This window comes from Nyctereutes procyonoides, unplaced genomic scaffold, assembly GCF_905146905.1.
Source record: "Nyctereutes procyonoides isolate TBG_1078 unplaced genomic scaffold, NYPRO_anot_genome, whole genome shotgun sequence".
Classification (NCBI taxonomy): Eukaryota; Metazoa; Chordata; class Mammalia; order Carnivora; family Canidae; genus Nyctereutes; species Nyctereutes procyonoides.
The window spans coordinates 32,876,181-32,948,269 of NW_026575043.1; the positions used below are offsets into that span (position 1 = coordinate 32,876,181).

Sequence of the window (72,089 nt, forward strand, 5' to 3'; positions counted from 1 at the left end):
AAGTTGCACTTAAACCAACCATCACTGTATCTGGACATGATTTCTAAAGTTAGAGACAGATAACCTTCCCATTGTATCCTCCCAAACATTTTATGCACAGAATCATACTTTTAATACAAGAACAAGAAAAAAAATGCACTTTTCCTCACAAAAATAAGCTTCCAGGGGATGCTTAGGAAACAAGTTTTACTGTCAGCAGTTCTATTAAGTTATGGAATGATCACTGAATATCCGGCTTTTCCAGGAGCAGCTGGGATCCTCTCTGCGCTCTGCTGGAGCCAACAGCGAGCGGAGGTGATCAGGGCCTGGGGCCGGAGGCCTACTTGATCACTTAACTAGTCATTCTGAGTATCACACAGTTTCCCTACCTTTACAACACAGGTGACCTGTCTCCAAATCTGAACGTATTTAGCACAGTGTTTGGGTCACTGAAGTAGGTGTCTATGAAGGGTTGTGACCATGGATTAGTAAATGCTGGTCATGACACTCACTTGTAATTTTTAATGTTACTGATCAAGACCAAAATGGCTAATGCTGGCTTCACCCATCACTTTAATGGGTCATTACTTACAGATACGTATGAAGGAACAGGACAGTGAGGTGCCCGGGTGGCCGCGAGGGAAGGGCGCACTGCGGAGCACTGTAATCTCGGGCTCCTGTGGGGCCCGCAGCTCTTCTTCCCATCAGCACTCCCAGCTTTCTGTTATAAATGCTGATTCTTTTCCACATCTTTTGTAAGAACGTGATTTTTGCAATTAGTTTCCCTAGTGTGACAATTTTGAATAGAAAAAGTCACGTGCAAACATGCAAAAACGAGACAAAACACCATGACTGGTGGGCGCCAGCGTGAGTTGAAGAAACCAACGGGAACATTCATGAGTGGAAGGCCCACTGTGTGGTTTACCTCACACAGGTGCTTACCTGGCTCTGACCAACAGGGGGAACGTACTAATGCAATCACTTATGCCTCACAGTTGACTGGCAAAAACTGGGCTAGCAAAAATGTCCTCCCCAATGATCTGTGAGGAGTACACATCCAGTTTATATTCCAATTCTCCACAAAGAGAAAAACAAAACACAGGATGGTTTTATAAATGTTTAACATGAATTTTCTGGGGACCTAAGGTACAGTTTTCTAGAATAGAAGTTTTCAACATTATTCCTTTTTGGTTTTTTGCTCTTTTTGTTCAGCTTTTTTGAGAAATAATTCACAAATATAATTCTAATATGTTTGAAGTGTATAATGTGATTTGATATAATGTGAAAGGACGCCCACCAAGTTAATGAACACATCCATTATCCTACACATTTACCTTTTTATTGGGGCGCAGAGAACCAACTGAGCCACCTAGTATTTGAGTTGTACTCTATTAACAAATTTCAATTATGCAAAACAGTAATATCAATCACCGCCACCACGGCATACATCAGGTCACCAGAACTTACTCGTGACTACTGAGAGTCTGCACCTGTTTGAGATCCAATTTCCGTCATCCCTCAGCCATGGCAACCACCATGCTAATGTTTCTATGAATTTGCTTTTTTTTTTTTTAAGACTCCTCAAAAAAATGATACCAATACAGTATTTGTCTTTCTCTGTCTGGATCATTTCACTTTGCATAATGCCATTCAGTTTTCACCCATGTTGATGCAAATAGCAGGATTTCCTTCTTTTTTATAGCTGAAAAATATTCCTCTGTATGTATCATATTTCCTTTATCCAGTCACCCATAGACAATTAGGTTGTTTCTAGACCTCAGCTACTGTGAATAATGATGAATGAACACAGGATTACAGATAAGTTCTTCCAATAATGATTTTATTTACTTCTAGAGGTGGGATTGCTTTAGCATACTACGGTCCTATTGTTAACTTCTTGGGGAACCTCCATACTGTTTTCCACCATGGCTGCACAAGTTTGCCCACCAAGAGGGTGTAAGGATTCACTCTTCTGCACATCCTTACCAGAATTTACCTTTTGTTTTTATGATAACAGGCCTCCCTCCCAACAGGTATGAGATCTCCCCTCACTGTGGTTTTGGATTTCCCTGGTGATTAGTGATGCAAAACATCTTTTCACATACCTGTTGGTCATTTCTAGGTTTTTATGTTCTTTTATTTTTTTTAAGATTTTATTTATTTGGGAAGACAAACAGAGAGCAACAGAGAGAGCAAGAGAGAGCACCAGCAGGGGGTTAGGGGGAGGGAGAAGCAGGGTCCTCACTGAGCAGGGAGCCCAACACAGGACTCGATCCCAGGACCCCAGGATGATGACTGAGCCGAAAGCAGATGCTTAACCCACTGAGCCACCCAGGTGCCCAATTCTAGGTTTCTTTCAAAGAATGTCCTTTGCCCATTTCGGGAGCCAGAGGGTAATTTGTTTCTTTGCTATTGTGTCATAGGAGTTCATTATAGATCTGAATATTGACTCATTGTCAGATTTGTGGTTTGCAAATATCCTCTCCCTTCTCGTAGGCTGCCTTTTCATTTTGTTGATAGTTTCCTTTGCTGTGCGGAAGCTTTTTAGTTTGATGTAGGCCTATTTGTTTATTTCTAGTTTTTTTTTCCTTTGTTTTTGGTGTCAAATCAAAAAAGTCATTGATGAGACCAATGGCAAAATGATTTTCCTTGTTTTCTTCTAGGACTTTGATGTTTTCAACTCTGTGCTCATGTCTTTAATCCATCTTGAGTTGATTTTCAAGTATGTTATAATACAGGGGTCTAGATTTGTCCCTTTATATGTGGGTGTCCAGTTTTCCTAACACTAATTTACTTAGGAGACCATCCTTATCTCATTGTATACTCTTGACTTTGTGGAAAGTTCATTGACCATATATGTAGTGGGTCAATCCTTAGGCTCCGTGTTCTATCCCATGTGCCTGTTTTTACGCCAGGACCATGCTATGTTAAGTTTGAGGTCAAGAAGTGAATGGCTTCCAGCTTTGTTCTTGATTGCTTTGTTCATAATCTTTTGTGGTTTCATAAGAATGTTAGGATTCTTTCCTCATTTCTGTGAGAAATGCTATTGGAATTTTGAGAAGGACTGTATGTAATTTGTAGATTCGTTGGGTACAATATTTATTCTTCCATTTACTCCAACCTATAAACACCAAGTATCTTTCCATTTACCTTTTTAGATTTCTTTCATTGATGTTTTATAGTTTACAATGGATATATCTTTTTACTCCTCAGCTGAACTTATTCCTAAGTATTTTATTGTTTTTGATGCTATTGTAAATGGGACTTAAAAAAATTCTCTGGTAATTCATTGTTAGCTTATAAAAATGCAACTAATTTTTGTATATTGATCTTGTATCCTACAAGTTTACTGGATGCATTAGTTCTAACAGCTTTTTGGCAGTCTTTGTGGCTTTTCTATATAATACCATGTCATCTGTGAACAGAGGCAATTTTACTTCTTCCTTCTTTTTGGATGTATTTTATTGCTCTTCTTGCTTAGTTGCTCTGGCTAGTGTTTCTAGTCTATGTTGAACAGAAACAGTGAGAGCGGGCATCCTTGTTTTGTTCCTGATCTCCACTTTTCACTGCTTTTGTAAGATTTTAGTCGTGGGCTTGCTGTATATGGCCCATACAGGACTCCCCTGCTATCCAAAAGTTCCCTTTATGCCATTTTGCTTTTACAAAAGACCTACATTAGCATCTATTTTTGCTAAGCAAAAATCCAAAAATGGTTTTTGCTTTTATGAAATAATTGCTTTACAATCAAGGTCTCCTAGGAATGATCTGCTTTTGGGTACTAGAGGAAATCATCATGTTGAAGTGCATTCCTTCTACACCCAATTTATGATTATACTTCAATCCCCTTATTACTGATCTGTTCAAGTTCTCTCTATTCATGATTCAGTCTTGACAGGTTATATGTTTCTAGGTACTTGCCCATTCCTTTCAGATAATTTGATTTGTTAGCATAATTGTTCCTAGCATTTAGTACTTAGTATTTCTAGGTATCAGCTATAATGTCTTCTTTAATTTCTGATTTGAGTGTTTTTTTTTTTTTTTTGGTCTAAATATTGTTCAATTTTCTCGTTTCATTGATCCTTTCTATTATCTTCCTAGTCTGTATTTCATTAAATCTCATGATCTGAGTTATTTCCTTCTTTAATTTGTCCTTTTTCTTGTTCCTTGAAGTGTAAATTTACATTTATTTGGAATATTTTCTCTTAATATAAGTATTCATCACCATAAACTTCTGAGAAATGCGTTTGCTGCATTCCATATGTTTTGGTATTTTGTGTTTGCATTTTATCTCAAGATATTTTCTGATTTCCTTTTTGATTTCATCTTTGACCCATTGGTTGTTCACTAGCATGTTGATTAATCACCACATATGTGTGGATTTTCTAGTTTTTTTCTTTTCTTTTTTTGTTTTTTTAAAGATCTTATTTGAGAGACAGAGAGACAGCATGAACATGAGCATGGTGGAGGGGCCGAGCAAGGAAGAAACAGACTCTCTGCTCAGCAGGGAGCCTAATGCAGCACTCGATCCCAAGACTCTGAGATCATGAATGACTGAGCCACCTAGATGCCCATGCTCTTTTCTTGCAATTTTCAATTTCAAATCATGGTCAGAAAAGATAATGAACATAATTTCATTTTTTTTTAATTAAGATTTGTTTTTTGGCCTAACATATGATCTACCCTAAAGAATATTCTACATGTGCTTGAGAATATGTGTTCTGTTGCTGTTGGATGGAAAGTTCCCTGTATCTTTTAGGTCCATCTAATCTAATTAAGTTTGATTTTGTCCTTACTGGTCTTCATTTGGAGTGTGGAGTACTGAAATCCCCTACGATTAGTGCCTTGCTGTTTATTTCTCTCCTGGGACCTATTAGTATTTACCTATATGTGTTTCAGTGCTCCTATGCTGCTCAGCTGGTTTCGGGATTTCTCCCAGAGGGAAATGCTCTGTGTGGAGCTACATACTTGGTGCATCCGTGGAGGACAGAAAACTCAGGAGCCTCTTATGTCGCCCTCTTGGTCTGGATTCATCAAGACTCATTGTTAACTATTCTTATAATAAATAAGACAAAGGGAAACATCTGGGACTAATTTTCAGTTAAGTGTCCAAAATAGATGAATAGAACTGTTTTTGTCAAAGCTAAGAATAACAAACTCACGTGAATAATTACATGTCCTGGCATTAAAGATGGAATTCAATCCAAAAGGCACTGCAGTTACAGCTCCTGTGGGATAAAATCTTCACATATTCAGACCGACTCTTAAAGGAAATGCCACTGAAGGTGTAAACTGGCCCCAGCTCTGCTTCTATTCGACTGTGTGGTGATAGTGAATTACCTTTGACATTTACACCTTAGTTTTCTTCTCTATCAGATAAAATACTAAGTTCCCCACCCCCCAACACTTAAACTCCAAGATTCTCTGATCCTGAACACTGGAAAGCTCAGTATCCAGGAAAGATTAAGAGATTGCCAGAGGTGTGTGATGTGTTGGTGAGAGCCTCTGCATCACCGCTGGTTAGTACAGATGGGGGAGCGAACCTCTGTCTGGAAGTTCAGCAGGCTCCTTCCCAACACAGAAACGTGGCTGCACTTCTCTGGAGCCTGATCGTGAACATCAAGGTGAAGGAGAGACACATGATTAGCAGACCATTACATTCCGAGGGCAGCAGAAGGACAAAGGAAGTGCGAACAAACGCTGGAAGGCTGGTGTAACAGGCAGTCTGAGGTTGTCCCAAGCTAGAACAACTCCATCCTCCCCTGTCCAGTCACAGCATTCTCAGTTTTAAGAAACAGTCTATGTGGTTCAAGACAGCTCTTTTATCTCATCCTATTTATTACTTTGGATATATGCCATGTGGTGTCATTAGAAGTACTCAAGGAGTATGGAGACCCTGGCTAGATAAATTCTATCAGAAAAAGCAGGGCCACAGCAGGCCTTCACTTCACCACATGACACTACTACAACTGTGTACTCGTCAGGAACCCATGGCAAACACATCCTGTCAGCCTGAACCTCAAAATCCGTCCATGATCTAACAATTGATCCACACCTCCAATGGTACTCGCCAATCCAAGCACCATCACCTTTGCCTTCCTACATTTTATCTGTTTTATTTTCCATGTAGTAGCCATGTGCTCTCTTAAGGTATGAGACAGACCATGCCCATTCCCTTGCTCAAAAATTCTTACCAGCTTCCTAACTCACTCAAAATAAGCACAACTCTTTACCATGGGCTACAAAGCCCCCTACTGTCTGGCCCTGAGCTTCTCCTCAGACATTCTGTACTTCCATCCTTACTCTCTGCTCTAACCATCCCAGTCATCAAACAATCCACAAAGACACGACACACTCTCCTGTCCCAGGGGCTCAGCTTTACTACTTTATTGCCAGGACACCATTTCCCTCAGTCATTGGTTTGAATTTCTGCCACATTTTGTTCCTGTCTCTGCTCAATGTCACCCTACCAGGGTGGGCCATCTATCTAAGAAAATTTTCATTATATCCCTTTAACTTTTGCTTCATCTTTTTACAGAGTACAATATGATGTTGTAATCCATGTTCCCCATTTACTCAGTCTCCTCCACTAAATTATGGTACTAAAGTCAGGAACTTTGGTTTCACTGCTGTATCCCACATGGTGAGAATAGAGCATCACACTAATTAAGCACTGAATGTGCTATGAGAATGAATACCTTTACTGCTGTTATTTAAATGTATTTAGGGAGGTCATAAAAAGAAAAGGAACTTAGTGAAATGAATCGCTGGTCCAAACGATAAACACGTATATTTTTCCAGCAGAGCTGGAGTCAACAGAAATGCAGTCATGTCTGAAAAGGACACAAGAAATCCAGGTAGGAAGACCCCAAAATTTGAGTGCTAGGCTGTGGTGTCTTCACATTCTCACCACCACATACGAATCCTTCTTAAACACAGTGCTTGTGATGGTGGTGGAGGCAGTGGAAAGGTGGTAGTGGTGGTGGCGACGGAAGTGGTGGTTGTGGTGATGATGGCAGTGATGGTGGTGGTAGTGACTGATGATGATGGTAGAGATGCTTTGTTCCTAAAATTAAAAACCATGTATGGCAGATTGTTTAAGAACATTCTGCATACTTTAATACTCTGAGAACTTGTAAATATACCCATTTAATAGTTTCTGAGGTCATTTGACCCTGGGTAAATCCGTGATTTCAGTGGATAACGGCACAAAACTCTGAGCCTTCTTTGTATTATTAGTTACTAGTTGAGACTAAATGTCTGAAATTCAGGTTTCCCATTTATGAAACTGGATGAAAAACAATTTAGCTTATAAATGGTATTTGGAATTATCAAACAAGAGTCTGATAATTAGTTGTGCAATTTAATATCACATAATGGAAATGGTCTAACCTGGCTCATACCTGAGACTCTTTGATAGATGGGTGCAGACAAATTTTGGCGAAAATTTCTATTCAGTCACATGTTCTCAGTGTTCTAAGATTATTGCTTTCTTTGGTGAGGCTAGAAATTTTAGCTCCTCAGAAATATAGTGATGGTTAATACACTTGAATGCATGAAGGGTAAAATAAAGCATAACTTCCTTCTCTTTGTTGTATTTAAAATAAATAACTTTTCATCCAGGAAAGTTTGCATTAATTTGTTTAAAGAGTAGTATAACAATACTAAGAACCTCATGTCCATATGTACTCATAACTTTACTTTTTTTTTTAAGATGTATTATTCTTTTGGGATCCCTGGCTGGCGCAGCGGTTTGGCGCCTGCCTTTGGCCCAGGGCGCAATCCTGGAGACCCGGGATCGAATCCCACATCGGGCTCCCAGTGCATGGAGCCTGCTTCTCCCTCTGCCTATGTCTCTGCCCCTCTCTCTCTCTCTGTGACTATCATAAATAAATAAAAATTAAAAAAAAATTTTTTAAAAAGATGTATTATTCATTTTAGAGAGCACACGTGATAGGAGGGGCAGAGGCAGAAGGAGAGAGAATCTCAAGCAGATCCCACCCTGAGCGCAGAGCCTGATAGGAAGCTTGGTCTCATGACCCTGAGAGCAAAACCAAGTCAGATACTTAATGGACTGAGCCACCCAGGTGTCCCTGTACCCATAACTTTTCTATACGTATCAATTATTTCTTACTGCAAGAAACTGCAGTTCTTTTGGTGATGAATGAGGACTTTCCCTGCCCAAGGAAGTTTTCTGGGCACATATGCAAACTGCCAAGTTGATGACACTGATGAGAGCAGTTCTCAACCAATGATGATCCCCTTCCTCATTCTTTAGATACACCAGCTCCCTGGGGTCTCGAGAAAGTGTGTTAATCAGTCACCCGTGCAAGGAGCAGTCACTGATATACCTGTACTCGATTCCTTCCTTTCTCACCCATATGACTCCCTTCCATTGCAGTGGTGTTTGGGATCATTTCCTAAATAAACTACTCAAATCTATGTATTTATTTTTTGGTGAGACCCAAACAAAGAGCACTGGTGCTACATGTGGTCTTAGAAATTGGATTTTTAGGATGGGGTTAGGTGATCTCAAAAAACGCTAATGGGATTGCAGTCGCTAATGGTAAGCTGCATGGTGTTAGCCTACGATTATCTGAAGCAAACAAGTTCTGAGGCTCAGAACCGGGATGAGGCACAGCAGACAGAGCTGCATTCACCCTCAGGGTATCCTGAGGCTTATCAGATTTTAAGCCAAATGTAACTGTAAGCCAGGGCTCTGAAATTAACTCAACAAAAAATACAAAACAAAAAAAGTAGGCTAAAGCCAGCCTTCTCACCCTGTGCATGCTGTGCCAGCGACAGCCAGTGAAGGCCTCCTTAGTAAGCTTGAAAAGAAACTCACTTCCTCCTTCTACGGCCAAAGAGCAGAACGTGTTAAAAATGAAGATGAAGACTTTATTGCTGGGAGTAAGGGCTTACAGTGAGGCTGAACTCCTAGCTGCAGCAAGCTGCCCAAGCTAAAAGACACTGAGATGCTGAGATCTGGCAGGGGACAGTCGAGCGGATGCTTCAGAGAACTCCCAGACTGCCCGTGACAATAGCATAACCTGCTTCTAGTATGTACTTCATCACCCAGAAAGTTCCTTCCCAGTGGTTACTGGACGGTTGGAAGGGCTTCATTAAGGTACAGCTAAGGTGAGATGGCCAGCTTGGAAACGACACCAGTGGGGCTGAAGTCCTGTGCATCAATGGTCCTGCATCTCTGGAGCTCAAATACATGAGTCAAGGAACCAAGGGTGGTGGTTAAGAGTGGCCAATCTCACCATCATGCTCAGTGACCCAGGGCATAATCTATACTTCCCATCCCTCTAACATTAGAGTCTATGCAATCAGGTTCTATACTAGATGAAGGCTGGGTGGGAGACATTCCTCCTAGAAGAGACTTCAATTTCGATAAACATAAAGCTATAAAAACCACTTAGTTATCTGCGGTTTCTCTTGCCAGGAGCCCTGCAGGTGGCCAAGAGATAACACACTATACTACCGACTGGAACCAACTAACCCTTAGGGCCAGGGGATGGGATAGTGACAAGCAGGGACAGAATGTATGTATCTTGAGCTCAGGAGATCGACTGGGGCACCTTGTGGGACTTCCATCCATGGGGATGACCTTCAGCGGGCAACTGAAGAAATCATGGTCTGAAGGGGCAAGACCCCCAGTGTTCTTATACTTTAAGGTCACGTATCTTCATTATTTTGCAAGCAAGCAACCTGGATGGTCAGATGTGCGGATGCTGGCTGAGGTTAATCTGGAATCTATGGGATAAAAGGGAAAAATGATTATTAATGATACGCTCTAAGCTAATTGCAGTTGGAGAAAATGAGTGAAATACCGGATCTTTGTGTTATTTTTTAAAAGTGCATGTGAATTTACAACTATTATTCCAAAACACACAGTTTTTCTAAGTGTGTAGGTAAAATCTTGATGGGCCATGATCTCACTAAAGCAAAGATGAGACCTGAGGAACAGAACGTGAGATGATAATGGTCTGAGTAACGTAAGTGGGGGCTGTAGAAGCAGCTGCCGGAACCCCACTCATTCCTGTTGTCGTGCGAGTTTGTCCACTGCCCCGGCGGGAAGCATGTCCTCTGTCTGTGCACAGGGCAGAGGCTGAGCACCAGGAAGCCCATCCTCTGAACAATCTTAACATAGGACAACTGAAAGCTGCCCTTCTACCCTGGGTCTCCGCACTTAGGACAACTCTACATGTTTCCACCATCACCTGGAGGCCACAGTGGTAATACCCCCATTACCCACAACAGCAACGGGCTCGTTAAACCCTGGGTATTGGCTTCCCATCTCTGTGCGGTCCACACTCAAGGCCAAGACTTCTTCCAACTGCCTCCCAAACTACTTGTGCTCAGATCTTGATCACTGATCTCCTCAGGCGGACATGAACCAAAGACAAGTAATGCTATGAAATTCTCTGAGGGGACTTACTTTTACATCTAGTACTTTGGGGAATATTGAAAATGGAGACAAACAGGTTTTACTGCAAAGCACATCAGGAAACACAATTCAGAGAACAGCACTGTGGCTTTAGCCCTGTTTCCAAGCAGGTGCATGGGAGTTGTGAGTACATTCGTTCCCTCTACTCAACCTCCCAGCTTCGCTGAGACTCTTGGGCCACCATGAAATCCGGAAGGCTGGGGAACCCTCTGCTCTGCCCTCCAGCTGAACCACCCTTTATACTCAGTCCCCTAAATCTTTAGTTGTCAAGACGGCAATCTTTTGAGAACCCACAGCTGCACAGGTATTACTTCCCCCGTGGCACTCTCTACCGGACACGTGATCCCAAAAGTATCTCCACTGTTGGTAAAGGGAATAGATAGATCCTCGTTATTTTTGCTAGGGTCATTATCTTTCTTTCTGTCTAGGGTGAAAAAGTTCCTTATTCTGCAAATTAATTTCTTCATGTGATCCTTATCCCACTCAGGGTTAAATGTCTATAACCATCACCATGAATTGGTCTTATTTCAAATAATATTGCATCGCATCCACAGAACTTTGTGTTGGAGAGACAACTGGTTTCCCTAGCATACAGATGAAGAAGAGTGCAGTTGTGACTAGTTTATGAAGAGACTGACGCTCACATAACGTCAGGGACTCGCCTAAGGTGGGACTGTCAGCTAATGAGAGAGCTTAGACCTGAACAAATCAGTTTAGTGTGTTCCATGGACAACAGAGACAGGAACGCACAAGCGAAGGCATGAAGGACATGGCACGTACATGGGGAAAATGGGATAGTTACTCTAAGACAAGAATGAGGACAGCTGTTAAGCAAGATGTAATGTTTCTAACTGCACTGGTTGCTAAGACTCATACTGATTATAAAGATATTAAACTGTAAAAGTGAGCATGTTAGAATCAGTACCATGACGACAAGGACACTCGCAGAATGTCACGCCCGAGTGACACACGTATATTACTGAACCCTCACAACAATTCCTGTCGATTTGCTCTATTAACAAAATCTGTACCAGTAACTCAATACTAACCCTTGGGAATTGTTTCTTTACTCTTTTAAAAGAATTCAGATAAGTCTTACCTGTTATTTTGCTATTGGAAAAAAAGAATTGACCTACTGGCTTGCACATTTTATTTTGCACAAGCATTACCTGGATTATTTACTAAAACACAGATTCACGGACTTCACTCAAAAGATTTTAGTAAACCTGGGTGGGAACCAGAATATACTTTCAAAGGAGTGTCCTGGGGATCCTGCTGGTCTTCAGACAATGCTAATAGAGGGCTGGCTTAACTGTCCTCTTTTACATTTTTTTTTTCATATTAGTCTCTTGTTAGAGACAGTAATAAAAGTTGTGCTACGGGCAATGGTTTTTGCAGTAGGTATGGTAGCCTGAGTAGAATGGGATGTACACGGATAAAAAAAGTTTACAAAGGCAACCGAATTTGAGCCTTTGAAAGTAGAGAAGCAGGACCGTGGAGGAACTTTAACACAGCCAAAAACTTAGCAATGCAGAGAGGAAAGATGCCACTGTAAGTTTGTGTCATTTCTCTAGCAACCCGAATACTTTCATTTATTCACCATGAATACGATGTATGCAGTATCTTGTAATAAGTGCAACAGCAACTCTCTGCCTGGTTTCCCACCTAAGATATGCAGAGGGGATTACAGGGTTGAAACCAGGCTCCCCCGCCCGGAATCACTGGTGCTAAGAGCCCGAGAGAGGGAAAACTTCCACATCAAGCCCTAGGAGACCCAAAACACAAGTCCCTAGTCCACGAGTAAAGGGTAATAGCACACTCTTTATGCCTTCTAGCCTCCTCCCCAGACACCTGCCCGCACCTCTCCACACACGGACATCCACACAACACGTTTGCACTTATTAGGTAACAGCATTAAGCAAATGTGAGATGCAGAATGAACAATAGAGAATAGTTGGGATGATCTGGTTATGTCTCCAGAGCTAACAACATAACACAGCCTTTTTGATTTTCCATAACATCTTAGGCAGCTGCCAAATGGTCTCTTATTTATAAATTACTCATAACTAAGTGCATGAGTAAGAGACTTAATGACAGGAAGTTTCATAGCTTTGGAGTTAGGAAGGGAGGGAGATGGAAGGAATCAAATACCTAGACTGGCTCCCAGGTAGGCCACATGTGTCATACACGCTCTTGAAAAACTACTTGAATGTTCATAACTTCAGTCTCCGCTTTTTAAAAATACTGGTTTTCACGTTTGTTGTAATCCTCAAATAAGATCAACACAGATACCATCAGACAGCATTCTAATAAGAACAATCGTTTTGAGCTTTATGACAGCTTACAAATAGCAAATAATATAGCAAGATAACTGGTGTATGTTACTTATTAGCAGATGCTTCTCTGTTTATGTTTGACTGTGACTTTCAAAATTTGTCTTTTTATGTAACCTGAGTGTCTCTTGTATATGTCTTAGATCATTTTAAAATTTCTTCTCAGAATCTCGGTTTTATCAAGTAAATTTAATCTATATACATTTTCCATTAGCAAGTTTCTAATTTCCATCTTATTTTATACGTCCCTTTATTATGTTTTTATTTTTCTTTTCAGGCTTCCTTGGATTTTTTTCCCAGCAGTGAAGAACTGTAGTACCCACAGCACACTGAGTAGAAGCATCATGCTCCTGGTGGTCCCCTCGCCCTCGCGCCCCATGGGGCCAACATGGAGGTGCCAACTCTACACCACACCTGAGTGGGTTTGTGTCGCACCTGAGGAACACCGACCATGGAACACCCTCCCCTCTTACCGAAGGCAGAGGTAAGAGCATCCTGCTCTTCTAGAGGGAGTGCCGGCTGCATTCCTCAGGGCTGCCTGCTGCACATAGAACACTGGGACACAGACCAAGCAGAGCAGTCAGGGCTTCGTATTCCTGCCACGCCCAGCAACAACGTTCACAAGTGCTCAGGGCCTGTGGCAGTTTGCTGTCCCCAGTACCTGACCCTACGCTTTCTTGGCTGAACTGGAATAATCACATGAGTATACCACTCCACCTGCCGTTCTGGTAAATCTGACCAACTGGGACTGGGGCTAACAATATTTGTCTTGTACAGAATATGATCAAGGCTATTCTCAACGGAACGTTAAGCAGCAAGATGAGGCCAACCCATCATAGTATCGGCTTCAACAGTGCTGCCCAGGGCCCCAAACTCAGTCCCTTGTGAATAAGCCTCCAACAGGGCCAGTGGGTCTTATCTCAGACACTGGGGACATAGTTAGGCAGCAGTGACCAGAGCACATTATAGGTACTGGAGGACGGGTCCTCACTGCTCGCCCCGGCTTCCTGCAAGCCGCATGCAATGTGCTCCAGGAACATGTGAGTGCCTGTGCGCTGGGGCCTGGGCAACAGGTAAAGTTGCTGAGTTCAGATACGGAGTGACTTTGGAATTGGCCACAATTTACCATCTGAGTCATCCCCTGAAAGTTGTAATGTCTCCAAAGTCCCAAAACAGTTAGGTTAGACAGGTCCTACCAGGTGACTGGTTGCCTGGGTGGGGAGAGGACTCCTGGAGCTTCCTATTCTGAATCCTCTCCTTGAAGCCCTTCCTACACAGGCTTGTATGCGACCGGCCTGGTTGAAGGACAGACCCAGAAGGATACAGCCACATTTTTTCCATACTTGGGTCATTTCTATTTTGCCTGAATCCCACTTATGCAGGTTATATTGACCAAATTTGCTAGTTTTTAATTCACATCGGTGAACTTCACTTTTTGAAACACCTCTGCAAAATTCAGGAATTTTTCACCTATTTTTGAACTGTTTTATTTACATTTTGATGGACTCTTCATCATTTCATTATTCTTCAGTTCTCTTTTCTCTATCATTATTGACATTCATGAGCAGAAAAAAATGGCATAAATTAACAGTATCATATGTAGAAAAAGTGAACTAAAGAAATATCTGAAAATAATGGAAGACAGTGGCATTGCACATTTTATTAATAACAGAAGCATCTATAAATAACAACGCACATTAGACATTTATAAAGTGTAACCATCTTCAGTTATGTATAATTTTATAAGCAAAACGAAAAGTGTATTGCCCAAAAGACATCTGTGGCTATTATTCATGAACATTACATTTTAACATCTAAAGTAAACTCCGTGTTTATAGAATTTTGTTTGCTTTTAGAAGCCTCCTCAAGTATATTTTGTTGTATTTTCCATGCGATGATTTCTGAAAATAAAGAATCTCCTTTTGTGTACACAAATTTTCTTCATGGCAGTGTAATACAAACAGGCCTCAAGTCCTACAGTAACCAATAATAATTTTTTAGGCAATAGGCAATATTAAAGCAATCTTATTTTCTTTCATATTTGAATGGCCAGTTTCTGGGAGTTTTCTGGATGGATCTTGCATATGAATTCCATATAGTTTCTTCCATCTTTATGAACCTAATTTCTTTTTTTTTTTTTTAAAGATTTTATTTGAGAGACAGAGTGCACACTCACGCACACATACAAGTGGGAGCAGGTAGCAGCGGGGATAGGGAGAAGCAGACTCCCCACTGAGCAGGGAGCCCAACATGGGACTGGATCCCAGGACCTTGAGATCATGACCTGAGCTGAAGGCAGACCCTTAACCGACTGAGCCACCCAGGTGCCCCTAACCTCTTTTATTAAAGAACTTGAACCATATTCTCCTAGGACAAAATCAGAGAGTATTTAGGGTGTATCATACAGTGTTATTCCCCAACAATCCACCCTGCCAACAAAGAGCATTTCCTCCAGAAAAATGTCCAGAAATATGTTCTATTTTACCATCAAGGTAAAATCCCATACAACCTATAACACTCTCTGTAAGGCTGGGGTAGGCGCATGTTGATTTAAAAGTCTTAGACCCCAATCTTCACTATTTTCATAAGGGCTACTTGTTGGCCTAATCCAAAATGCTTTCAGTAGGTGTGCTCTGAGTAGGTGCAAACACAAATATTCTTAAGCTCACTCATATAGCTTTAAAATTTAAATTACTACCTACATTCCTTTATGATAGAAACAGAGAGAATTAGATATAAAAGAGCCTTCAAAAATCATTTAACAGTCATTCTCATTTTACAGATAAGACAACTGAGTCACGAAAATACTAGTGTTGTTCATCACCAGGTTTGGAACATGAATCCATGTTTCTCAAACGCAGGGTCACCACTCTCTGCACTATGACATGTGCCCTTAGTGTAAACTACACACTTTCACCACAGCAAGGTGAACACCTAGCACATTAAGCCAATCCCTTCCTTCCAAAAAATTGAGGAGGAGGAAACAGGAGGAAACTGCTAGATTGTGTCCCTCCCACAATTCACACACAGAAATCCTCACCTTCAAGGTGATGGTAACAAGAGCTGGGGTCTTTGAAAGCTGACTGGGTCATGATGGTGGAGACCTCGTGAATGGGATCAGTGCCTTAATAAAGACAACCACGGAGCTCCCACATCCTTCTACCATGTGAGCACACAATGGGAAGGTGCTGGTTTGAATCAGAAAGAGGGCCCTTACCAGACACAGGATCTTCTGACACTTTGGTCTTTAGAGTCTCCAGTCTCAAGAACTGTGAGAAATACGTTTCTGTTGTTTACAAACCACCAGTTTATGGGATTTTTGTTATGGCAGCCTAAACCGACTAATTCATGCTATGCAGCTAGAATTACCCTGATATCAAAGCCACACAAAGAAAAAAAAAAAGCCACACAACAAAACTACAGACAAGTTATTTCCTATAAACATCAATATAAGAATTTTCCACAAAATACCATCAAAGCAAAATCCAAGAATGTATTACAAGAACTATTCACAAAACCAAGTAGGATTTATTCCTGGAATGCAAAAATGGTTTAACATATGAAAATCAAACAATGACATACATCACAGCAACAGAATGAAATAAAAAAATCCCATGATTATCTCAATCAGTGCAAATAAAGCTTCTGACAGAATAAAACAATCTTTCATGATAAAAGCACTGAACAGACCAAGAATAGAAGAAAACCTTCTAAAATAATAAAGGCCATATATAAAAAACACATGGCAACCATTATACTCAAATGTAAGAACCTGAAAGCTTTTCCTCTAAGATCAGGAACAAGGCAAGGGTCCCCAAGGCATGTTCCACTTTTATTCAACATAGTAACGTAAATCCTGCCAGAGCAATTAGACAAGAAAAAGAAATAAAAGTTATCTAGATAAAAGAGGAAAAAGTAAAATTATCTTTGTTCACAAATGACATACTCTTATATGCAGAAAATCCCAAAGATGTCACAGACAAAGTCGACTGGAATTAATAAACAGATTTAGCTGTCAATAAAAATAAAAATAAGCCCTTACACATATGGTAGTAAAATATCTGATAATGACACAGAACCATTCAAGGGGGAAAGGCCTCATTTCAACAAATGGTGTTAGAAAACTGGATACCCACATGTAAAAAAGAATGAAGTCAGACTCTTGGCCTGTATCACATACAAGAGGACTCAAAATGGATCAAAGGCTTTATACTAAGAACTAAAACAATGAAACCTTTAGAAAAATACATAGGAGAAAAGCTTAACTACATTTGCTTTGGCAATGATTTCTTGGATAGGACACCCAAAGCAAGGCAACAAAAGAAAAGAAAAATAGATAAGTTGGATTTCACCACAATTAAAAATATTTGTGCAACAAGGACATAGTCAAGAATAAAAAGGTAATCCACAGAATGGGAGAAAATGGTTGCATATCATATATCTAATAAGGGGATTAACAGAATTCAGCCAAAAAAACCTAAAACACCTGATTAAGAAATAGTCAAAAGACTGAACAGACATTTCTCTAAGGAAATGACCATCTAGTGTATGAAAAGATGCTCAAGACGGGCAACTGATAATTGATAGGGAAATGCACTCAAAACCACAATGAGATACCACTTCATATCCATTAGGGTGGCTATTAACAAGAACAAAAAAACTAGAAAAGTTTTGGTGAGGATGTGGAACAGCTGGAATCTCTGGGCACGGCTGGTGGGAATATAAAATGGTGCAGCCACTGTAGAAAATAGTATGGGGGTTTCTCTGAAAATGAAACATAGGATTACCATATTCTCCAGCAATTCCAGTTTTGGAGTTTCAAAATAAGTGGAGGCAGGGACTCCTAAGGATATCTTTATCCACATGTTCACAGAAATGCTGCTCACAAGAGTCAAAAGGTAAAGCAACCAAAGCACCCACTGGTGGATGAAAAAAGAGGCAAAATGTGGACTATTCATACAGAATGGTCTTCAGCCCTAAGGAAAAAAAAGTTTGACATTCAAAAAACTGTGCTCAACATCAGCCAGTCACGCAGGAACAATTATGGTATGATTCCATCTACACATAGTCAAATTCATAGATACAGAAATTAAGAGTGGTGGTCGTTAGGGCCTGGAGAGAAGGAGGAACGGTGGGGCAGTGGTTAATGGGCAAGGAGGCACAGCCTGAGAGCACGGAGAAGTTCCGGAGGTGGATGGCGCTGACAGATGTACAGCAGCGTCAATGTACTTAATGCCGCTGGACTTTTAGTTACAATGGTAAATTCTACTATGCATGTTTTTCCACCATGAAAACAACTACATCTATATATCACAAAATGTTAACACTGTAGTGTGAACAAGCTTCCCTCTTTCACTGGGACATTTCCTCGAAGGCTCCATCTGCCCCAGTCCATTTGTATATCCTCACATAGTGCCTGGCTTGAACTGAGTCCCCGTCCCTGAGACACAACGTTCAAAAGTCATAAAAAGAACAAGCAAAGGAAACAACTCTTGGATACCTTCCATGAAAGAGGCACCATATTTTGTAGTAATAATATACAAATAAATAAGATAAAGTGTTAGCACTACACTCCATAAAATATGGTGAGTGCAGAAGCACAGAGGAGTGGATCCTGGGTCTCTGCTGGGAAACGCCAGAGATAGCTCTGAAGAGTACACACCTTTCCAAAGGTTTGTGGAAGTACTACAAATGTATTTTATATTTTACCATTAAAAATCATAAAGTTGCAAGTTTTACTACCTACAAAACAACTTCTAGCTGCTGATAAAGATCTACTGCATTAAAGTCTTATAAAAACAGCCGACGGAAATACGAGGGGAGACAGTACCAATTAGGGACAGATGTGATCAAAACATTTCTTATTTTAAGTTTTCTTACATTTGCACAGCTAACAGGTTGCTATGGCAACTTAGTTACCTTGAGATACTCAGAGATTAAACAACTATAATGTAGAAAACCCACATTTTCACTTTTATTACTTTTATTTTTTTATTAATTACACTTTTAACAAAAAGATGAGAGTTACTGCAGATTATTATTATTATTTTTTAAAAGACAATAGTAGAAGATGTTGTTCACAGACCAATGAGTTCAGGAAAATAAACGAGGAAAAGGGCCACCCCCAAACTCTCATCACCCTGCAGAGCTCTAAGCCTGTGTGTGCATGTCTGTCTGGGGACGGGGTAAGAGGGGACCCTGGAATGTAACTACAAAGTAAAACTTAAAATGTGACATGTGACACATAGCTTCTGAAAATTAGAAAGCAAGAAAGAGGGAATCATTGCAGCTTTTTTTTTTTTTTTAAAGATTTTTATTTATTTGTTTATGAGAGACCCACAGAGAGGCAGAGACACAGGCAGAGAGAGAAGGAGGCTCCATGCAAGGAGCCTGATGTGGGACTCGATCCCCAAACCAGGGATCATGCCCTGAGCCACCCAGGGGTCTCTCATCTAAGCTTTTTAAAAAACATCCCACTGAAGCATGAAGTCTTCAAGAGCACCTGAATCCAGAACAGCAACCGTGATTTACGATGCTGCAGGTACTGCGGAGACCACCGTGGAGCACCCGGTGACAGCCATCCCCGTCTGTCCTAGACTCTGTGCTAGCATCAGGGAGAAGGCAGCTTGGGTGATGGGAGGGCGCCAGGCCACGCAGGGGCGCATGGGACCATCTCAGCACAGAGCACAAGGCCACCAAGCCAACAAGGACACTCTGAGGCCAGAGGCATGAGGTGTTTTGGGGTCGAGAGCCGTCTGGCAGCCTCCCCACTTATAGGCTGACGCCCCTACCTGGTGCCTGGTGTCCGGAGCAGCTGGAGCAGTAGCTCTGGGATGACTTGCTGCTCATGTCCCAACCCCTGCTAGGAGGATCCGTAAACTTCCTCCTCCTTCCCAAGGGTGAGGCAAGATGATTGGAGCTGCTCAGGGTTCCTAAAACTCAGGGTGATTGTAGGACTTCCTACGGTTTCTGCCGTGAACAGTTCAGCGATCGAGGCTTCCAGTGAGGCAGGTCCTGAGGTTTCAGCACCACCAGGAGAGGGGCTGCGGGAAGAGCAAGGCCAGCTGTGCGTGCCCTTTAGTGTGAGACGGACCACTTCGGGAAACTACTGCCTGTCTTCAACCAACACTCCATGTGCTGCCTACAAACCTGTTCCTGGGCACGAGGACCCTCGGAGGAGTGGCTTTCCCAGTCTGGCAGACGTTTCATTATTGCCACCGGCAGGTAAAGGGGCCTTCCTGGGGAAAGCACAGGTGTCAGCTGTCTGCCTCAGTGGCTCCGGGAACACAGAACACTGGTCCTCACGGGGGGCCCCAGGCCCCAGCACACACGTCTGCACCTTCCTCACCATCCTCAGCATCCGCCCCGTGTAGCCAGCAGAGGAAGAGAGCAGGTGCTCATGTCACGTCTTCACAAGCCAGGCTTGGAGGTCTCGTCTGTCCCGTGTCCCCACCGTAGCTCAAGTCCAGACATAGGGCCTCACAGGATGAAACAGGCCAGTAGGAATTTAGCTTAGCTGTGGGCTTGGGGCGTGACCTATAAATTTATATTTATAAAGGTAGGCAGTTTATTTCCTCACGGAAAAACATTTTCATTTCCTGAATTTATTTTCTGGGGGAAGAGAGTGAGGAGGTGTACGGAGCCCACACACTTCCGTCTGTTCCCAGATGCATGGCACGTGTGCGTGCCGAGCCACCCCAGTGGTCTCGAACCCTCACCCCCACAGCACACGTCCGCTTCCATGCCCTCCCACTCTGCCCTCAGCCGCAGGCCACATGTCTTCTCCCCTTCAGGCTCCTGCCGCAGCCCAGAGTTCCCATCCTCACGTCATGTCCGCCTCGCCCAGGTCACCAGTCCTTTCACAGGCGCGTCCACTGTGTCTCAGGGATGACCTGGCAAGCTGATAATACAATGAACGCTAAAGTCTTAGCAGAAACCAGGAAGGGTTTCCCACAAACTAAATCCAGCGCATCATAATCCCTGGAGGTGTTTGTTACGTTCGCAAAATCTAAACCATGACCCGGGAAGTAGGATCTTTCGAGGCAACTTAAATCAACATTTAGAAACAGCTCCAGGTGACTCTACTGCACGTGAAATTTTAACAACCAAAGGGTTCGCTCTACATCTTCCTGGGTAACATATCGGATCATCACAGCCAGAGAACTGTGTCCCCATCAACCATGGTGCAAGGGAAGAAACCGGGCCTAATGGCCCGAGTATCACTGGGATTGAGTCTACAAATGGTAACAATACTATTTAACCAGTTAATGCCTTGGAGCATTAAATGTTCATCTCTTTAAAATTTGTGAACTGACAAAAATCTGCTATTTTCACTGAGATGACTGGAAGGTGACAAAATCAATACGAAGTTTTGACATCTACTTGCTTTTGTCTCTAACCTTCGAATTTTGAGGACGTCACTCAGCACTGGTTGGCCAACCAAGGCCTCTAACATCTATCTCCAGTCACACACACACACCCCACAGCCTTCCTGTGGCCATGTGGCGCCTCCGGGGTTCCTCCGCACGGTCTTGTATTACTCTACTCATCCCACACGTGGTATTTTGCTTAGTTTACCTTACTCTAAAATTCCCTGTCAAAACATACATTTTACAAAGGCTTCTTTCTCACCCCACTATTTCTAAACATTCCCTGGATTTATTCCAGAAAATTAGCTCCCCACTTCACATACTTCTGTAACACACACACGTTATGTTATGTTGATTTCAACATATTTTAGCAGGTGGAGCAAAAATATTTTCCTTATGTGCCAAGGTCTATCAATCAGTAGTGGCTGCATGGGGTCCTGGGGCAGGGCACGGGAGTGGTCGTCCATATTTATGGCCATTATGGAAGAGCCAGGATTGACTAGATGTTTGTTCTGTGACTGGGGCTGGGAATGGCCGGCAGCGGTAACTCTTACATGGAACAATTTACACTTGCAAGCATCACGGATCATTAGAATCGGCCCCACCATAATTCTGCAGCAACCTTTCATTCAAATTCACACCACAAAACCCACTGTCACAGATTGCCAATGATGTCTGTGGTCAAAGGATACTTGAATTGTTATGATTAAACCAGAAGAGTCTCATTTGAGCTCTCAGACCTTCATTCTCTTAGTCTGTGAACTTCACATAGATTTTTGAAAGAACACTTCGGGAAGGCAAATGCAAAGTTCCAGGCGCCTGTGCTTGCCTTCTCAGAGCTGCTCACATGCCAGGCTGACTGAAGTCAGCACAGGCTACATAAACACAGAGATTTAGCAAGTTCAGGCTTCTCTGTTTTCCCAGGTATTGGCTGTTCAGCCACAATCACCACTACAGAAACAGGCAACCATGGCTGACGAGGTCTGAGCAGTAATAGTTCAGGTTCTTTTTTGTTTTCCTTAAAGATTTTATTTATTCATGAGAGACACACACAGAGAGAGAGGAGGCAGAGACACAGGCAGGCTCCTCACAGGGAGCCTGATGCAAGACTCAATCCCCAGACCAGGGATCACACCCTGAGCCAAACGTAGACGCTCAACTGCTGAGCCACCCAGGCATCCCAATAGTTCAGGTTCTTATTCAAAAGCATAAGAAGAGTAAAACCAATGAGACAGTTGGTCAAGGAAGATGTTAACGTTAAACATCAATACAAAATATCTTAAGGGGCTACAGAGATTGCTAATCATGGGCCTGAGGATTTAAAGTATAAAATCTTTTGGAAATCTCAGGAGATAGGATACAAGGATGGAGACTCCTCATCCACACTTCTGTGAAGACAGTGAGGCCTGGAGGAAGACATTAGATTTTTAATTTTTCTACATTTTGTATTACACATATTTTCATATACTTAGAAAGGCCTCAACTGACACTAAACAAAGTAAGTAAACTGCTCTTGCTTCAGAACTTTAACACTATCCAACCAAAACATCCAAGAAGCAAACATCTCTCGAGTGAACTCTGCTCCTAATACAAACTTTAAAGTGAGCTAGTATGTCCAGTCAATTTCTTTACAAATAAACTGGATACTCAGATAAAAAGCAGCAGACTACAGATGGCAATCACTACTACAATAAAGTGAGAAAGGTTTCCCATAGTTTCCAGGTGTCTTCATGATTAGAATAAACGACTGTTTATTTGTTGTTAGAAAACAACAGTAAAATTAAATTATAAAGAGAGAATAATACCTGCCTTCATAGCTTAGAATATATGTAAGATATCTAGCTAGAAAAAATAACACAACATTAAACAGCTTTAAACTTAGGTTTCCAAACAAAAATTAAATATTGTAAAAGATGTCTGATAGAAAACACAGTTTGTGAAGAGTATTTAACAAAGATATCTCACCCTAGCAACTGAGAACTAAGTTCTAGAGATACACACACTGCACGGCAAAGGCCCACACCATGCCCCTCGTCGGCAGAGTGACAGCTGCAGAGGCCGTAGCAGGACGGACCCCTCGCCCCCCAGTAGCACTTGGGTTTATGAGGAGGGACCTGTGACTGAGGGGACAAGAGGAAGGGGAAGGAGTCAACAGAGAATACCAACATGCAGTGAAGGAACGGGTTTCCTGCCATCTGCTTCAGAGTTTCAGCAGGAGGACCACCCATGGACCTCTGGATACGCCCCATGTGAGGATGCAATGCCAGGTCCAGGGTACCCCAAAGCCCCAGATGCCAAGTCCACAACTCTCCCCACTCTGCCACCAGCCAAATGCATCCACAAGAACCAACTGTTACAGGAAAAACCACCAATGAGCTACAGCGCCACCTTCCACATGAAAAAGAAAGGTTTCTAATGGCCAGCCTGTTAAATCAGAAGATCCAAAGTAAACATAAAACCTTAATTAAGGAAGGTGATTGCTACTTCAAACGCTGAAGCAGAAGTCCATGTCTTCAAACACCATGAACAATCAAGGAAATAGGATAGCACACAAAAAAATAATTATCTGGCAACCAAACCCAAAGGCACAGAATACCACAATCTAACTGATAAAAGAATTTGAAAGAGTTGACATGAAGATATTCAACAAGCTACAAGAAAGCTCAAGACGGTAATTCAGTGAACTCAGGAACAAGATTAATGAACAGAGTAGTTATCAAGGAGATTATTTAAAGTTATAAAGAAGAGCCAAACAAATTCTAGAACTGAATAATTCAATAAATGAGATGGGGAATGAAGCATCAATAACTGGCAGACCAGACGGAAAGGAGAATAAGTGACCTGGAGGATAGAGATGTAGAAATAATTCAGTTCAATGAGGAGAGAAAACTAAGATTGTAAATAGTGAAGAATCCCTGCAAAAGCTGTAAATTTCAATCAAAAATGTCAAAAAGGCAAATACAAGAGTAATTGATGTACTAGAAGGAGCACAGGGGAGAACGGAGGTAGAAATAATAGCTGGAAACTTCCCAAACCTGGGAAGAAATTGGTATGAGGCCACAAAATGACAATACCCTATTATCTCAATGCAAAAAGATCTTCTCATTTTAATGAAACTGTTGAAAATCAATGCTAAAGAACCTTAAAGGCAGCCAGGGAAAGGAAAGTAATCCAGCAAAGGAACCCTACTGGCAGATTTCTCAGCAGAAACTCCACAAGCCTGGACAGAGTAGAATACCATATTCAAAGTGCTGAAAAATAAAAATTGCCAGGCAAATATACTTTACCTGGCAAAACTACCCTTCAGATATGAAAGAGAAATAAAGGCTTTCCCAGATAAACAAAAGCTAAAGCAATGTCCCCACAAGACTTTACTTGAAAGAAATGCTAAAAGGAATTCTTCGAGCTGAAATGAAAAGATGCTAATCAGTGACACCCTGCTACAGAAAACCCTAACCCTGCATTATAACAGCACTGTTGCCATTGAACTATGATATAAAGGTTAAAGGAAAAGAGTATTAAACTTTACAGCTACTATACTTTGTCAACAAATTCACATTATAAAATCAGTAAACTGACATTAAAAAAAAGGGGGAGGAATAAAAGGGTGGAGCCTATATAAAGGAATGAAGATAAGCTGCTTTCAGCATAAAATGATGTGGTTTTTTTTGTTGTTTTTTAAAAGATCTATCTATCTATCTATCTATCTATCTATCTATCTATCTATCTATCTATTTATGATAGACATAGAGAGAGAGAGAGAGGCAGAGACACAGGAGGAGGGAGAAGCAGGCTCCATGCAGGGAGCCCGATGCGGGACTCGATCCTGGGACTCCAGGATCGCGCCCTGGGCCAAAGGCAGGCGCCACCCAGGGATCCCCTAAAATGATGTTTTATCTATGACTTGTTTTACATAAACCTCATGGCAGTCACAAAGCAAAAATTTAGACTAGATTCACAAAACATTAAAAAAGGAGGGGCAAGGGGCACTGAGCTAATCACCATGGAAAACACCAGAAAGCAAACAGTAAGTTGGCCATTGCAAGTCCTTCCCTATCAATAATCGCTCCAAAATAAGTGGACTGAGTTATCCAATCAAAGGCACAGAGTGACTCAATGGATAAAAAAACAAGACCCAAACATATGTTGGGTCATTTCAGCTCTCAACACACACAGGCTCAAAGTGAAGAGATGAAAGAAGATCCTCCATGCAAGTGGAAATCTAAAAAAAGCAGGAGTAGCCATATATAATCAGATAAAATAGACTTCAAGCCAGAAACAGTAACAAGGGACAAAGAAGGCTGTCATATAATGATCAAGGGCTCAATAAATCAAGAAGATAAAATCATAAACATATATGCACTCACCACTGGGACACCTAAACACAGTAAGCAAATACGAACAGGTATGAAGGAAGAAACAGACACCACCTCAAAAATACTAGTTAACTTCAACACTCCAAGGTCAGCAATGGAGAGATGATCTAGACAGAAAATCAACAAAGAAACACTGGTATTGAACCACGTCTTAGACCAAATGGCTTAACGGACATACATACAACATTCCATCCCACAGCAGCAGCATACACATTCTTCTCAAGTGCACGTGGAACATTCTCTAGGGAACATCGTATGACAGGACACAAAACAAATCCTAGCAAGTTTAAGGAGACTGAAATCATATCGAGGATCTTTTCTGGCCACAATGGTATAAATGAGGACTCAGTAGAGAAAAGCTGAAGGGTGCCTGGCTGGCTCAATTGGTGGAGAGTGCGACTCTTGATGTGGGTGATGTGGGTGATGTGGGTTTAAGCCCTCTGTCGAGTGTGGAGGCTACTTTAGAAAAAATAAAATAAGAGAAAAAGTGAAAATTCTTCAAATATGTGGGAACTAAACAACACACTTCTGAACAACCTCTGGATCAAAGGAAAAATCAAAAGGGAAATATAAAATTATCCGGAAACAAAAGAAAATGGAAATATATCAAATCCTATGGGATGCTGCAAAAGCAATTCTGGGAAGAAAGTTAATAGTGATAAATGCAAACATTAAGAAATTAGAATGATCTCAAATAAAAAAACTAATTTTACATGAAGGAACTAGAAAAAGAGGAACAAATTAAGTTCAAAGTTAGCAAAAAGAAGATAATAATAATGATCACAGGAGAAATAAATGAAATAGAGACCAAAAAAACAATGGAAAGGATCAATGAAATTACGAGCTGGCTTTTCAAAAAGATAAACAAAATTGACAAATCTTTTGCTAGACTAAAAAGACAGAAGATTCAAATAAATAAAATTAGAAATCAATTCATACAGAAATATGTAGCATCTTAACAAACTATGATAAACAATCATATGCCAGCAAGTAAAACCTATAAGAAATGGATGAATCTCTAGTAACACAATATATACAAAGACTGAATAAGGAAAAGAGAAAATCTGAACAGACCAATAACTAGTAAAGTAATTCAATCAGTAATCAAACACCTAACACAGAAAACTCTAGGAGCAGATGGCTTCACTGGTAAATTCCAACAAACATTGAAAGAAGAATTAATGCCAAGTGTTCTCAAACTATTCCAAAACCAAAAATCAGCAAATGGGAGTACATAAAGCTTAAGAAGCTTCTGCACAGCAAAACAAAGAAACAAAAACAAGTAACAAACTGAAAAGGCAACCTACAGAAGGGGAGAACATTTTTGCAAACCACATATATCTAACAGGGGTTAATATCCAAAAAATAAGCAATTCTGACAACTCAGTAACAAAAAAACAAACAGTATGATTAAAAAAAATATACGGGTACAGTAACTAAACAGACACTTCTCAAAAGACATCCATTGCAGACAGGTACATAAACAAATGCTCAACATCACTTATCAGGGAAATGCAAATCAAGGGGCGGCCGCCGTAGCTCAGCGGTTTAGCACTTCTTCTGCCCAGAGTCTGATCCTCGAGTCCTGGGATCGAGTCCCATGTCAGGCTCCCTGCATGGAGCCTGCTTCTCCCTCTGCCTGGGTCTCTGCCTCTCTCTCTGTGTCTCTCATGAACAAATAAATAAAATCTTAAAAAAAAAAAAAAAAAAAAAGAGCACCCTGAGGTATCACCTCACACCTGTTAGATGGGCTCGTATCAAGAAGACACAACACGTATGGATGTGGAGAAAAGGGGACCCTTTCTAACCGTTGGTGGGAATGTGTATTGGTTCAGCCAATATGTAGAATACAGACGTTCCTCAAAAATTAAAAACATATCTTCCACATGACCTGGCAACTCCATTTCTATGTATACACCCAAAGGAAATGAAAACAATTTTTGAAAGACATATCTGAACTCCCATGTTTACTGCAGCATTATTCATAATAGACGAGATACAGAAACAACCTAGATGTTCATCCTTGCATTTATATTAGATTTAATATTATCCATGTTATCCAGCCACATGAGGGAAATCTTGCCATTTGAGACAACATGGATAGACCTTGAGTAATTATACTGTGAGGTAGGTTACAGAAAGGCAAGTAATGGATGAGATACTTGCATGTGGAATCTAAAATAGCCAGACTCCTGAAAACAGAACAGAATTCATGATTACCCAGTGAAGAGGGGGTGAGAAATAGGACTGACACTGCATAAGGGACACACTTGCACTGAGAAGTAAATAGGGCCTAAAGATCTATTGTGCAGCGTAATGAACAGAGACGGTCTTGTAAGATCCTCCTCAAACTTGCTGAGACTAGAATTATCCCAACCACTAAAAGAAATGATAAATAAATAGAGGTGCTCACTATGGACCTCTACACCACAATGGCAATCACTGTATAAGATATATACTATCAAATTACGATGTTTTACATACTAAATTTACTCAATGTTACATGTCAAAAATATTCTTATTAAAAAAATGGAAGAGTAACTGACATATAGGTGCTTAGAAAAGTTTAAGTCCATCATCAACAAATACTAATAGAAAAAAAATATCGAGTCAGTAAAATTCTGAATATACATGTAATTATCAACTTAGTCTCAAAATATAAAGGAACACATCTTGCATGAATATGACTGGGTATGTGCACACACATGCACATACACACACACACACACACAATTTCAGAAGAACAAACAAGTCAAGATATTTGCCAGAAATTGCAAACCCTGTAAGGAGATTCTCACTACCATCTGCCAGACTGTCCTCCATACAGCTCGGCAACGTGACTGCTCGACGGCAGGTGCTGTGACTCACACCAGTAACACCGTGGATAGTATCCAAGAGCAAACAAAACTAATTTCATTACTTAGATAGAAAACAAAACTGTTTCCTGAGGCACATGGAACCCCACAGCTTTAGCTGTTCTCCTAGACAAGAGGTATAGGACATTTAATAATGATTATCAGAATTACTGAATCCCTACCAGCCCTTCCTTGTTATAAATGTCACATTTGTTTCACTACCCACTTCTGCAGACCGCCGCCACCACCGCTCCAACAGAGTTAGAATTAATTAACGAATTAGTTTCTGAAAATTCCTGAGATGGGGTAGAGATGTGTGGAAGGAGTAAAACAGAAAATCTCATGATAGCAACCAAACTTTTAATCAAATACGATTTCCTTTTTTCTTCTTCAAAAGAATAGGAACAGCAAGCCCAACAAACTGCAAGCAGAATGAATGAATGAATGAACGAACGAACAAATGAATGCCCAGAGGAGAGCCCTGACGTATGTATAAAAATCAAGTGGGCAAAACAAACCAAAGTAAACGAGTGAATGTGCACAAAACAACGTACAGAACAGGAAGTCCGACTGCGAGAACAGAATAAGCTAGAAGGAATACACTGCACAGAAATACCTCATTAGTTCAGGGTATCGTCAATGGTCGAGTCATCTAAGCTTCCATACCTGTTTAGGGAGATGGAGACCACTTAACTTAACTCTAGACTTTATTGACTACCAAATCTAAGCGGGAATAATCATCAGTGAAGAATTTCAGAAGAAAAACGATAAAAGGAATGAACAAAATGATAAAAAAATAAAACCAAAGGCAAAAAAAGAATTTATAAAACACAAGAGAGAAAGTAAAAATGGACACAAATACGAAATCTTAGGGACAAAAATTATGAAACTAGATGTTTAAATATAGACTAAAAGTGACAAACATAGGATAAAGAAAGGTTGAAACTGAAAAGGTTGTAGGAGTCGTACAAGCAAAGGATGAATGGGGAGCTGCCAGGTGGTGCTGGTGTCCATCAGACCTGGGGCCGGGGCCCATCCAGGGATGAAGGTGGCCCCCACGGAACAGCCACGTCCAGCCTGGAAGAAAGACACGCTGTGAACTCGTCGCACCCGAAGAAAGTAGCCACAGAGCACATAGAGCCATTGACCAGAACCGTAGGAAATATATCCACTCTCATACCTGGAGACCCCAACACACCCCTTTGGAAGGTGATCATCCGAAAGCAAAAATTAAGTATACAGAAGATTAACGGAAAGCGTAACAAGCATAACCTAACAGATGCACAAAAACCACCACAGGTGGCAATTCCTAAACGGACACGCTTTTCACCTCCATGTGAAACACAAAGACACAGAGCCAGACCGCATTCATGGCCGCAACTACTTTCCTCGTCAAATTTCAAAGTTTTTATTATACAGATGATGTTCTCCGACCAAATTAGAATAAATTTACATTATCTTCCCAAGAAACTCACTAATCAAATCATTATAATGAGAAACAGAAAATTCTGTGAAGTGAATGTGGAAATATTTAGAGAAAACTAAAAGAAATGTATAGCCTTCCAGGTTTATTTGAAAAAACACATCAAGAACCAAATACACACAGTTATCAACCGACACAAATTAGATATTTATGAAAAAAGTACGAGAGAGAACGTAGGAGAGGCCCAAGACAGGAGTACAAACCGATGAGTCAGAGTAGACATACGACAGTGGATCACGAAGCGGGCTCTGACTCTTGAAATATTTGGAAATGCATAAACGTCTGAAGAAAGATCAAAGGGAAAGTCAGATAAGGCGCAAAACACCAGGAATATAACATCAGGCCATCCTACAACAGGCTGCAGATCTTAAGATAAAAAATATCATGACAACTATACCAATAAGTTTAAAAATTTAGAAATGAGAAATTCATAGAAAAATATTACAGTAGCTAGGAAATAGGAAGTAAAAACTCAAAAAAAAAAACAGCCACAGCAAAATAGTATTTGCCACCAACAGAAATTTTGTTTGAAAGGAAAACTTCATTCTCATGGAAATCAGAGAGCTTTTCTGTGGTGGGACTAGGGCCATTCCCCGTTTTGTTTATCAAGGACACATGCGGTGAACAGAGCATCCCTCCATCCCTAACCCTCACTGATCTCCCTGTCCCTCGACCTTCGTCAGATGGAGGAGGAGGAGGACACCATCTGCTCACAGGGGGCTCTGCGTCTGCGTGCAAGACACAGGTTCCCAGGGGAAGCCCCCCCGCCCCCGCCCTGCACACAGTGCACCAGGGCCGCTGAGATCCAGCTCTACCTGAAACCCCAACTCCTGAGTGGGAGTCAGACCCAAGGACCCAGGCAATGGACCACCCCGGCCAGGAAACACCCAGGCCCCTCTCCCCTTTGGCCTCACAGGCTGACTGTGTGCCAGCCCCATCTCTCCCAGTCCCTGACTCTCCCGGAGCATCTGGAGCATCTCATGGTTATCATCCTTGACCTCCGCACGCAGCCCTGCAGGGGGTACATTTGCCATGTGCAGGGAATGTGACTCAGCACCATCCCACCCCACACCCCAGTGGCCCCAGCAGACCCTCCATTCCCAGGGCATGCTCCTGCTCCCTCTGCCTGCTGTAAAAGCTTCAGGGTCTACGAGATGACAGACAGACATAAACCAGAACGTGGGGGACGGGGCAGGATGGGAGGCAGGCAGGCCTCTAGAAGGCTGCATTCAGGACCACGTGCAGTCTCATCAGACTCTCTGCTCTTCCTTCCAACGTCCTTTTAAATGCCTTGGCCCCCTTACGTAGGCACCAAGTGGGGTGGATATTAGAGGTCTTCGAGGACCACATCAGGATGGAGTGAGGGGTCTGAGGATTGAGGGCACTTCTCTAGGATCAGGATCTGTGCACGCCCTACGTAATGAGGCCAAGGCATTTAAGAGGACAACTGGGGAGAGGAGCAGAGCATATGATCCGAGTGCACACCAGGATCCCAACCTCTTCCCAAGAGAAGGCACCTGGCCTGAGACACCAGACCACAGCCTCTCACCACAAGGCCCCGGTACGTCTTTCTCAAAGAAGCCTAGGTCTTTCTTGCACACACTGGTCCTGTCCGCAGGTGGACAACGGGTTCCCAGGGCAGCCGTCCCTGGTCTCCCATCTCCACGCCGTCCCCGTGCTGTCCCTACGCCCAGCACTGCACGCACACACACAACACATATTTGTGTGTGTGAACTCAGAGAGAAGAGGTTCTCTCCGCTCTCTTACCACGGCTCTGAATTCATCATGCTATTGTTATAGCTGGTGTTTAGCACGTTTGCCACACCCTGCAATCAGGTATTGACCTGTTTACACGTCCGTGCTCAGGATGCTCCACAGAGCGCAGGACTCGTCAGACAAGCCCACTGCTGTAGCTCCAGTTCATGGCAAGGGGCCCGGCGCAAAGCACAGATTCCATCAATATCTGGGACAGCAATTAAAATGACCTTCCCACATCTAACCACCTGCACAAGGCCTTCTCTCCCTCCCAGAACCGATCAGCTCAGCCCATGTGATTCCTATGGACTTGGACGAGCAAGCCCCAAGGCTCCAGGCCAGGGCCCCGTCCCATCAGCACCCTCTCCATTCACGCCCGTCCCAGCACCTGTCACATTGTTGGCCTTTCAGTGTGTGGCTCTTCCCACCAACATGTGAACACAACAGAGAGAACTCACAGAGCCCTACGGCTTTTCATCAACAACCCAGAGCCCACCTGCGCCTGGGTCACGGTCAGAAATCAGGCTGTACTCAGAAGTTCCACGTCCACCCGGCAAAAAGGGTGGGACCGGATGGGCTGGGAGGACAGAGAGGGGTTAGCCCAGGGCAGACTGGGCACAGGACATGGGGCTGCGCTTCAACCACAAGCTAAGTCCCTGCCCCTTCCCACCTGCAATCCCCTTGGTGGAAACAGAGCTCTGATGCAGAGACAGGAGACACCAGGTCCTCCCTCCACCGTACCTGCAATCCAGGACACGAGGGCCTGAGCCGGCGTCTTACCTGCTCTACGTTCTTTTCCCATGTTGCTGTCCCTCAGGAAACCAACGTGAGCTTGTCCCTCGGGCAGGCTGCAGGCCATTGGCCTTGGGAAGGGAAATGTGGTATGGGTCGGGGCCGGGGGGCGGGGGTAAGGCCTGTCTCCTGCCTTCTTCATCCCCGTACCTGCTCCTGCTCATTGCTCACTCACCTGGGATGGCACACTCCTGTCTTTCCCCACAGCATCCCCAGTGTTCTGCTCCTGGGGTTTAGCCTCAGGAACACCCAGCTCTCGAGGCCGTTCCGTCTCTGCCCCGGGGAGCAGCGGCTCACCCTGCAGTATGTGCAGCAGCTGGAGGAAGGTCTGGTGCCTGGCAGGAAGAGGTGGGTGGTAGAGGGAAGGAAACTGGGGCACGCTGGGTTGGCAGCCCACACTCCCAACCTCACCTCTGAAGCCTGTCCCGCTTCTGCCCGGCCTGCTGTTGTAAGGCTTCGAGTTCCTGACGCAGCCGCTCAAGCTCTTGCTGAGCTCCTCTCTGCCGCTGTCTCACCTCCGCTGAAGCCTCTGCCAGATGCTGCAGATGCTTCTCCTAAGAGGAATGAGAACCAGACACAGCTCACCAGATGCGTCCGTCTCAGAGCACTCCAGGCTACATCCAACTTGGGGCGGATACCCACAGATGGAAAGAGGGACCCTACCCACCCTCAGGCAAAACAAGGGGCCTAGAGAAACAGTAGGGTCAGAACACACTATCCCAGTGTGAAGCATTTTGGAGGAAACAGACACAAGAATGGTAACACTTAGTTTGCTACCTGCCATATGTGCAGAGTATTCCTTTCAGTACTTGCTACGCTAATGACTTGATCAACTTAACCCTACGGAGCAGGTGCTAGTGTTGCCTCCACTTCACAGACATAGGAGCAGCACAGGAAGTGAGGGGACCGCCTGACGTCATGCACAGTGAGCGGCAACACTACCACTGAAGCCGCGCTGGCACCTCTGTGCTACCACCCATGCTACATGCCTCACGAGGGAAGAGGGGGACAGAGGTCTTTCAGGCAGATGACCGAGCCCATGCAATGGCGTAGTGGTAGGGACGGAACATGCTCCTCGGGGTGTGAACCTACCTGTTGCAGCTGCCACTGCTTCTGGGCTGTTCTCGCTCTCTCCATGGCCACTTGCTTCTGCAGGTAAGCACAGGAGGGAAACAAGCAGAGGAGGAGTGTTATCCTAGCTGGATTCTGGGAGGTGGTTGGTGGGTCCCACCCAGCACACCTGCCCTCCCCCTCCATCCCTCAGCCTGGCTGCACCTTGGCCTGGAGCTGTTCCAGGGCTTCCTGGAGCTGCATCCGCTTGCTCTGCGCCTCCTCCGTCTTGGCCTGGGCCTGGGTCAGGGCACCTGTGATGGCTTCCACGTGCTCCTGGTAAGTGGCCTTCAGCTCTTTCCATTGCTCCTTGACTGCAAGTGCCTTCTGCCCTGGGAGGAGCCACCACGGATGAGAACACAAGGGAGGCTGGCCTGCCGGTCGGCAACACCAGGGCCTGGGTCTTCCCATCAACCAAGGAGCTGACCTGACAGGCGACCGCTCCATTCCCATCCCAGCCCCACCCCCCCTACTCACGGCTGGTGTCTTCAGAAGCCAAGGGGTCTAGTCCCTGGACGATGTCCTCCTGAGCCAGGAAATTCTGCAGGAAGTCTACTACCTGAAGCTGACTGCAGAGCAGCTTGTCCTTCTTCCGGGAGTCCTGTTCGGGGAGTGGGCAGGGGACAGCACAGGCGGAGTGGGCGCTGCCCCCGGGCCCTGGGGGCGGTCCCTAGCTTCTCAAGCTGCACTTACCATCACGAACTCCGCCAGGATCTGGGCTGGCAGCTCTGCCTCCTCTTGCCGGCCCATGGGCTCCAGGATGTCCCCCAGCGCGGCCAGGGCCCTGAGGGCAAGAGATGGGGCGGGGGGAGGGTGCTGCAGACTCAGGGGCGCCGGACAGGCCCCAAGGGCTCTCCCTGCGCGGAGCTGCCCTGAGCTGCAGGCCGCGGGGTGGGAGGGCACAGGGCGGACAGAGGACAGCTGCCTGAGCACGGCGGGCAGAGCTGGGGGGGCGGGGGCTGTGGGCACAGGCACAGGGCGGACAGAGGACAGCTGCCTGAGCACGGCGGGCAGAGCTGGGGGCCGGGGGGGGGGTTCCCTCTCCGGAGTCAGTCAGGGAGACGCGGGGCCGGGAAGGGAGGGGCCGCGCTGGGCTGGCGCGGGCACCTTGCCCCCCCTCCCCCCCGAGACCTCGGCGCCCCGACCCGGCGGCCCAGCGGGGCCCGTGTGCGCGCGCAGCGGCCTCGGAAGCTGAGCGACCCCGGCAGACGCGTCCTGCGTGGCCGAGGCAGGCGGAGCGCGGGGACCCCGGGCCGGGAGCAGCCCCTCCCCCCCGGCCCTCCCCGCCGTCCCCCGGCTTACTCGAGCGCTTGGGCGCGCGCCCCGACCTCCGCCTCCGCCTGCGCCATCCCCGCCGCCGGAGCCTCGGCTCTTCCGCCCGCCGCCCCTACCGCCCTTTGAATTCACCGCCGCTACGCCCCGGGACCGGCGATTGGCTGCGCGCGCGGTGGGGCGGGATCTAAGGGCCAGAGTGCACTCTGATTGGCCAGCGCGGACGAACGGTCGGCCCGCCGGATGTTTGGCGCCGGCGGGGTCGTGGCAGGGCGTGGCCGGCGAGCGGGCGTTCTGCGCATGCGCGCAGCCTTAGGCGGTGCCGGAGCTGGGGCGGGGCGAGGCGGGGCCGGGACCGAGGGGCGGGGGCGGGGCCGAGAGGCGGGTGTGGGTGTGGGGGCGGGGCCGGGGCTGCGGAGCGAGGTCTGTTCCGACTTCGCGGGACCCAGAGAACGAGTCCCCGAGTGCGGGTTTCTGGGGAGACTCTGGGCAGTGAACTTACTTAAAAAATTATGTTGCGGTAGAGGGAGCGCACTGCGTGTGCCTCTCCAGACGCTCGGCATCGCTGGGGGAGAACAGGCGGACGCAGGGGGCCGGTGATGCCCGGGCGGGGCCTGCCGACGTGTCGGGGCAAGTCCTCGGGCCCCGGCAGCGGGAACTGGGGTGCGCCCCTCCGCCCACCTGCCGGGGTCGGCCCACCTGCTGGCGTTCCCCCACCTGCCGGGGTCCGCCCACCTGCGGGGGTCCGCCCACCTGCGGGGGACCAGGTGTGTCCCCTCAATCCACCTCCCAGGCTCCGCCTACCTGCTGTGGGGCCCATGAGGCGGCCCCTAAAGGGCTTAGGGAGCCAGGAGATGCGGAGAGGGGAACCATGACTGCACCAGCTGGGGGCGGCGGCTAGAGCACCCACATGTGTGTCTTCCTGGTGGGGAGCGGTGACCTTAGACTGATCACCCCTCTAACGCGATGTGGCATCTCAAAAGCAAGACCCAAGTGGGTCAGACTGCGAGCAAATTAACTAAATATGTGACAGACCAAAGCACAATAATATTTATAGAAACAGAAAAATGTCCAGCAGCCATTAAGGTACAATTTACAGTGTCTGCCTCCAATTAAAAACTATAAAGTTTGCAAAAAAAAGGAGGAAAAGAAAACCCATAATGAGAAGAAAAAAACAAACACTGATCAGAAGAGAAATAGATGTCAAAAACAGTTAATGTTCAAAAAAAAATAAGCAGAGTTATAACAAAAAGTATAATAAGAGGTAAGGACTTACAGAAAGTGGAATGTTGGTATTGCTAGTTGGAATAGAAAATGATGCATCTGCCTTGGCAATTTAGCAGTTCCTCAAAATGTTAAAAACAGAGTGACCATGTGGACCTCAATTCCACTTCTAGGTATATATCTAAGAGAAATGAAAGCATGTTGGCAAAAAACTTGTACACAAGTGTCCATAGCAGCATTATTTACAAGGGCCAAACAGTAGAATCAATCCAAAGATCCATCAGCTGATGAAGTGGAAAACAAAATTGACATCCATTCAAAAGGGTATTTTTCAGTAATAAAAGAGAATGAGGTATACGTTCTGAAGCATGGATGAACCTTGAAAACTTTGTGCAAAGTGAAAGAAACCAGTCACAAAAGACCGTATTGCATGATCCCATTTATATGAAATGTCCAGGTCAGGGAAATCTAAAGAATCAGAAAGTTGACTAGTGATTGACCCGGCTGGGATGGGGGTGAGGGAGCTGGTGGGAAATGGGAGGCAGTGGCGAGGGTATGGAGAGGACATGGGATTTCTTCAAATTAAAGTGTTCTAAAATTAGATTATGGAGAGATCACACAATTGTATACAAAAAATCTATTCAATTTAAATGAGCCTCAATAAAGCTCTTTAAAAAGTTAATCAGAGATATGAAATATAAAGACCTAAGTCAAACTTGTACACGTGAAAACTATAATGTGATAGATGAAAATAGGGTAGAAGCAAATTAAACATTACATAATGAAAAAATGAAATTAAAGACTTAGCTTTAGAAACTAACATGAATTATAGAAAATTAAAACAAAATAAAAAGAACAAAATAACAGTGAGCTGTGGAACAATTTGTAACATCCTAATTACACTTATAAATGAAGTCCCTGAGGGAGGCAAGAGAAGAGGAGAAAAAAAATTAAGTAATAATAACTAAAGATTTTGAAATTTGATGAAGACTTTAAATTAGGAGAAAATCCTGAAAAAATAGAGATAAATAAATTATAAAATAAATAAAAGAGAAAATGTTGAAAGCAGCTTGGGCAGACAGGGAGGTATGTTATATAAAAATAAATAAAAATAAGAATTACAGTAACTTTCTTAATGCCAACAATGCAAGAAATAGCACAGCAGAGCAACATCTTTAAAATACTGCTAGAACATAAATGGACAAGTAAATAAATAAATGTACTATTAAAGGAAACAAACCTTCCAGAAAATGAAGGTTAACGAAAGACACATTTGGACATACAAAAGCTGAAGGATTTTATCATTAACTGATCACAAGCACTATGAGAGTCTATTAGGGAGAAGAAAATGACACTAGATTGAAATCTGAATGTATCCAAAGAAATGCGTAGCACCCGAAATGGTACCTACATGAATAAAAATGTGCCTTTCTTAAATACTTAAATCTTTTTTAAAAAAGATAAGGAATGGAGTACCTGGGTGGTTAGGTCGGTGAAGCATCTGCCTTCAGCTCAGGTCCTGACCTCAGGGTCCTGGGATTGAGTCCTGCATGGGACTCCCTGCTCAGCGGGGAGTCTGCTTCTACCTCTCCCTCTGCTGCTTCCCCTGCTTGCATTCTCTCTCTCTTTCTCTCTCATATAAATAAATAAAATCTTTAAAAAGAAAAGATAATGAACTGCATGAATAGAAATAGCAATATTGTGGGGTTTATAACATATACAATAGTAAAATGTAGCACAAAAAGAGTATGAGGGGATAAAAGAAATAAAAGTAAATTATCTATCTTTGTCATTTATGTAAAGCTGCGTATCAGATGAAAGTAGACTCTGGTAAAACAAACCGTGGACTACAACTCTTTAGGAAGTGGTGCTGACAACCCCCAGGGTGGCCACCAATGCCACTCAGATCATCTTTCTCTGTGAAATCTAGGACTTTTCTAAACAATGGAATAGAGCACTGGTGGTGGGGTATCATCTGTCCATTAGGCTACCTTAAGCAAAACACATCACTTCTATGACTTCACCTCATCATATAATGCTCCACAGCAAACCTGGGACAGAGCTCCCTTTCTGACCTTGAAGAAGCAAACAGGCCTGTTGGATCTGCCAGCGGTGAGGATCATGTGGGCTCGAGGACCTGAGACTAGATTCTAGCTGGTAGGGAGTAGGATAGGGCCCTCTGTCACACAACCACAAGAGGCTAAAGTGGTGCTTGGAAGCAGATTTTTTTCCCTAATTGAGCCTACCAAAAGAGTACCGCCAGGTTAACATCTTGATTGCCACCTTATAAGACCCTGAGAAGAATGCAAAAATCCTGCCCAACAGAAACTGCCTGAAATCCTGACCCATGGAAATTGTGAGATAACAAATGAGCCTTTTTTTAAGATTCTGAATTGTGGTGATTTGTTTTGCAGCAAAAGAAAACAAGTGACTTCTAAAATAAGAAAGCAGAGAGTTATAGCTACTAAGCCAATAAAATCGATAAAATAAAATCTAAATAATATTGACAAATCCAAAAGAAGACAGAAAAAGGGAAGAAGGAGGAAAAGAAGAGATGAAGGAAACAGAAAGTAGGAAAATAATAGATTTTAAGCCTGATTACATGAATAGTTACATTAAATGTAAATGCTTTAAATATGCAATGGGCAGAGATTAGCAGATTGAATCGAAAAGCCAATTACATTAAGAGATGCAACAAGGGCGCCTGGGTGGCTCAGTCAGTTAAGCGTCTGACTCTTGATTTCAGCTCAGGTTGTAATCTCTGGGTCCTGGGATGGATGTGTTCTGCATGGAATGGGCTTGAGGATTCTCTCTCTTTCAACCTCTACTCCCTCCCCCTCCCCACTTGTGTGTGCTCGCTATCCCTCTCTTTCTCTCTCTTAAAAATAAATAAAGACTTATTTTTAAAGATGTTATTTATTTATTCATGAGAAACACAGAGACAGAGGCAGAGACACAGGCAGAAGGAGAAGCAGGCTCCTCGCAGGGAGCCCGATGAAAGACTCTATCCCAGAACCCTGGGATCACACCCTGAGCCAAAGACAGATGCTCAACCACTGAGCCACCCAGGTATCCCTAAATAAATAATAATAATAAAAAAAAGAAATACACTAAATATAAAGACAAATAGATACAAGTAGAAGGGTGGAAAAAAATTTGCCATGCTAGTGCTAATTAAAAGAATGTTGGGGTGGTTATTTCAGTATACATGTGAGTATTCAGAGCAAAAATTCTACCAGTAATAGAGAAGGTGATTTCATAATGATTGAGTGGTCATTGATCAGTTCATCGTGTGAACTTAATAATCACCTTGATTTACACTGTATAAGAGACCATCAAAATATATGAATTGAAAACTGGCTGATTTGAAAGGAGAAATAAATCTATAGTTAGTTACGTTGGGATTTCAGTAGGCCTTTTACAACATTCTATAGAATACTACATGTAACAGCAGTATATTCTTCCCCAGTGCACACCAAATGATCAAACAAGTCCATATATGGATCATAAAATGCATCTTAATAAATATAAATAAATAGAACCATAAAGTATGTTTTATGTCTGTAAAAAATCTAAATAATTTCCTCTACATGTTTTTAAAATGATGAGGTACTCTAATAGAGCAGTCTTTTTTTTATTTTTAAGAAAATCGAGTTAATTCTTAAACTTTCTTTAGATTTCTGCTCCAAATGCTTTACCTATAATCCTAGATCAAACCTCTTTATCACAGATACACAAAACTGTGGATTTTATAATACTGATTGCAGTTGCATTTTTACATTTGATTATACAATTATTTGATTGATACCTTCCTCCTTTCCTAATCAGCAAACTCATTGAGGGCATGAGTTGGATATATTTTTGCTCATAATCAATGGTAAGCAATTAATAATAATTTGTTTTGTGCATGTCATAAGAGAGGAAGCTTTAAGCAAGGTCTTAATAAGCCATTTTAAGAATGTTGGTTTTATCCTAAGAGTAATTACAAGTTATCAAACATTCCTTGGTTATTAGATGATAAGTCAGATTTCACTATTAAACCTGGATTCTGGGTGAAAAAGACAGACTGAGAAATGATTCTATTATAGTAGAATATATACTACTTTCTCATCTTTTGAAGATGAGAACATTTTTGGAATATATGATTCAATCTGGTGAAGTGGCAGTGGCGGTAGAAATAATGTATTTGGGTGGGATAATCCATACATGCATGATAGAGTGCATCTGGATATATTGAAGTTGCTAAAATGTGTATTAAACATGAGCTTAGATTTCTGACTATGCAACTGGGTGAATTATGTTACAATTTCTTGGAATAATGATTCCTGGAAGAGAATCCCATTTGGGGAATGACAGGGAAAGATCCTTGATTTGTCTCTGTTGACCTAAGTATTTTGACTGACCAAGTGAGTATTTTTAAGATCCTTGGACAAGTAGGTTTAGAATGTGGAAAGAGACCAGAAGGGGAAATCTGAGTTTCCTAGTTATAAATACACAGGCAATTGGAGCCATGGAGATGGATGCCGTCTTTTGGGTTAATAACGTCTCGGAAAACAACAAAGGGCTGAACCAACGTAATTGAGAAACTCTGGTGTCTTATGGATTTCTGGAGAAAGGATGGATTTTAATTAGAAGAATCTACAGTAATTAAACACACACACACACACACACACACACACACACACACACACACAATCAAGGGTGATATGCTGTAGGCAAGGGAAAAGAAGGTTTCCAAAAAGAGAGAGACACTGAGCGGAAAAGTAAGCCGGGATAGAGGTTACTTACTGAAGTTAGCAACAAGGTGATTATTAACTCACCGCAAGAGATGTTTGAGAAAGTAGGAAGAACCTGGAAACCGGATTATGTAGAGTTTAAATGAAATAAATTAGAAGTATTAAAGCCAAGAAATGGAAGTATGTTTCACGTAAAGTTCTTAGGAGAATGTTGACAGAAGACTTTGGAAGGTGGCCGTGCCAACTCTCAAATCAGTAGTATTTCACCAAAGTTTTAATAAACTCTACTCTAATTTGTATTATATATATATATATATATATATATATATACTTCTAGTGTATATATTATATATATATATATATATACTTCTAGTGGGAAATGCTTTCCCTATGGTTTCAGTAAAGAATCTTCCTGCCTGACTACGAAGTCCTTCCTGCTTCATGCACTTTGTAAATATTCTACGTATATATAGTGGAGACAATAAATGATACTTTCTTGTGGGGTTCTTTTTTATGACACTTTAGGCACATTTGATTAGACTAGCAAGAATTGATTTTGTTAATCTGTTTATGTTTGAGGGTTTGGGTCTCTTTTATCTATTTATTACAAATTTCCCTGGAAATATTGACTTTTGAATCATTTTTTCCCCAAATGTATTAAATGACCTCACATCTAAATGTAAATATTGGTAGGGTAAACTAAATAAAATTTAAAATTTAGTTTCGAGATCACATTAGCCACATTGCAATGTGCAATAGCAAATGTATGACCAATGGCTACCATATCAGACAATGAAAGTTTTAGAAGATTTGCACTGATGGTGGCTCCTGGGTGGCTCAGTGGTGAATTCTGACTCTGGATTTCAGCTCAGGTCATGATCTCAGGGTCATGGGATTGAACCCCAGGTCGGGCTCTGTGCTCTGCAGAGAGTCTGCTTGTCTCTCTGTCTGCCTCCCAGGCTTGAGTGCACTTGTGCTCTCTCTCTCTCTGTCTCTAAAATAAATAAATAAAATCTTAAAAAAAAGAATATTTTAACTGATGGAAAGTTCAATTGGACAGTAATGGTTCAAAAAAAACTCATAGATACGTTAGACATATATATCCTGACTCATACAAAAGTTTACATCTTATTTCAACATAACAGGTTAAAAGTTCTATAGTTTAAAAAATACCACATTTGCAAAATATTGTGTTTATAAATTTATAGATTTACAGAGTGCTTGTTTGCAACTCTAATTCCCTCCATAAATACATACAGAAATTTTGTGTTCCTCAACCAATCTTCCTGTTGCAGAAGTAACAGTACAACCAGAAAGGAAGTGAATTCCCTTCAACATATAATTGATATGGGTATTGTATTTTCATTATTAAGATGGTGACATCTATTCAGTCATTGAACAAGCGGCAAATAAAAAAAATAAAGCGAATGTTCCTGGAAACAGAAAAATGTCCTCACTCATTTTGAAGCATTTATTGTGTAGCGTATGTGAGATGGTTTTGAAAATAGTACTTATGCCAGCATTCAAATGGAACGTGCACTGTTGTAGTGGGATGCATGAAGTGATTATGGGGAAGATCCAGCTGAAATTCATAGAGCATTAAGCAAATAGAAGTAATATGGTAAGACATATCTTTGCAATTGCCCCCAGTACTTTATAAAACATTGCAGACAATATACACAATATCTCATGTTTTCAAGACTGATTTCCAACCACACAGAAACTTCTGTTTGGTATGTCCAGCCTTCTCACATCATTCTAGGATTTGAAATTGCATTTTCAGACCTTCTCTACCCTGTGGCAAGTTCCTCTAAATGGGTCAAGGGGAAATCCAATGAATAAAACATTACATATAAATAGGTACATATATTCATAACTATCTATCTATGTCTTCATGCAAGTCTTAATATATGTGTTTATATATCTCACACCAGAAATACCAACTGAAAAGTTATATTTTAAAATCCCTTAACTTTTCTCCTCGCATATTAATACTAGCCTTTTTTCTCTGTAGAAATCCTGATTGTTTTGCTTTCCATGTCACAATCAAGCACAGATTACTAGTATGTAATTCCATTGTGATTTTTATTAATTCAGAGGCTCAAGTGATAGTGATTTGTGCCAGGATATTTTTTAAAAATGCTTAAAAATGTGTTAAATTTTATTCATTATTGAGATACAACTGTCAAAGGTATTTCTTCTTTCCTACCTTCCTAAACATGGGAATATGTCTATGTTTATATCATTTTAGACCACTGCCTGATGGATTTTTTTCTATATCTCAAATATTCTCCAAGTAGGACTTCAGAACTTATATAATTTAGCATGATGATTTTTTAAAAAGTTATTTTGAGTAATAGTAACTTTTTAGGGTGTTTTTCAATAGCTAGCATAATGAAATATAAAAACTTTATCTAAAAACTTGATAAATGATTATTCCTTTGGTGCAGGTGTTTTAATTAAGGTGAATTGTATATCTGGTTGGAACATCTATGCAGCAAGATAGTCATACAGCAGACAATACAAATAGTTAATCAAAAAGTGTTCATAGCAACTCAAACTCTTGATGAGGAAATCTTTTGCATTTATCAACCAATAAATATATCCTCTGTTGTGTGTGTGTGTGTTTGTGTGTGTGTGTGTTTGTGTGTGTGTGTGTGTGTTCAGTTTTGCTCTGGGAATAAGGGATTCCATTTGGCTTACTTGCTTTATAAAATAGCTTTATTGAAACATGAATTAAAATTTTAAGTATAAATGTAAAATCCAATGATGTTATTATATTTACAGAGTCATACAATCAGTTTTAAGACATCTCTATCACTCCTAAGAGATCTGTTTTCCTGTTTGCAATGAATCCCTGCTACCACTCATGCTCTCAGATGGGCAGCGATGTATTATTTTGGCTCTAGAGAGACCAGCCTTTTCTGGACAATTCAGAAACATACAATATGTTGGGAGTTTTTTGTGTCTGGATTCTGAGCCTTAGCACATGGTGCAAGGATGATCCATATTGGAGCATGCATCAATATTTTGTACTTTTTTTATTGATGAATACATTCCAATGTCTGGATATGCCACATGCAATTTATCTACTCAACATGCAATTTATCTATTCCAGTTGATGGAAATTGAATTATTTCTAGTTATTGACATTTACAAATAATGCTGTTCTAAACATTCCCTTAAAAGCATTTATGTGAACATATGTGAATAGTTCTCTTGGGTGGATACCTAGTAACAGGAGTATATTCAGTGGTTTTGCCTTATAACCACTCTAGTGGGTGTAAAGTGGTCTCTTGTGGTTTTATGTGCATTTCCCCTGAAGACTCATTATGATGACCATCTTTTCATATGTTTATTATCCATTTGCATACCTTCTTGGATGATTCTACTCATTTAAAAATGGTTATCTGATTCCTTAATATTGAATTTTTAACAGTTATATCTATCCTACATAGAAGTCTTTTCTATCAGGTATAGGATGTGAAAATATTTTTTCCTAGCAAGTGCCTTTTCTTTCATTTTCTTAACTGAATCTTTATTAAGAATACTTGAATAGCCAAAGTTATATAAGGTTTTTTGTTTTCCTCAAAGATATTTAATTTTAACTCTTACATTTACATTTATGATTCATTTTTAAGTTAATTTTTTAAATGTGTGGTAAGAGTCTAAATTCATCTTTATGCATATGAACATCCAGGACATTCTATGGTTGTATCACCAACTATTAGTAATAGTAAAATAGTATTTTAGGAATAGTAAAATAGTAATAGTAAATAGTTTTTTACTCTTAGAATAGTAAAAAAAAATTCTTAGTTTTTTACTATTCTTTCTTCAAATAGTTGTCTTCGTACCTTTTGTTAAAAATCAACTGGCCATAATGTGTTGTGTTTTCTGAACTCTCAATTCTGTTTCATTTATCAACATTCTTACTCTTACAACAGCACCAGATTATTTGGTTATTGCACCTTTAGAGTATTTTAGAAATTGGGAAGTGTATGTCTTCCACCTTTTTCTTCATTTACAGAAACAACTTGGCTGTTCTGGGTCTTTTCCATTCCTATATACCTTTTAGAGATAGGTTATCTATATCTGCCAAAATGCCTGATGGAATATATTATGGATTGCATTGAATTAGGGTGGAAGGTATGTGGTATGGTCTATTTGCCTCTGGTTCTGTTTGTTTGTTTTTCATTTTGTTTTGTTTTAATTTACCTTTATTTTGACCACTCTGTGACATTTCAAAGTTTGGCTGCCAATAGTTGTTATTTATTTATTTATTTATTTATTTATTTATTTATTTATTTATTTATTTTATTTTATAAATTAATTTTTTATTGGTGTCCAATTTTCCAACATACAGAATAACACCCAGTGCTCATCCCGTCAAGTGTCCCCCTCAGTGCCCGTCACCCATTCACCCCCACCCCCTGCCCTCCTCCCCTTCCACCACCCCTAGTTCATTTCCCACAGTTAGGAGTCTTTATGTTCTGTCTCCCTTTCTGATATTTCCCACACATTTCTTCTCCCTTCCCTTATATTCCCTTTCACTATTATTCATATTCCCCAAATGAATGAGAACATACACTGTTTGTCCTTCTCCTATTGACTTACTTCACTCAGCATAATACCCTCCAGTTCCATCCACGTTGAAGCAAATGGTGGGTATTTGTCGTTTCTAATGGCTGAGTAATATTCCATTGTATACATAGACCACATCTTCTTTATCCATTCATCTTTCGATGGACACCGAGGCTCCTTCCACAGTTTGGCTATTGTGGACATGGCTGCTAGAAACATCGGGGTGCAGGTGTCCCGGCGTTTCATTGCATCTGAATCTTTGGGGTAAATCCCTAACAGTGCAATTGCTGGGTCGTAGGGCAGGTCTATTTTTAACTCTTTGAGGAACCTCCACACAGTTTTCCAGAGTGGCTGCACCAGTTCACATTCCCACCAACAGTGTAAGAGGGTTCCCTTTTCTCCACATCCTCTCCAACATTTGTTGTTTCCTGCCTTGTTAATTTTCCCCATTCTCACTGGTGTGAGGTGGTATCTCATTGTGGTTTTGATTTGTATTTCCCTGATGGCAAGTGATGCAGAGCATTTTCTCATGTGCATGTTGGCCATGTCTATGTCTTCCTCTGTGAGATTTCTCTTCATGTCTTTTGCCCATTTCATGATTGGATTGTTTGTTTCTTTGGTGTTGAGTTTAATAAGTTCTTTATAGATTTTGGAAACTAGCCCTTTATCTGATATGTTATTTGCAAATATCTTCTCCCATTCTGTAGGTTGTCTTTGAGTTTTGTTGACTGTATCCTTTGCTGTGCAAAAGCTTCTTATCTTGATGAAGTCCCAATAGTTCATTTTTGCTTTTGTTTCTTTTGCTTTCGTGGATGTATCTTGCAAGAAGTTACTGTGGCCAAGTTCAAAAAGGGTGTTGCCTGTGTTCTCCTCTAGGATTTTGATGGAATCTTGTCTCACATTTAGATCTTTCATCCATTTTGAGTTTATCTTTGTGTATGGTGCAAGAGAGTGGTCTAGTTTCATTCTTCTGCATGTGGATGTCCAATTTTCCCAGCACCATTTATTGAAGAGACTGTCTTTCTTCCAGTGGATAGTCTTTCCTCCTTTATCGAATATTAGTTGACCATAAAGTTCATGGTCCACTTCTGGGTTCTCTATTCTGTTCCATTGATCTATGTGTCTGTTTTTGTGCCAGTACCACACTGTCTTGATGACCACAGCTTTGTAGTACAACCTGAAATCTGGCATTGTGATGCCCCCAGCTATGGTTTTCTTTTTTAAAATTCCCCTGGCTATTCGGGGTCTTTTCTGATTCCACACAAATCTTAAAATAATTTGTTCTAACTCTCTGAAGAAAGTCCATGGTATTTTGATAGGGATTGCATTAAACGTGTAAATTGCCCTGGGTACCATTGACATTTTCACAATATTAATTCTGCCAATCCATGAGCATGGAATATTTTTCCATCTCTTTGTGTCTTCCTCAATTTCTTTCAGAAGTGTTCTATAGTTTTTAGGGTATAGATCCTTTACCTCTTTGGTTAGGTTTATTCCTAGGTATCTTATGCTTTTGGGTGCAATTGTAAATGGGATTGACTCCTTAATTTCTCTTTCTTCAGTCTCATTGTTAGTGTATAGGAATGCCATTGATTTCTGGGCATTGATTTTGTATCCTGCCATGCTACCAAATTGCTGTATGAGTTCTAGCAATCTTGGGGTGGAGGCTTTTGGGTTTTCTATGTAGAGTATCATGTCATCGGCGAAGAGGGAGAGTTTGACTTCTTCTTTGCCAATTTGAATGCCTTTAATGTCTTTTTGTTGTCTGATTGCTGAGGCTAGGACTTCCAATACTATGTTGAATAGCAGTGGTGAGAGTGGACATCCCTGTCTTGTTCCTGATCTTAGGGGAAAGGCTCCCAGTGCTTCCCCATTGAGAATGATATTTGCTGTGGGCTTTTCGTAGATGGCTTTTAAGATGTCGAGGAAAGTTCCCTCTATCCCTACACTCTGAAGAGTTTTGATCAGGAATGGATGCTGTATTTTGTCAAATGCTTTCTCTGCATCTAATGAGAGGATCATATGGTTCTTGGTTTTTCTCTTGCTGATATGATGAATCACATTGATTGTTTTACGAGTGTTGAACCAGCCTTGTGTCCCGGGGATAAATCCTACTTGGTCATGGTGAATAATTTTCTTAATGTGTTGTTGGATCCTATTGGCTAGTATCTTGTTGAGAATTTTTGCATCCATGTTCATCAGGGATATTGGTCTGTAATTCTCCTTTTTGGTGGGGTCTTTGTCTGGTTTTGGAATTAAGGTGATGCTGGCCTCATAGAATGAATTTGGAAGTACTCCATCTCTTTCTATCTTTCCAAACAGCTTTAATAGAATAGGTATGATTTCTTCTTTAAACGTTTGATAGAATTCCCCTGGGAAGCCATCTGGCCCTGGACTCTTGTGTCTTGGGAGGTTTTTGATGACTGCTTCAATTTCCTCCCTGGTTATTGGCCTGTTCAGGTTTTCTATTTCTTCCTGTTCCAGTTTTGGTAGTTTGTGGCTTTCCAGGAATGCGTCCATTTCTTCTAGATTGCCTAATTTATTGGCGTAGAGCTGTTCATAATATGTTTTTAAAATCGTTTGTATTTCCTTGGTGTTGGTAATGATCTCTCCTTTCTCATTCATGATTTTATTAATTTGAGTCTTCTCTCTCTTCTTTTTAATAAGGTTGGCTAATGATTTATCTATCTTATTAATTCTTTCAAAGAACCAACTCCTGGTTCTATTGATCTGTTCCACAGTTCTTCTGGTCTCAATTTCGTTGAGTTCTGCTCGAATTTTAATTAACTCTCTTCTTCTGCTGGGCGTCGGGTCCATTTGCTGTTTTTTCTCTAGCTCCTTTATGTGTAAGGTTAGCTTTTGTATTTGAGTTCTTTCCAGTTTTTGAATGGATGCTTGTATTGCGATGTATTTCCCCCTCAGGACTGCTTTTGCTGCATCCCAAAGATTTTGAACAGTTGTATCTTCATTCTCATTAGTTTCCATGAATCTTTTTAATTCTTCCTTAATTTCCTGGTTGACCCTTTTATCTTTTAGCAGGATGGTCCTTAACCTCCACGTGTTTGAGGTCCTTCCAAACTTCTTCTTGTGATTGAGTTCTAATTTCAAGGCGTTATGGTCTGAGAATATGCAGGGGACGATCCCAATCTTTTGGTATCGGTTCAGACCCGATTTGTGACCCAGTATGTGGTCTATTCTGGAGAAAGTTCCATGTGCACTTGAGAAGAATGTGTATTCAGTTGAGTTTGGATGAAAAGTTCTGTAGATATCTGTGAAATCCATCTGGTCCAGTGTATCATTTAAAGCTCTCGTTTCTTTGGAGATGTTGTGCTTAGAAGACCTATCGAGGGTAGAAAGAGCTAGATTGAAGTCACCAAGTATAAGTGTATTATTATCTAAGTATTTCTTCACTTTGGTTAATAATTCGTTTAAGTATTTGGCAGCTCCCACATTCGGGGCATATATATTGAGGATTGTTAAGTCCTCTTGCTGGATAGATCCTTTAAGTATGAGATAGTGTCCCTCTTCGTCTCTCACTACAGTCTTCGGGGTAAATTTTAGTTTATCTGATATAAGGATGGCTAGCCCTGCTTTCTTTTGAGACCATTTGAATGGTAAATGGTTCTCCAACCTTTTATTTTCAGGTTGTAGGTGTCCTTCTGTCTAAAATGAGTCTCTTGTAGACAGCAAATAGATGGGTCCTGCTTTTTTATCCAGTGTGAAACCCTGCGCCTTTTGATGGGGTCATTAAGCCCGTTCACGGTCAGAGTTACTATTGACAGATATGAGTTTAGTGTCATCATGATATCTATTTAGTCCTTGTTTTTGTGGATTGTTCCACTGAACTTCTTCTTAAAGGGGAGTTTTAAGAGTCCCCCTTAAAATTTCTTGCAGAGCTGGTTTGGAGGTCACCTATTCTTTCAGTTCCTGCCTGTCTTGGAAGCTCTTTATCTCTCCTTCCATTTTGAATGAGAGCCTTGCTGGATAAAGTATTCTTGGTTGCATGTTCTTCTCATTTAGGACCCTGAATATATCCTGCCAGCCCTTTCTGGCCTGCCAGGTCTCTGTGGAGAGGTCTGCTGTTACCCTAATACTCCTCCCCGTGAAAGTCAGGGACTTCTTGTCTCTTGCTGCTTTAAGGATCTTCTCCTTATCTTTGGAATTTGCAAGCTTCACTATTAAATGTCGAGGTGTTGAACGGTTTTTATTGATTTTAGGGTGGGATCTCTATTTCCTGGATCTGAATGCCTGTTTCCCTTCCCAGATTGGGAAAGTTTTCAGCTACGATTTGTTCAAATACATATTCTGGCCCTCTGTCCCTTTCGGCGCCCTCGGGAACCCCAATTAAACGTAGGTTTTTCTTCCTTAGAGTGTCATTTATTTCCTTAATCTGTCTTCATGGTTCTTTAATTGTTTATCTCTTTTTTCCTCAGTTTCCCTCTTTGCCATTAACTTGTCTTCTATGTCACTCACTCGTTCTTCCACCTCGTTAACCCTCGTCGTTAGGACTTCTAGTTTGGATTGCATCTCATTCAATTGATTTTTAATTTCTGCCTGATTGGATCTAAATTCTGCAGTCATGAAGTCTCGTGAGTCCTTAATGCTTTTTTCTAGAGCCACCAGTAGCTGTAGAATAGTGCTTCTGAATTGGCTTTCTGACATTGAAGTGTAATCCAGATTTTGTAACTCTGTGGGAGAGAGGACTGTTTCTGATTCTTTCTTTTGATGTGAGGTTTTCCTTCTAGTCATTTTGCTCAGTGCAGAGTGGCCAAAAACAAGTTGTGTTGGGAAAAGGAGAGAAAGAGAGAGAAGGAAAGAAAAGAGAAAAAGAAAAAAGAAAAAGAAAAAAAAAGGAGAAAAGAGAAGAAAAAGAGAAAGAAAAAGAAAGGTGAAAAAAGGGGAGGTGGGGGAAGCAATCAGAAATCAAAAAGAAAAGAAAAAAGAAAAAAAAAAAAACAAAAAACACGGGGGAGTATGTTTTGATTCTGTAGACTTTAAGTCCCTTGACTTCCCCTGGAACTGGTCCGTCCAGCTGGTCTTCTGGGGGAGGGGCCTGCTGTGCTGATTTTCAGGTGTTAGCACTTGGGGGAGCTGCTCTGCCCCTGCCTGCTGCAGGGCTTAACCGGGGTTGTTTACCCCGTGAGGCCCCAGGAGGAACAGCCCCAGTGGCTATGGCAGCTCTGGAAGCCTGGATTCAGCCCCCGTAGTAACTCCGGATCTCTCCATCTGCGGGGCCTGGAGGCTCCGGGGCGGGGCCGCTGATCTGCTCAGCTCGGGGCAGGAGCGTCCTTGCTGTCCTGGGCCCTCCCGGCCTCTGCCTGTCCCGGGGGAGGCCGGATCCTGGGCTGTGTCCCGGCGCCCTGTGCTCCGGGGCCTGCGCTGGTGGATTCGCGCTCCCGCCCCGCAGCCCCCTCTGCGGAGCCGCCGCCCGAGCCCCTCCGAGCTGCTCCGGCCCCGCCGTGCGCGCTGCAGCCCTTAGGGAGCTCGGCGCACTCTCCCGGGGCGCAGGTGTCTGTTAGTGTCCCCGGGAGCCCGAGGGCATCCCCGCTCTCCTGGGTCCTGCTCCAACTCCCTACGGGCCCCTTTCCACCCGGGAAGGTTGGTGCAGCTCCTGCTCCTCCGGGACGGGGCTCTCCTGTCCTGGGGACACTCGCCCCGGCCTCAGCCCGGCTCCTCGCGGGGCCCCTCCCCCTCGGAGGCCTTTTGTTCCTTTATTTCTTTTTCCCCGTCTTCCTACCTTGATAGAAGCGCCGACTCTTCTCACTGTAGCCTTCCAGCTGGTCTCTCTTTAAGTCTCAGGCCGAATTCGTAGATTTTCAGGATGATCTGAAGGTTATCTAGGTAATTTGGTGGGGACAGGTGATTTGGGGACCCTACTCTTCCGCCGTCTTGCCCCTCCTCAAGTTGCCAATAGTTTTTAAAGAAGACTTAGTACCCTTACAGCATGAGACACTGAACCTGCAGGTGCCCCCAGGAATATCCTGGAGCCGGCGAGACCAAAGTCCAGCCTTTAAACTCTTCTTTTTCCAGGCAAATATCCTAAACATGGGAATGGACCAGTTAGATTTCTGGAAAGAATTTTATACTCATATCAAAGAACTTGGTACAATAAAAAAAAATCACCATATTTACAAGAAAGTTGGCACAGAGATTAAATACTTCATTAACAGGACACAGTAATGTATTGATAAAGTGAGATAATTTGCTCTGACACATTAGGGACTTCTTTCCCTTATAAAAAATGCGAGAAAACCTACCCTGTCTGAAAATCTCAGGAGCCAATCATCTTAGCGCTTTGTAAAGAGCAACAGTGTATTCTCAAATGAGGTGACTGTTTTGAGATTTGGAAAAGAAAATGGACCAAACCTGATATCTATGGGAACTGTGCGCCAGATGGCTGAAATTCTCATTTACTAATCCAAAAGCACTGCACTAGATTTTCAAACAAAGCAAACATGTTCTCATTTAATTGCCACATAGGAGCTCTCGGAACTAACTTGCATTACTTCCAAATTATTAAGGACACAGAAACTCAGGGAAGTGTACACAACCAGAGTCACTTAGCCACAGCCCCAGAGCTAGTGAGTCGCAAAGCCACATCTGAAACAAGTCTGTGTGGCGCCGTGTGGAGTTGGACCTGGGAGCTTTGGGGCAATGGAACTTCATGGAAGGCCCATGTGCCTGGGCGGCGTCAGCACCTGACTTGCTGCCTGGTTCTTGGTCCACCATGTTTAAAGTGGGTTTGAAGGGTTTTGCTATGTTGTTCCTTTCTGTTCTACTACATGCAGCTCTAGTGCTTTACCCCCCAGACTCATGTGCCTTATCTGTATGGTTTCTGAAACCTTAAACTTAAACTTTCCATGGACTGATGGTTTCAGATACTAAGACAGCCAAGAGGGAGCCTATGTTAGTACTTACAGATTTTGAATTAGTCTTCATTACAGCGCTCCGCTCCGATGACTAGTTTGTTCAATGTTTTATACCTTCAACTGCTTTTTCTATAAATACTTTGTAGCAAAGGTGAGGAGGATAAGGAATGCACCTCAGATGCTTCAAGCCTCCTGACCTTAGTTGACACATCCTTCATCAGAGGAAATTAGGTTATGCCTGAGGTGCTGGAAACCAGGTTTCTAATAGCACCATTCACAGCACAAAGCATGTGGTCTTTGACCTCAAGAGGTTCAGGTTCAAGCTCAACTTAAGTTTCTGATAGAATTTGTGACCTTGGACGATTTATGTAAAATCAAGAATTTGCTTTTCTCATTTCTTACAAAGAGATAGTGATGAGCAGTTTTCTTTTTTTTTTAAATTTCATTTATTTATGTATTTATTTATTTATTTATTTATTTATTTATTTATATGAACAGTTTTCTTGTGAGAAACCAGACAAAATAGTTTCTGGAAAATATCTTGCCCTATGTTTGGCACATAGAGAAAAAGATTACCATCGGAGTCCCCATTTCTGTGAGTCTCCTTTGAGAGTCATATTCCAACAAAGCCAGAGCTTGAACAACTGCAAGAGTTCTGTAGGAATAGTCAGTGGTGTAAGTGCTCAGTAAATGCATAGTTGTATACAATGTGGATTAGACTTGTTTTCTAGTAAACTGTATCTCTTCCAGCTGCATTAATGCTTAGCATGATCTGCAATCGTTACCTTTCACGGTTTCCTGTGGTTCATTATTCAACATCAACTTGCTCAATAAACTTAGAATTCTAGTTCTGAGTTTCAATAAAACAACCTGGGGCCGTTGGGTGGCTCAGTCAGTTGAGCATCTGCCCTTGGGCTCAGGTCATGATCTCAGGGTCCTGGAATCAAGTCCTGCATCAGGCTCTCTGCTCAGCGGGGAGTCTGCTTCTCCCTCTGCCCCTGTGATCTGTCTTGCTCTCTCTCAAATAAATAAAATCTAAAGGAAAAAGAGGAGAGGAGAGGAGAGGAGAGGGGAGGGGAGAGGGGAGGGGAGGGGAGGGGAGGGGAGAGGGGAGGGGAGGGGAGAGGAGAGGGGAGAGAAGAGGGGAGAGGAGAGGAGAGAAGAGGAGAGAAAAGGAGAGAAATACCCCTCCCGAGGCTTAACTTTATCTCACAAAGCCATTACTACTTCCCCAGGAACTATGATTCCAGGAGTCAGTGATAGTCTGGTGTTAGCTACCGCTGTGCTTTGTTGGAGTTTTCAGATAACACGCAAGTTGTCATTTGAGGGCGAATTTCCATGTTCAGCATCTAAATTGCAGATCATAAGGCAATTCTCACCTTGATTTGCTAGTTCCAGATGGATGGATTCCCACTCTGCTCAGCATCCTATATCAGCCCATCATGCTTTTAACAATGCTCAGCATCCATTGCAATTTGGACACGAACCATCAGAGCTAAATTGCAAGACCCCCGTGAGAAAGAATGTCTCGCTAGGAGCATATGCCCATGTAAGCCTTTTGAATCTTTTCTAATCACTGTCTCACCCTCCAGCTTCTTACTCTTTGTTTTCTGACAGTAATGAACCAAAACATGGTGATGAAAGCCTGAAAGCTAAAGGGATTATTTTTTAATTCTGAAACTCATTTTTATGGATCCGTTGCACTTATAATCAGGTTTAGATTATTCCTGTTGCTTTCCCCCTAATTTTCAAGGTAGATAATTTCACTTTCTATAAATCTTTCCCTTTCAGTTCAAGAAGAGTTACCTGTTTCCCTTCATAGATTAAGCTGAGTGCTCAGTTGATTTGGTTTTCATCACTGAACAGCCGTTGAGACTCACCCAGGCACAGCTGTGTCCCCCAGGTGTGCAAAGTGAGTGACTTGGGAAAGCAAGAGGGGAGCAGACATAATTCAGGGATTTCCCCCCATTTCATTTATATCCATCTACTGTACAATTTGTGATATTGCTATGGAAATTACTAATCCTTTTGAAATATTTTTGGGTGTTTATACACGATAATGGGAGAAAGGTCATAAATCTTCACATAACTTCACATTTCCGTTAAAGACAGTGAATTAAAAAAATAAATAGAATTCAAGTCACTGCCAGCAGTTTCTCCTTTATGTGTCTCTTTATATCATGGATACGCCATGTCCAAAAGCAACATGATTTGGACAATTATTTTAGTTTCTAGGTAAGTAAACATTTTTACAAGTCATGGCAATTGCAATACACTCTCTCACTATTTCAGTGTCACAAAGTACTGTGCCATTCATAAAAGTAGAGATTTACTTGTAATGAGTAAGTATATATCCACTAGTTTTGTTCATTTTCAGAATGGCTTTGGCTATTTCAGGCACTTTAAATTACCATTTTCATTTTATTTTATTTTTATTGTTTTTTAAAGATTTTATTTATTTATTCATGAGAGACACACAGAGAGAGGCAGAGACATAGGCAGAAGGAGAAGCAGGCTCCTTGCAGGGAGCCCGATGTGGGACTCGATCCCAGATCCCAGGATCATGCCCTGAGCCAAAGACAGATGCTCAACTGCTGAGCCACCCAGGGGTCCCTTCATTTCCATTTTATAATTGACATCACCTTTTTAAAAAAGGTTTTATTTATTTATTCATGAGAGACACAGAGAGAGAGGCATAGACATAGGTAGAGAAGAAGCAGGCTCTATGCAGGAAGCCAAATATGGGACTCGATCCCGGATCCTGGTATCACACCCTGAGCCAATGGTAGACGCTCAACCGCTGAGCCACCCCAGCATCCCTTGACATCACTTTCTTTAAAAGATTCCCTTAGATTTGGATCGTGTTTATATGAAAGGTGTAGGAAGAAGTTTGTGAGGATTGCCATGTTAACAGCATCCACTCATCCAGTCCACAGACAAAGATAACCAGCCGATTCTTCATGTGCTCTGCAATAATTCTGGCAATGCTTGGCAGGAACACTTCCTGTACTTCCAAAAGTTTTCTCCATTTCTTTTTTTTTTTTAAGATTTTATTTATTCATTCATGAGAGAGAGAGAGAGAGAGGCAGAGACACAGGCAGAGGGAGAGGCAGGCTCATGCGGGGAGCCTGATGTGGGACTCGATCTTGGGACTCCAGGATCACGCCCTGGGCTGAAGGCAGGCGCTAAACCACTGAGCCACCCAGGGATCGCCCAGTTTTCTCCATTTCTTCTAGTTATCTGATTTATTGGTATAACAGGTTAATGATTTTTCATTATCTTCTATGTCTTGAGCATCTCTAATGATCTCTCCCCATACGCCTCAATTAGTTGAGCAAGAGTTTTATCAGTTTGTAGATTGCTTTTTCATAAATTGCTTTGGGTTTATTGATTTTCCTCTATAGATTTTATTTTCAGTATCATCAAGGTAAGGTCTTACCGCCATTATTCCCTGGAGCATTGTACACAAGTGAAACAGAACTGTTGGCTGATCGCATGGTCCAGAGGGCCCTGATCTGGCCCCTCTTCCATGGTGTGGCTTGCTGAGCCGCTGAAGGGGAGTAGGAAATCCACCTGCCCCTGTGGACTCTTCTCCCTTCAGCCCCACCCACTGTCCTCACACTGCTTACACCTGGTTTGGTGCACACACATGTGGGACCACTGCTTCTTATTGGAGGATCTATCTTTTCATTGTTACATGATGTCCATCTTTGTTCCTGGCAATTTTATTTGTTCTTAAGACTATTTCTTATGATATTCATTTAGGTATTGTTGTACTTTGTATCAAAGTATGAGTGATATTTTTTTCAATTAGTTTACTTTCAATCTCTCTATTTTGCTGCGTGTGATTTTCTTGTGTACAGAGTATAGTTGGGTCATGACTTTTTATCTATTCGGTCAGTCTCTGCCTTTTACTTTATATAATTAGATATTTTCATATATAAAGTAAGTATGTGTATACTGGGGCTTAATTTTGTCATTATTTGTATTTTTCCTTGTGTTGTTCATTTTTTTCCTTCTTGTCCATCTTTAGATTAATAGAATATCTTTTAGGGTTATAGTTTTTAAATTTATTTACAATGATTTCAACTATATCATTCTGTACAGTTTCTGTGAATGGTTATTAGCAGTCTCGCTATGATGTGTATAGCTTATCACAAGCCGTCAGTGTCAATGTTTCACAACTTAGACCGGGGTGCAAGACATTTGTTTCTCTTCAGGTCCCTTTCCTTTCCACTTAAAAAATATAATTATCTTAAATATTCCTCTGCAAACACTTAGCACCACCTCAAACAGTTGTAACTTCTATTCCAGCCAAAATATTTACTAAAAGAAGCTCATGCAATGATATTATATGAATAAAAGATAGTTGGAAGGCAGTTAGGAACAAGGGGCCCCGAATTCTTTCCCACGCGATAGGTAGATGACCCAAACCTGACTGAGTGACAGGTACATGGAGAGCTAATCAGATTAAAACAGCCTGCCAACCAGTCCCCAAAACCCCTAGACTTAGAAACTCCAGTGGCAACACTCTTGGGTCCCCTCCCTCTCTGGGAGCCTTGTACTACAGCTCAGTAAACTTTGCTTTGCTGCCCACCACTCTTGGGCTGGTCCACCTCTTCATTCTTTGAAGCCACCTGATCAAGAACCGAGGGTGCCAAAGGAAAAGAAATCCTGCAACAAGATTTCCTTCGTTGTGCCCATTGTTTTTTCTCCTTTTCTGAAGATCCCTTCCTCTTCTATCACCATTTCCTCAGAGTTTGGAGAATTTCTTTTAGCCCTAATTTAGGGGTAGACTTAGTAGCAAAGAATTATTTTTGTGTTCCTTTAACTGAGAATGTCTTCATTTCCTCCTCATTCTGGATGGACAGTTTCATTACTGGATGTAGAATTTCCAGTTGTTGTTTTTTTGGTTTTGTTTTGTTTTATTTTTTTTTTTTGTGTGTGTGTGTGTTCCTTGAAAAACTCTCTTTTCTTTTCTTCAGCACCCAAAGGCATGCTGGCCTCCATGGCCATGGGCCACAGATGGGAAATCTCCTGCACTTCCTATGGGTGTCCACCAGCAATGCAGTATTTTCCTCTCCTGTTAAGATGTTTTTCTTTTTATTTAATTTTTGGAATTTTAGCCATGTTGTGTGTTGGTGTGGATTTCTTTTGGGTTATTTGAAGTTCTTGCAAATTCGAATCTGTACATTTATGACTTCTGACAAATTGGGGCAGTTGTCATTGTTCCTTCATAATACTTTTTCGGTACCACACTCTCTCCTTTTCTGTGTTAGGAACGTTTGCTCTTTTATATTTTTTCTACAGAAACATAAGACTTAATATTTTCTTTACATTGGTCAGACTGAATAAATTCTGTTGACCTCTGTTCCCATTCAGTTGCTCTGGCCTTCACAGCTACACTCTATGGAGAAAAGCTAGTAAACTTTCTAAAAAAAACCCTCAGTCATTACAGCTTTCAGTTCTTGAGCTTCTTTTCAGTTCTTTTACAGAACTTCTATTTCATCATATGGTTTCACTCATATGGGGAATATAAGAAATAGTGAAAGAGATTATAAGGGAAAGGAGGGAAAATAAATGGGAAAAATTAGAGAGGGTGACAAAACATGAGAGACTCCTAACTCTGGGAATTGAACAAAGGGTAGTGGAAGGGGAGGCTGGTGGGGGGATGGGTAACTGGGTGACGGACACTGAGGAGAGCACTTGATGATATGAGCACTGGGTGTTATACTATATGTTGGCAAATCGAACTTCAATAAAAAAAATAATAATAAAAAAATAATAAAAAATAAAAATCTATTTCTTTGCTGAGACTTTCTATTTACATGCATTTCAAGAGAATTGTAATTGATTTAGAAAGCATTTTTAAGCTATTTGTTTTTAAATTCTCATCAGACATTTCTAATATCAGATTAATCTCCATCTCAGAGTTTGTTGATTGTCTTTTCTCATTAAATGGTAGTTGTCCTGTTTCTTGGTATAAGGAGTGACTTTCTGTTCTATCTTGGGCACTTTATTTTGGTGAAGGACTCCTGTTCTTATCTGAGGATTGTATGCTAGCAGGTGGCTGCCCTGTTCATGTTTAGTGTGTGAGTCATAGTAACTTCTCTGAGAGTTAATTCCCATGAAAGTTTTGTTTTTGAGTCTTTTCAATGTCATGCTTATTGGCTCGTGTTCTGGTGTTGCTGGGACTCCTGTTCAAGCCCTTCCAGTGCCATGTGTGGGGTCGCTGGGCAGTCTTCTGGTGTGGCTAGAAACCACCAATGGTTCTAGTCCCCTCATACCACTGGGTGGTCAGTGAGCCTCAGGTTTTTCTCCCAGGGCTGGGCTCTGGACCATGACTCTACTGCTGCAGCAGCTAGAAGATCACTCTGGTCACCTGACCTGAGGCATGAACCAGGGGCTGGGTAGCTGAGCCTTCACTGATGTAACTCTCTCAGTAATGCAGATCACCACCAGAGGCCCCACTGGTAGAGAAGCATGCAGGGCAGCCCCTGTCCCCCGTCTTTCCTGGGCTTCTATTTTCCCAGTTCCTTTGTCAGAAAGAGTAGGTGTTACTTTTCTCTCCTTTTTTCCTTTTGTCTGCTACACCTTCTCTTCATTACTCAGTCTAGAGTGTGTGAGCTCCATCTCAAAAATGCTGTGGTGCTTGGACAACATTGATGCCATAGAAATTGAGCTGTGTGTATGAGTCTTTGCTGATTAAATAGCAGTTCAGGGCTTCAACAAGGTTTTAGAGTCTGTGCTAATTTTAATAGGTACCAGGCCACAGGAGGCACAGGCAGTACTTCTGACAAGGGGTTTAACTTCTCCAAGTATTAGGTATTCTTATGTCAATTACTAAAAATATGTCTCCTTCACAGAATTCATAGACATACTAGGAGGGTCAAATAAGATAATATTTAAATAAATGAGCAGAGTACCCGGCACATAGTGAGTTCTTCATATTTAGACACTAATGTTATTATCTGCATGACGGTTGTGCAATAAGAAGGACAGGTCAGACTCCTTTCCATTATGCCACAAAAAGCCCTCACGTGTCTCAGCATGGGACCATCCATTAAAATAGCTGAAAGGAGGGATGCCTGGATGGCTCAGTGGTTGAGTGTCTGCCTTTGGCTCTGGGCGTGATCCCAGGGTCTTGGGATCGAGTCCCATATCTGACTCCCTGTGAGGAGCCTGCTTCTCCCTCTCTCTGTGTCTCTCATGAATAGATAAATAAAATAGATAAATAAAATCTTTAAAAAAATAGGTGAAAGAAGGGACCCTACGGGGGGTCCAAGAGTAGTGGCTCTAAATGTAAATTGTAGTTACTGCTATTGATTCATGGAATACAATACTTTGTTTTTTTGTTTTTTTTATATAAATTTACTTTTTATTGGTGTTCAGTTTGCCAACATATAGAATAACACCCAGGGCTACCCATCAAATGCCCCCCTCAGTGCCTGTCACCCAGCTCACCCCCCACCCACCGCCCACCTCCCTTTCTACCACCCCTAGTTTGTTTCCCAGAGTTAGGAGTCTTTATGTTCTGTCTCCCTTTCTGATATTTCCCACTCATTTTTTCTCCTTTCCCCTTTATTCCCTTTCACTATTTTTTATATTCCCCAAATGAATGAGACCATATAATGTTTGTCCTTCTCCGATTGACTTATTTCACTCAGCATAATATAATACCCTCCAGTTCCATCCACATCGAAGCAAATGGTGGGTATTTGTCATTTCTAATGGCTGAGGAATATTCCATTGTGTACATAAACCACATCTTCTTTATCCATTCATTTTTCGATGGACACCTGCACCCCGATGTTTATAACAGCAACGTCCACAATAGCCAAACTATGGAAGGAGCCTCGGTGTCCACTGGAATACAATACTTTGTAACAATTATTCAAGTCCATAGTGATATGGACTGAATTATGTCCCCCTCAAAATGTAGAAGCCCTGACCCTATGGTTATGTTTGGTTGCAGAGCCTTAGAGGAGGTAATTAAGGTTCTATGAGTTATAAGGGTGCAGCCCAATCCAGTAGGACTGCTGTCCTAGAGGAGGAGATGCCAAGAATGTTGGGTACCAGGATGAGGCCAAGGTAGAGAAGGTAGCCATCTGCAAGCCAAGGAGAGAGGCCTCACAAAATCCACCCTGCTGGTACCTTGATCTGGGGTTTCCAGGCTCCTGAACTATAAGAAAATGAATTTCTGTTGTTTAAACCAACCAGTGTATGATATTTTACTATGGCATCCCAAGTGACCAATATGTACACTTTTTTAGTTTGAAACAGGATGTGATTCCATCACTTTGAACCATCAATAATTATCTAACCATAGCCTCGAAGGCCACATACCTTTGACTATTTAATTATTGATCAGATCAGTCTTATTTTTCCTACGATGTTTTAGTATCACGACATATTTGTTTTTTGGAAATGGAATTGCATTTCCTGTTATAGATAATTGCAATGGTTTTATCTCATTGCTCTGTCCGGAAGGTGGATCATGGAAGGACATTAAAATATGCTATTAAAAGTAATAGCATATTACTATTACTATTAATAGTAGAGACAAATAATAGTTTGTGTCCTGAGACTGAGGAATTGAATTAACTTGAAGTGACAAGTACCTGTACTTAATCATTATTTCTTTTTATTGAACACCCACATTCACATTTACACTCTCTCTGTCACACACACTCAATTACTCCATAGGAGAGGAGAAAGGGAAACCAGATGTATATTCCTACAAGTGGCTAATTGATTTAAATAGAAAAAAATTTAAATGCAGGATATATTTAATTGAAAATATAAAAAAATATATGTAATAACATTTGATAATTGTGAAACTTTACTATGTTTCTCATGGAAAAAATACATTTAGGTTGCAAAATGGATGGAATTCTCACAAAATGAATGAATGAAGTAGACTGAGAAGAGAATGAGTGTTGCTCTCCCTGAAAACTTTTCAAACTGAAGCTCTGTTGTAATTATCCACTTTCCACTAGTGAAATTAAATTCCTACTGCATCTGTCCTTTTGTTTGAGAGCGAGTCACATCTGTCTAATTTGCCATCATTGTCGGATCTTAGGTTAATAAAAATACAATCAAAATATAAGCAGAGTGCTGAAAAACAGGGGAAAATATTGGAATTCAAATAAGAGAGGAAGATAGGGTCACCTGCTTCTGGACTTTGTTTGTAAAGGATAGGATGTGGGTGTAGAGCTTCTAGTGATGTCTGGCAATTGTCTTGGGATGTTATTAAATTAAGTAACTTTTTTCTTCGCATGGGACCATGCAATAAAAAGAGAACTGGATCCATGATTAAGAGACTAGTACCTAAACTGGATCCACCTTCACCAAGATGATGATTTTTTTAAAAAAGATCAATTTGTTTATTGGAGAGAGAGAGAAAGGAAGAGAGAGAGTGGTGAGAGTGTGGGGGAGGAGGAGAGAAAGAACCTTAAGCAGACTCCCCGCTGAGCTCAGAGCCCATGGTGGGGCCGGAACCCAGGACCCTGAGATTGTGACCTTGGCCTAAATCAAAAGTTAGATGCTCAAAGAACTGAGGCCCCCTGGGCACCCCCCAACTGATGACTTTGAATGAGCTGGACATGTATAGGCTGGATGGCTTCAAGTGTAAGACGAAGACAACTGTTTCTACGACCTTGAAAGAACTTGAGACTCTAACAACTAGTAATGTTGTGAGTCTTCATTTACCTTCTGTTCTGATAGCATTTCCTCTCTAAATCCACTGAGTGTCCCCTCAAGTGAGAGCAGAATCGAGGTGCTCTTGAACTTGAAGCAGACAGTAGACGTTGTCTGCGGAAGAGATTTTCCTCTAGGAAAGCAGCCTCAAGTAAATGTTTTTGTGCCTCTAAATTTTCATGTTTGTGCAAAAGTAATCTTATCCTTGTGATAAAAATATTCCCATTGTATCAATGCCAAACTCAAGGAAAAGCTGTGGTGGGCCTTCCGTGAGCTGGTATCTTCAGCCATCCATGAAGAGGGAAGCCATCAGCTATCGGGAGTATGGGTGATGAGTTCATGCTGAGGATATCCTAAGTCCCGTCTGGACACTGAAGACCATGAGACCATGAGCACTGATGCAGGACATCCCTTTGCTGCCTCTTCTGTTTCCATTTTTCCCTCTCCTAGAAGAACAGAGACAGTGAAATAAAGGCTTTGGAGCCCTGGCTTCACCTCTGCCTTGTATCCTGGCTGTCACCTCCATGCATGCATGCCAGGGCTTCCCTCTCTCACAGATACATGGTAGAGATCAATGAGGTATATGTTTAAGGTTACTGGACATGATTATTTCCCCATCATTGGGTCCCTGGACTTGTCTCTAGAAATGCTGTAACTACAAGCTTCATTAACCAGAGACAATACTGTATAGGTGGGAAGAGGGAAGATGCTCCACACTTGGGAAATGTGCTACTGAACAATAGGTGACCATACTCCTTAAAGATGGTGGGAATTTACCACCTTTATTCCCTTTAAGAAAGGATGGAACACCCATTCCCAAAATGATTTCATTAACACAACGTTGGTAGAAGTTCATTCAGTAGTAGCTATTGCATAAAGCGCCCAAAGAGGGTTAACACATCTTAATAATTCATGAAGTGGAAAAAATAATACCAAGTAAGCAAGACAACAAAACCTAAAGACCAAAAGGCAAGCCAAGGTAGTCTAGATTTCAAGGGTGACTTAGCTGAGTTCCCATATCTGAGTCACTTGACTCTTACCTCTAAATGGGAAGAAGTCCTTATTAGGCTGAAAGTAAAGGACTATGAGTCTCTTTGTGGGCTTTAGGATTATGGTTATTTGTGTTCACAGGTTCTGAAAACCTGGACTCTGTCTTGCAATTGTTATGATTATTTATTTTCTTCTGCTGAGACTTTTTAAATGTTGAAATAAACCTATTTATTTCCTTGATTTCTCCCGTAATCAAAACCAAAGCCTATCATAAATCCTTTTTACCCTTTACCTCTGGTCCCTAGCTCTGGTTTCACTCTGAAGGAGCCACACAAATTTGTGTTTAGCTGCAGATCTTAATAACTCATCACAAGGCCAGACCCCCCCACCCCTGACTCCTTAATATCTACCAACACATTTGCTTTTCTCTTTTTCTTTTTTTTTTTAAGATTTTACATGATCTCCACCCCTGATGTGGGGCTCGAACTCACAACCCCAAGATCAAGAGTCACACACTCCACTGACAGAGCCTGCCAGGTACCCCCATTTACTTTTCGTCTGACTTCATTGATTTCTTGATTTCCTCCAAAGCTCAATCCCCTTATTGAACTCTGCAGGGAATGGATATCCTCTATAGTACAGAGCCCAGGACTTGTATTTGCACCAACTCTCAATGCCTCAGCTAACTCTTTGAGGAACCTCCACAAGTTTTCCAGAGTGGCTTCACCAGTTCACATTCCCACCAACAGTGCAAGAGGGTTCCCCTTTCTCCACATCCTCTCCAACATCCTCTTGTTAATTTTCCTCATTCTCACTGGTGTGAGGTGGTATCTCATTGTGGTTTTGATTTGTATTTCCCTGATGGCAAGTGATGCGGAGCATTTTCTCATGTGCTTGTGGGCCATGTGTATGTCGTTTTTGGTGAATATTCTGTTCATGTCTTTTGCCCATTTCACGATTGGATTGTTTCTTTGCTGTTGAATTTGATAGGTTCTTTATAGATCTTGGATACTAGCCCTTCATCTGATAGGTCATTTGCAAATATCTTCTCCCATTCTGTACATTGTCTTTTAGTTTTGTTGACTGTTTCTTTTGCTGTGTAGAAGCTTCTTATCTTGATGAAGTCCCAATAGTTCATTTTTGCTTTTGTTTCTCATGCCTTCATAGATGTATCTTGCAAGAAGTTGCTATGGCCAAGTTCAAAAAGGGTGTTGCCTGTGTTCCCCTCTAGGATTTTGATGGAATCTTGTCTCACATTTAAATCTTCTATCCATTTTGAGTTTATCTGTGTGTATGGTGCAAGAGAGTGGTCTAGTTTCATATCTGCACGTGGCTGTCCAATTTTCCCAGCACCATTTATTGAAGACTGTCATTTTTCCAGTGGATAGTCTTTCCCGCTTTGTCAAATATTAGTTAACCATAAGGTTGAGGGTCCATTTCTGGATTTTCTATTCTGTTCCATTGATCTGTGGGTCTATTTTTGTGCCAGTACCACACTGTCTTGATGACCACAGCTTTGTAGTACAACCTGAAATCTGGCATTGTGATGCCCCCAGCTCTGGTTTTCTTTTTCAATATTCCCCTGGCTATTTGGGGTCTTTTCTGATTCCACACAAATCTTTTTTTTTTTTTTCACACAAATCTTAAGATGATTTGTTCCAACTCTCTGAAGAAAGTCCATGGTACCCTATGACCCAGCAATTGCACTGCTGGGGATTTACCCCAAAGATTCAGATGCAGTGAAAGACACCTACACCCCAATGTTTATAGCAGCAATAATTCCAAACTGTGGAAAGAGCCTCGGTGTCCATCAAAAGATGAATGGATAAAGAAGCTGCAGTCTATGTATGCAATGGAATATTCCTCAGCCATTAGAAATGACAAATACCCACCATTTGCTTCAATGTGGATGGAACTGGAGGGTATTATGCTGAGTGAAGTAAGCCAATTGGAGAAGAACAAACATTATATGGTTTCACTCATATAGGGAATATAAAAAATTGTGAAGGGGATTATAGGGAAATGAGAGAAAATGAGTGGGAAATATCAGAGAGGGAGACAGTACAAGAGAGACTCCTAACTCTGGGAAACGAACAAGGGGTAGTGGAAGAGGAGGTGGGCGGGGGGATGGGGTGACTGGGTGATGGGCACTGAGTGGGGCACTTGATGGGATGAGCACTGGGTGTTATGCTATATGTTGGCAAATTGAACTCCAATAAAAAAATACACAAAAAAATGCCTCAGCTAAAGGTAAGACTTACACATTTTATACTTGTCTTATGTCTTTCAGAAGCTAGACTGCAAGAACTTTGAACTCTGGGTCTTTCATCTCCCCTTTCTGTCCATTTTTGTAAGTGGGGCAGGTGGTTAATAAACTGACTTCACACAAACAGGAATTTTAGATACCTTCTCTTTTGAACGAGTTCAAGGGACTCAGCGGTTGAGCATTGGCCTTCAACTCAGGTCATGACCCTGGGGTCCTTGGATGGAGTCCTGCATCAGGCTCCCCACAGGGAGGCTGCTTCTCCCTCTGCCTAAGTCTCTGCTTCTCACTCTGTTGTCTCTCATGAATGAATGAATGAATGAATAAATAAATAAATATCTTAAAAATATTGGAAACAAAGGGTAAAATAATAAGATTATCCAGAAAACTTCAGCATTTTTTTATTCATGGGGCTTGTTTGTTTTCTGAATCTTTCTTTTCTTTTTCCTTTCAGTTTTATGGCTAAGTGTAACTGTCTTCCCAATTTTTTAAAATGGAAAATTTATTTTTAGTTATTGATCAAAGTTAAGGTCTTTGCATACAGAATATACCATCTTATAACCCATTATAATTAATTCATCAATGTTATTTATTTTTATTTATATTACTTGTAGGCTATTACTTAGCAATTCTGTAGGTCTTTATTGAGATTCTTTCCAAATTTGTGCCATTCTTAATAGAGCATAGAATAGGAGCTTGAATATGAATTGATAATAAAATTAAGGGGGAAAATAAACTGCCTGGAAAAAAAGCTTAAAGGTGATGTGCAGTAGGTAACACATGTTTGCTTTTGGCCATTCATGTATGGAGGCCACGTGAGGGGTAAAGCCGAGGAGAAGGAGGAAAGACCGTCTGCCCCCCCCCCCCCCCCCGAACAAGCACAGACTTGAAGGGTTGTAACAGGAGGGAGCCACATGGCGTGTGGAAGGAAGACAGAAATCACAGGGGGTAGGATAACAAGGCAACCAGGGGCTTCCGAGGGCACCAGCTGCCATGCCCCCCTCGCCACGAAGGATGATGTGGTCAAGCTGTTGGGATTTGACTTTTGGAGTTGCGAAGTGAGACATCAGATAGAGCAAGGCATGAATGGAAACATGGAGGGGGAGTTCAGAGAGGGGAGGTTTCCCCAGCCCCAGGTAAAGGTTGGAGAAAACAGTATTCCTGATTCTTGTTCAAAAATACAACATAGGAAATGGACTTTCCCTTGGGGTTCAGGTTTAAGTGGGTTTAAGCTGAGAGGGCTTCAGAGAACCATCTGGAGAGGCTGACAGGCCCCCTGCAGGCCCAGTGCTGATGGGTCAGTGCCCCATCTGGTGCGAGTTGGTACTCATGGGTGCGAGGCTGGTGTTCACAGGAGTGAGCTGGTGCCCTGCAGGTGTGAGCTGGTGCCCTGCAGGTGTGAGCTGGTGTCCACAGGAGTGAGCTGGTGCCCCACAGGTGTGAGCTGGTGCCCACAGGAGTGAGCTGGTGTCCACAGGAGTGAGCTGGTGCCCCACAGGTGTGAGCTGGTGCCCACAGGAGTGAGCGGGTGCCCCACAGGAGTGAGCTGGTGCCCACAGGAGTGAGCTGGTGCCCACAGGAGTGAGCTTGTGCCCCGCAGGTATGAGCTGGTGCCCCACAGGTGTGAGCTGGTGCCCACAGGAGTGAGCTGGTGCCCCACAGGTACGAGGCTGGTGCCCCGCAGGTGTGAGGCTGGCTCAGCACCTCTGGGGGCCGGTAGGCAGGCAGAGACAGTGGGTGAGCTCTGCACTTGAAGGGGCAACAATGCCCTTCCTGAAGACACACGTGTGACTTAGATCCAAAGTGACTCCACACAGGGGCGCCCTTGGGACCCCATGTCTCCCACAGGAGGAGCTGTCTGCGAGGGGAGTCTGAAGAGAGGGGCAGGGGGCTACAGTGCCTGGTGTGGAGACAGAGCGGCAGGGGCAGGTGACAGAGCACACCCAGAGCCCAGACTGGTCACAGCCCACCTCCCTCTCTGCACTGGTTCAGTCTAGTGGGAGCCTGGGAGGCAGGGACAGATGGCGGAGGAGCACAGTTGCGCTCGGAATGCCCTGCATGTAGCAGCTCGGGCCCCGTTGTCCACATCAGCTTTATGACCTATATCATCTGTCCTGGAACATTAAATCCATAGGGGTATTAAAACTTTTGTCCCCAAACCAGTCTTCTTAAAAAGCCCCCCGCCCAAAAGGAAGGAATGCTTGTCCATCCCTGATACTCATCTGATTTGCAGCATCAGTTGGTAAAAATTGAATTCCTCTGCATGACAATGAGTGCTTTCCATTCTGGCCATCTCAGGAGGTTCCCAGATTCCCTAGACACCCTGCCCCAACCCCCATTTAGCAGATGATGATGCAGATCACAAATCCCCAGCATGGGTTCTCTAGAATGACAGTTCCCGTTAGTCCTGACTGGGCAGTGCCTGCACTGAGTGTGTTATTAAATATCGGAATATTGTTCAAGCCAGAAAAAACTGTGGGACAGCCTGATACAACAGTGAGGAAGGTACTTATTTCTCTAATCGCATGATAACAAATGTAGCTCATTAAAAAAAAAAAAAGAAAAAAAAAAGAAAAAGAAAAACTAGTGGGGAAAGAATACACACTATTGATTTTGCATTGTATTTTCTGTTGTCGAGTGTTAACTAATGTATTTCTTAGAAGAGTTCTTGCAGGTAAGCATTTTCAAACCCATTTTACAGATGAGAAAAGCAGGGCTCCAACAAGTGAATTTTTCTAAGTTAGCAAAACGAACACGTGGTGACCTTGGTTCTCAAGCACGGGTGTGACTCCAGAGCCCACTCTTGAACCTGATGTATGTAGGCGTATATCTCGTTTCTTTACTTCTTTACTTCACTTTATTGCTCCTCACAGATACTGCATTTCTTTTTTTTTTTTTTTTTTTTTTTTTTTTACAAATTGAAAGCTTTTGGCAACCCTGTATCATTGTCATTTTTCCCTGTGTCTCTGTGTCATGTTTTAGGAATTCTTGCATTATTTCAAACTTCTTCACATTATTTACTTGTTCTGCTGGTCTGTGCTCAGTGATCTTTGAAGGTACTATTGTAAATGTTTGGGGGACACCACAAACCACACCCATATGAGACAGTGAATGGATGCTAACTGTGTGTGTGTTCTGACTTCTGCACTGACCAGCCAGTACCCCGTCTCTCTCCCTCTCCTGGGACCTCCCCATCCCCTGAGACACAACAGTACTGACATCAGGCTAGTTAACACCCCTACCCTGGCCTCCAGGTGTTCAAGTGAAAGGAAGAGTCACAAGTCTTCCACTTTCGTCACAAGCTAGAAATAATTCAGCTGAGTGAGGAAGGCACGTCCAAGGCTGAGACAGGCTGAGAGCTAGGGCTCTTGCACCAAACCTTAGCCAAGTCAAGAATGAGACAAAAAATTCTTGAAGGAAATCACAAGTGCTGCTCCAGTGAACACACAGGTGGTAAGAAAGCTAAATAGCTTTATTGCTGATGTGGAGAAAGTGTGAGTGCTCTGGATAGATGATCAAACCATCCACATCTTTCCCTAAAGTCACAGCCTAACCCAGAGCCAGGCCCTGACTCTCTTCACTTCTGTGAAGGTCGGGGGGGGGGGGTGAGGAGGCTGCAGAAGGAGAGTCTGGAGCCAGCAGAGGTTGGCCACTATGGTGAAGGAGAGAAGCGTCTCCATAACATAAAGGGGCCAGGTGAGGCAGCAGGTGCTGGTGGAGAAGCCGCAGCAAGCTCTCCAGAAGGCCCAGTGGGGATAATTCAGGAAGGTGGCCACACTAAACAACAGACGTTAATGTAGGTGAAGCTGTCGTCTGTTGGAAGCAGATGCCATCTGGGAGCATCCTAACGGGAGAGGAGAAGTCGGAGCCCAGCTTCAAAGCCTCAAAGGGACAGGCTGACCTCTTGTTAGGGCTCAAGCAGCGGGTGACATTGAGTTGAAGCCAATGCTTATTTACTGTTCCAAAAACTCTAGGGGCCCCTAAGAGTCATGATGAATCCCCTTTGCCTGTGCTCTAGAAATGGAACAATGAAGCCTGGATGATGGTATATCTGTTCACAACATAGTTTACTGAATATTTTGAGCAGCTGTTGAGACCTAACTGCTCAGAAGCAACGTTTCCTATCAAAATACAACTGCTCATTGACAATGTTCGGGATGATATCACCCAAGAGCCCCAATGAGGGGGGCTCATTAACGTTACAATGAGGTTAATGTTGTCATGCTTGCTAACACGCATCCATTCTGCAGACCATGGATCAAGGACTCATTTCAACTTTCAAGCCTCATGATTTCACGAAAGCATTTCATAAGTCTACAGCTGCCATCAATAGTGATTCTGCTGATGGATCTGGGTAAAGTAGGTGGAAAACCTTCCGGAAAGGATTCCCTACTCCGGATGCCATTAAGAATATCTATGATTCATGGGAAGAGGTCAAAATATCAACATTAACAGGAGTTTGGAAGAAGGTGAGTCCAACCTTTGAAGGGTTCAGGCCTTCAGGGGAGGAAGTCACCGCAGGTGTGGTGGGAACAGCAAGAGAACGGGGATCAGAAGTGGGACCTGAACATGGGACCAGATTGGTGCAGTCTCAGGATGGAACTTGAACAGACAAGTGGCTTCCTATGGATGAGCGAAGAAGTGGTTTCTGAGATGAATCTCTTCCTGGTGAGGATGCTGTGAAGATGGTTGAAATGACAGCAAAGGATTGAGAAGATCATGTAAATCAGGTAAACTGAGTCAATAAAGCAGCAGCAGTGTTTGTGAGGATGGACTCCAATCCTGAGAGGAGTTCTGCTGTGGGTAAAATGTTACCAGACAGCATCACATGCTGCAGGGGAATCGTTCATGGAAGAAGAGCCAATCGATGCAGCAAACTTCAGGGTTGTCTCATCGTAGGAACTTGTCACAGCCACCCCAGCCTTCAGCAGCCCCCACCCTGGTCAGTCAGCAGCCTCCAACAACGAGGCAGGATCCTCTTCCAGCAAAAAAGATGACAAGTTGCCGAAAGCTAAGATGATGGTTAGCATTTTTTCAGCAATCACATATTTTTAAATTAAGGTTTGTACATTTTCTTAGACATAATGGCTGTTGCACATCAATAAACTGCAGTACTGTAAACATGACTTTTATATGCACTGGGAAACCAAGAAATTCACGTGACCCGCCTTATTGCAACATTCGCTTTATTGCAGGGATCTGGAACCGAACCTGCGGAGTCTCTGAGGTACTTCCTTTTAGTCACTGTGCTCTCTCTTCCATCCTCCTCACTCCTGCATAAGCAAGTTTTTTTTTTTTTTTCCTTCAGGGAACTTTTGTGTACACATATAGGAGCTCCACGTAAATGTATTCCTATAACATTCCTTTATCAGGTATCGGAGAGGAATCTGGAAAAATCTGATGTGAAAGAGAAGAGATAAAACATTCTCCTTTTTAAAATTTTGCTTTTCAAAGTCAATTCTCTAGCAGTGGTTTTGTTTTTACCTTATAGTAATCTCCTTTTGCAGAGAACAACTGAATTGAGAACATTTAAACAACTTTATCATGGAGCTTAGCCACTGTCACTCTAATGTGCAACATCGACACCAAATATACGGAAATTATTCGAATTATATAGGTTAACTCTTGATTCTGCTGTTCCTGTGGTCAAGTATCTCCCACTGCACAGAAGGCTAAAGGTATTTTTCTTTGTAAGTTACCATCTGCTCATATTAAGTCAATTAAAGTGGTATTTCTTATTGTTTATTCTCAATATAAATATATTTTATTTTTAAAATATTTTTATTTATTTATTCATGAGAGACAGAGAGAGACAGAGAGAGAGAGGGGCAGAGACACAGGCAGAGGGAAAAGCAGGCTCCCCACAAGGAGCCCAACGTGGGACTCGATCCCAGATCCCAGGATCATGCCCTGAGTCGAAGGCAGACACTCAACCGCTGAGCCACCCGGGCGTCCCAACGTAAATATATTTTAAAAGATGAATTAGCAAATAAGCCATCGCTGGCTACAATCAAAGTAACACAGCTTTCACTTGTTCATTCCTGGTGTAAAATCTTATCCTCTGAAGGTCAGAAAGCACATTTGGAAGGTACACATACCAAGTTGAAGGCCTGGCACTTGAAAATTAAAGCCGTACACAACGCCCAGTGTGACATTTTAAATGTGAAATGCAATACAGATTGGATGCCCATTGTCAATCCAGATCACTGTTTGATCTGCAATTTATATTGAGATGAAGCAGAAAGAATTTTTCTGCCTCCGCTTCTTGGCTTTTAACACCATGTTTCACAGATGTCTGACCTTTGGGTTTTAATGTGCTAATGCGGCTTCCTCTGAACAAAACCTCAAGGCTGATTGTCAGTCAGAAGCTGTTTTTCAAAGAATGATCCTAAACTGTGTACACACACACACACACACACACACACACAGACACACACACACACAAAAGATGCCACCTATTTTTTTTAATGCCTACACTTAGCACCATAGTTTCTCCTGTTTCAAAAATAGTAGATAAATATAAAATGTTGAAAGCAGTAATTGATTATTTTTAAAGTTTAATCACTTGAGAAAAACATTTGCTTCTCCTTGGGAGGCACTTTATTCTTTACCATAGTCGTCACCTTTCCTGGAAGCTGCCTTGTGCACACTGCTCGCCATCACCTGCGCTCACAGCTCCTTTCCATCTTCACTATCTCTGTTCCGCGTCATTTCTCTGCACATTGACATGTTGCTGGCTGTTGTGTTCACATCCTTATCCGCATCCTCGTCCTGCAATGGGCTGCATGCTGAGCTTCGATCACTTTCCTAGCCTCTTCCTCACAATTTCCAAATTGATGACAATTGGAAGATGGAAACAAAACCATTTTCTACATCGGACAGCTTTTCATCCATGAATACTCCCCGGTATCCTCCATGTGAGTGAGAGGTGTATGGTTTTTAAGACCTGACGT

The 72,089-nt window shown here is 42.3% G+C and overlaps 1 protein-coding gene across 9 annotated transcripts; it reads right to left on the reverse strand.

Moving 5' to 3' along the window:
- Positions 1-6,887: 6,887 nt before the first annotated feature.
- On the reverse strand, positions 6,888-34,896 carry ZWINT (ZW10 interacting kinetochore protein). Of its 9 annotated transcripts, XR_008664132.1 has the most exons (10): positions 34,805-34,896; positions 34,196-34,286; positions 33,980-34,103; positions 33,668-33,834; positions 33,485-33,541; positions 32,804-32,946; positions 32,568-32,727; positions 32,381-32,463; positions 9,561-9,735; positions 6,888-7,042 (listed from the first exon to the last, which is right to left on the reverse strand). XR_008664132.1 is itself a non-coding variant. In XM_055323018.1 (9 exons), exons 1-8 carry the CDS (start codon positions 34,849-34,851, stop codon positions 32,386-32,388), a joined length of 867 nt encoding a protein of 288 aa, XP_055178993.1. In that variant the 5' UTR covers positions 34,852-34,896; the 3' UTR covers positions 8,854-9,735; positions 32,381-32,385. The 9 variants fall into 9 exon arrangements, 8 of the variants coding, with proteins under 8 accessions (XP_055178993.1, XP_055179000.1, XP_055178992.1 ...); XM_055323018.1 differs by lacking the exon at positions 6,888-7,042 and having other exon boundaries at positions 8,854-9,735; XM_055323017.1 differs by lacking the exons at positions 6,888-7,042; positions 9,561-9,735 and adding an exon at positions 19,053-20,298.
- Between the last annotated feature and the right edge of the window lie 37,193 nt (positions 34,897-72,089).

Coding starts and splice junctions, on each gene's coding strand:
- ZWINT (XM_055323018.1), bottom strand. CDS start 34,851: ATGGCGCAGGCGGAGGCGGAGGTCGGGGCGCGCGCCCAAGCGCTCGA. Junction 34,287..34,804: donor GCGCGCGCCCAAGCGCTCGA/GTAAGCCGGGGG, acceptor TCTTGCCCTCAG/GGCCCTGGCCGCGCTGGGGG. Junction 33,835..33,979: donor GGCTTCTGAAGACACCAGCC/GTGAGTAGGGGG, acceptor GGCTCCTCCCAG/GGCAGAAGGCACTTGCAGTC.